A 72,089-nucleotide genomic window follows, 5' to 3' on the forward strand; every position below is an offset into this window, starting at 1 on the left:
CAGAATACATAGTGCTGCAACAATTACCCCCTCCTCCAATAAATTCATACCAGTTTGTCGATGACCAAGAAGAAGAAGGACAACTAATAATGCAAATTGACAACCAACACACAATCCAACAAAGCTTTGTTTCACCTTCTGCAATGATAAACAACAGTGAAGATGAAGTAAACATGTAGCTTATACCGATAACATCACATAGAATTGAAGAAATTGCTGAAAGTTCTTGTGCTTCTCAGAAATCAAGAAAAAGAGTGAGGAGAAAGGTGAAAGAATCTCACCATGTAAAATACTTAGGCACGATGCGTTGCCTGAGGAAGTAAGAGTTGGATCAATCTTTGAGAACAAACAAAACATGACTAAATTTTTTCGCAGCTTGGAGATAAATCAAAAAGTTGAATTCACTGTTGTTAGATCATGTTCCAAGAGATACGAGTTGAAATGCATCGTGGACAAATGTGGTTGGAATGTACGTGCTACCAGAATAAAAAATTCCACATTATTCAGGGTGAAAAAATATCATAGCATCCATGAATGCTCGGTTGATGCAAGAAAATCAGATCACAAGCATGCTACATCAAATTTTATAAGTGAACAAATTATAGAACATGTTCGAGACAAAAAGATAGAGGTTACACCAGCCTTTGTAGAAAATGAAATGAAAAAGAAATTTGGAATTGACATTGGTTATCACAAGGCATGGCGTGCTATTCAAAAAGTTGTTGCTTGCATAAGGGGAACACTTGAAGAGAACTACCAGATTCTTTCTTCATACCTACACATGATGGTGGCCAAAAACCCAGGAACATACACACGCATAAAAAGAGATGCACAGAATAGGTAAGCAAAATAATACTAACCATCAGCCTGAAGTTTCAAATGTTACTATTTGAAAAACTTCACACCTTATGATTTGTTTTTTTGTGTTTCAATGTACAAATTTACTTACTTGTTCTTCACTCCTGCGATATCAGTAGCTAGTTGGTCCTACTGTAGACCCCTTATTGCAATAGATGCAACGTTTTTGAAGTCAAAATATCATGGTGTTCTATTTGTTGCTATATCAAAGAATGCAAACAATAAAATCTTTCCTCTATGTTTTGGTGTAGCAGATTCAGAAAACAATGAGGCATACATTTGGTTCTTCGGAGAAATGAGAAAAGCTATTCAAGTCCGTCGTAAACTGGTTTTCTTGTCAGATAGAAACCAATCGATCGCAAAATGGTATTAGAAAAGTTTTTTCTGAAGTTCACCATGGTATCTGCCTCTATCACTTTGAGAAAAATTTAAAGCAAAGACATGCAAAGGCCACGGTAATAAATCTTTTTCAAAATGCTGCAAGGTCAGTTAATGTCCCAACTCAAAAGTATTGACAAGAAAATATACAATTACATAGTGGAAGAGCCTCCCGAGAGATGGGCTCGATCGTGGTTCCCACGGCGACGTTATGATATGCTAACAACAAATATGGTAGAATCAATGAATTCCGTTTTACTAAAAGGGAGAGAAATGCCTATTTTAAGAATGTTAGATTCCATCCAAGAAAAGCTAGGAGAGTAGTTTTATGAACGGAGAAAAAAGGCAAATGAAACTTTTCACAGAGTATCAATATGGGCAGAAGAAAAGATGACTAAGAAGATGGACTTGGCTTGCAAAATGTTTGTGAGTATATTTATTAACTTCAACTTTTGAACTTGGGAGCCCGCCCAGATAACAGAGGCATACATTTCAAGTCTTTAATTTTCAAGTATTAAAATTGGGAGCCCGCCCAGATAACAGAGGCATACATTTCAAAATCAAGTCAGAGGACAATAAAACAGAGGGTTACAATAGGAATCCCCAGCAGGAAACAATAAAATTCCCCGGCACCGGGAAACAGAAGGTTGCAACAAGAGGTCACAGTACAAACTCAAGTACATGTGTCAAAAGAAGTAAAGCACCGAAAGAAATGCAAGCAGACAAGGAAGCAAGGCAACAAAAACAAATTGTACTCTAGCCTAGCTTCTTGTTTTTTTTAAGCACGGTGTAACAAGGAGATCGGTAAGCAGTAGTAATAACATGCAACAACAGTAACATTGCAGTCCAACGGTAGTCCCAGCTACCAAAATTTCTCGAACTACATTGACCTGATTCCTGTTTAGCCCAGGATATGTAGGAAACCTTTGAAGCAAAGGTTCGGTCAAATCTTTTTCAAAAAATGCTTCAACGGAGTACTCGGATGGGCAAAAATCGCTCGCTTTATCTTTGCACGAAAACCCTTCGTGTCTCCGGGCAAAGAGGGGCAGCTGTAAGCACGTGATTTTTGCCCTATATGAGAATTACTCCCAAAAAATTCAAAAATAAAATGATTTTTCTTTGGTGTGCAATTTTGTGATATTTTGTGATATTTTGAATAATTATTTGTATTTGTCTGTGCGTGTTTATTTGCTAAATTAATAAAAAATACAAAAATATGTCGCATTTTGCATGTAGGATTTAATTCTACAATTGTTAGTAATTAAATTTGTTTTACAAAAATTAAAAATTACAAAAATAGGCATCGTTTGCATTTTTAGCATTTAATGTCCAAATATACAATTTTATGCTTAATTATTACTTAATTGTGCGTTAATTGTTATTGGGAGTTAATTTGCGCTTTTATAACTTAATTTAGTTCTTAATAATAATTTAAGTACTTTTATAATTTAGTTTTAGAAAATAAAAGAAGAAAAAATAACAAAAATACAAAGAAAAATCGGATTGGGTCACTTCTTCAAATTTCAACCTCAGGCCCAAATAATTGCCCAATCTTCTCCATGACCCAGTCCACTACAGACTGGGTCGACCCGGTACGCCCCATTAACCCATTAACTCAACACCCCTTCTTCATTTTTTGTCCAACACAAAACAAAACACAAACCAAAAAACCCTAAAAAACCTAAAAAACTACCCGCCCCCCTCCATCTTCTTCCTCTCCAAAACCTTCAACCCGAGCTAACCATGGCTGCCTCCCATGGCTTCTTCTGCGTCCACCACCCATCACCTTCCCACCGCGAAACCACCAGTCCGGACTCCCTCACGTCCAAACACCACCACCCAAACACCTGTCCGACTCCCTCACGGCCACTCCCTCCATGGCTAACCCCTTCACCTCCATAACCAGTCCGTCGTTGCTACTCCATTCCAGCTGCTCCTGTGTCCTCGCTCCAGTTGCGTCGTCCATGAAGCTAGTTCCTGCTTCTGCTTGCAACGTCCATGGCTGCTCGAGTCGGAGCTCGATGAACAGCTGCCTCTGTCATCGATGAGTTGCTGCCTCACTTCGTCTTCTTCAAAGCTCGAGCATCGCCATGGCCAAGCCGTCTCCGAGCTGCTGCCTCACCTTCATCTTGTTCGCCACAACCAAACGCAGCTGCTTCTGTTTCGCGGCACGCTGCTACCGTCCAGCTCCTTCGTCGTCACTGTAGCAGTTGCTACGTCCAACGCCTTCTTCATCTTCTTCTCGTCGCCAGTCCCAAAACAAGATTCAACCATTTTGTTTGGTCGAGTTTTAGTCGAGGTCGTCGAGCGTAGTTTTGAGTTCGTCGTTGAGTTTGTCGTTGAGTCCAGACAGATTTATTCCCATTCGAGGTTTGTCGAAACAGTCCATACAATCGAATTCGTCGTTATTCATCTCCGGTTAGTAGTTTTTGAGTTTTATTTTGTCTGTATTTTGTTTGGATATTTTTCGAATCTAAAATCGGCGAATGTTTGTTTTGTTCATGTCTATGGTTAGATATTTGATTTTTGTTTTGTTCATGTTCATGTGTTTTTGTTGAATTAATTTGCAGATCTCAAATGGAAGTTAATTAGTTGTTTTTCATGTTTACTTCATGTTTGTATTGTTGTTTAAGTGAATATTTGTTAGTTTAATGTTTGTTAGATTCAAATTGAAATTTAATTAATTATTTCTTCAATTTGTTTCATGTTGTTATGTATTTTCCAGAAATTATTAATGTTGTTTGAATCATTTAATCCGTCATGTTTGTTGTTTAAAAATAGATTTAGTTCATGTTCATCTTTGTTTGAAGTTCATGTTTAATCCAGTGATTTAATGTGAGTTTATGTTTGTGTTGATTTGTTGATTTAATTTGAATCATGCATATTGTTATATCCTTGCTCATACATTCATGGTCTAAATTAACCAGGATTGGTTCCCGATATGGTTAATTCATTCTGTTAATTTTGAGTTGTGTTGTTCATCGTATTCATGTGAGTTGTTGTTGAAGATTGTTGAGAAATTGGTCATCTTGACTATATTTTGGTTAAGTTATGATTAATTAATTGTTTAGAGCTGAGGGGGTAGTTTGGTAAATTGCAGTACATTCGGGGGTAAAATGGTAATTGCAATAAGTTCAGAGGGGTAGTTTGGTAATTGAATATTATTTTGATTCTTTATGTTAAGCATGTGGGACAAAATATAATGAGGTGAGATTTTTGATGTACTTGTTTAATATAATGGGGGACAAGACAAAACATAATGGGAAGGAATATTGTACTTATTTAATGTAAGCATGAGGGACAAATTGTAATGGGTTGTGTTGGATGTATTTATTTAATGTAGGCATGGGGGACAAAGTTTAAAATAAAGAAAACATTTAATAGTGGGGACAAAGCATGCCATTGGGGGAATAATTTGGGGTTGGAAATTGAAGACTTGTCTTGCTATATATATAGGGTCATTTGACACATTTTAGGGAAGATTTTGGAGAGAGAGTTTTTAGACGTGAACATTAAGAGGGAAGGAGACCCGATTTGAACATTAAAAGAAAACAGATTTTTACACTTGAGAGCGGACAGACTTGAAACATTTTGAGAGTAAAAGAGAAATGCAATTTGAACTTTCACTCGAATAATCCTCCCCGGCCTCAAAATTCATGTGGAATTTGGAAGGGGCCGCATTTGCAAAAAATAACCGTTCGGTTGTATTTGTCAGACGGAGAAAGGAAGCCGACCATTTGTTTTTGGAGTTGTAAATCTTTTAATTAGAATATGTGGGTTGTTTGATTTTCAAGTTTGTAATTCATCTTCAAACCTTTGAAACCCAGTTTGTTTTAATATGAAAATTGAAAAAAATATCTATTATTGTTTATCGTTTATTGGTCCGAACTACGCAAGGTCTGATTCATGCGGGGTCATGATACGTAGGCAATCTCCATAAGATTCGACCGCCATTAATAAAGAAAGAAAAAAAAATAAAAAAAATACAGGGTTTCCCAAAGTACTTTAAAAGGACAAATGAGCAAGCCGGGATGACGCATGTTGTCTGAAGTAAAGCATGTTAGAAACGGTTAACTGCCTAGGAGCATTCCATCCTCAATGTGTTGTTATCAAATCTGTTAAGCTCTAACGCTAACAAAGTTTGTTGTTGTCTATACCAGACAGTTAGTTGTTAAAGAATTCTGGCAACACACCCTTACCAAACCAGATCCAAAGGACCGGTAACAACGAGCATGACTACCTCAGAGAATAGTACCGAGGGAGAAAGGCCGATGAGCCAGTTGTTAAAAGAAGCGATGGAAAAGATTGAAAGGATGGGACTAGAGATGAATGCAATGCAGCTAGCTCTAGCCAAAGCACAAAAGAGCCCTGAGCCATTGGGGCACATGCCGGAATACCCTCACTCTGGCCCCTCAACTAGCCTCCCGAATCACTGTTATCTTCAGGAGAGAAGCCCCCATGATTCCCAAGCTACACCGCCCCATCAACCTCTCCCAATACCAAATGTTCCCACTTTTATGGGACCCACATCAGCCACCCTGCAAAGATCAAACAGCGAGCCATTGCTTCAGGCTCACGATACGCAATACTATCCCCCTGAGCCCACATTCCATGCACCAGAACCCCATACTTACAATCCACACTTGGAGGTCCCGGCGGAGATTGAAAAGCCGGCTAAGAGCCCAGAGCAGGATGAAGTGATGCGGAAATTTAAAAGCCTGGAGCAGTCCTTCAGGAACATACACGGGTTAGGCAACCAGGTCAGCGTGGCCTATAAGGATCTATGCCCTTTCCCTAACATCCAATTACCAGCAAGGTTCAAGATGCCCAAGTTCGATTTGTACGAAGGGCATGACGATCCTATGGCACATCTACGGGGCTTTTGTAGTAAGATGAGAGGAGCAGGTGGAAAAGATGAGCTGCTGATAGCTTATTTCGGTCAGAGTTTGAGCGGATCTGCACTGGAGTGGTATACAAGGTAGGATCCCAGCAGGTGGTACACCTGGGACGATCTAGCACAAGCATTTGCGGGTCACTTCCAGTACAACCTTGAGATTGTCCCGGACCGTCTCACACTGTTAAAACTTGAGAAAAAGCCTGGAGAGAGCTTCAGAGAATTCGGATTCCGCTGAAGGGAGCAAGCAGCAAGAGTCGATCCACCAATGAGTGAAGGTGAAATGGTGGACTGCTTCTTACAAACCTTGGAGCCAACTTACTTTTGTCATCTGGTGACGACAGTTGGTAAATCTTTCAACGAAGTAGTAAAAATGGGCGGTATGATCGAAGAGGGACTCAGGTCCAACAAAATCCTGAGCTATTCGGCAATTAAAGCAACCACTCAGGCCATCCAGAGCGGTACTGAGGGCGTACTTGGGAAGAAGAAGAAAGAAAATGTCACGACTGTTGAGTCTGCAGCCTGGTTTGGATCTAGAAGCCCGTCACCCTACTGTAGCCAACCGCGACCCTACCACCAAAACTACCCCCGCACTCCATATAGCCCTCCACGACATTATTAACCACTGCCAGATCCCCATTTTTTCGTTCATCATGCACAAACCTATACCCACTCTCCAGCACACGCACAATGGCGTGCGCCGGCTCCCCAAAATACATACCCGCCTCCACCAAACATATATCCACTTCCGAGGGCCTATAGAAACACTCTAGGGTCAGGTTTCCGTGGGAATCAAGCTTTTAAGAATGAGAGGAAGCAAAAATATACTCCGCTGGGAGAATCCTATACTACCCTGTTCCACAAATTGAGACAGTTAGGCCTATTGAATCCTATTGAGCCCAAATTACCAAATCCCCTTCCTGAAAATCTCGACCCTTCAGCAAGTTGTGAATATTGTTCGGGGACTCCCGGACATGATACTGAGAGATGTTGGAAGTTGAAGAATACCGTGCAAGAGCTCATCAACACAAATAGGATCGAGGTTCAGGTTCTAGAGCCGCCAAACATTAATGACGATCCGTGCCGGTGAAAATAGTTCAAAAAAAAAATCGACCAGGACAAGCAGGGGTTCAGTGTATAGATAAAAAGTCGGTCATGGTGATGGGGGAAAGGGTCTAGCAAGGCAGATGTACAATTTGTGGATCTGAAAACAAAAATCAACAATTGGACGGTTACTCCTCTTCCTATTCGAAGGGAGTCTTGGTAGTGGGCTCTGATTTTTCTTTCTTGTTTTGGATTATTGCAGAGTTGTAATCCAGTTTTGTTTTAGTGTGAAACTCTGTTATCCCGTATTTTTATAAAGTGAAAGCTTTTCTCTTCTTATTTTTTGAGTCTATTTTCTTCCTTTTCTCTTTCTAAACAATGCTCTTTATACTGATTCCAATGACATGGCATGCACAACGGATCTTCAACTTAGTCTAAAAATCAATCTGATTCCGAACTGATTGTACAAAAGGTCAATCACGATGACGAATCGGAATACGGTGATAATAAAGCCTTCAAAGAGACAAACAGAGAGTTAATCTAGTTGGAAGAGAAATCCAAGCCCAACTTAAATGATGCATAAGACATCAATTTAGGGGATGCAGACGATATCAGGAAATTTGAAGAGGGACAGCAAGTGCTGAAACGGATCCTCCCACATCAGGCCAAAGCAAAAATGGCAAATTTGTCCCGAATTGGCAGTGGCCATCTATTGTGACCAAGATGTTATCCAGTTGCGCTTTATGTCAGACAGATGTCGAGGGAAGATGCATCGACATGGCTATTAATTGTTGTTTGTTTGTTTATACTTGGCATTCATCGGAGAATGAAATGACGGAGGCAATTTTTTCTTCTATCCAAACATTTTAATCTTTGCTTCCCCTTTTGAGCCTTATTTATTCTTTCATACCCCTCTTTTGGAATCAGTAATGAAAATGAGAAACAAAAAGAGAAGAAAAATATAATGAAAATAAAAACAAAAGAAAGGTCACAAAAAAAAGAAAAAAAAGAAAAAAAAAAAGAAAAAAGGGAGTTGTGAACTACGTTTGACTTGATTCCTCAAAGAAGTATATGTAGGCGCCTCACGGCTCGGTCATAGTGTAACCAAAAAAATAAGAATCCCCAAGCGAGAAACTGAGGCAGAAGTTATGTTTGTAATGTTGGGAAAGAAGTTCGATTCCAAGAGTTGTACCCATCAGAATTATTTTGAACCCTTTTTGATGCCCCCTTTTTCTTTTAGCCATAAACAAAAACCCATGTTGATGTCCAAAAAAGACCTCCCGATCAGAATCCGAAGAATGCCAAGTCAGGTAAATAAAAGCAGAAAAAGTCGGCAACGAATTGATAACCTAAAGAATCCCCAGCAAAGAGTCATATTGGCACCATAAGGCGACGAGAATTGAGAGAAATGAGAGAGTCTCATCAGTGAAAACCCCTCGAAGGGCACTATGAGGCGACAAGGATATAAAGGGGGCTAGCAAGATAAGATTGGCAAAAAAATGATCCGCATCCGGCGAAAGTTAGGCTTCTGCGCATCCCCAGCAAAGTAAGGCCGTCAGAAAAATTGATTGATATAAATAGACTGAGTTGGTTAATCCGGAAATGCATGACATGATCATTGGGATTGATTGTACCATTCAGATAAGTTCTTTTCTTTTTCTTTCCCCAACATTTGTTCAGAAAGACTTTTTCTTTTATCTTTTTAAAGTCATCACTTTTCATTTTTGGGTTTAAAGTGTTTTTCTCCAGTAATTTGTTTTTAGAAGGATTTTGTTTTTCAGAGCTTACTACTAATTGCCAAAATGGTGCGAAGCAAAAGGCGAACAGGACATGCCAAAGATAAGGCAATGAAACGAAAAAGACGTTTGTTGCAAGATCGAATGATGAGTTGGCCTAAATGTCAAGGGGGTGTAATGAAAAAAGGGGTCGAGATGCAAGAGCATCCTTGGCCGATCATCGACCAAATTCCAAAAAGGTCGAACAAGGCGGAGCAAGGAAAGAAGAGGAAAACCACCCCCAGCGGGAATGTGATCACCAGCAGGGACGTGATCCCCAGCAGTAATATCATCCCCAATAAATAGTATCATCCCAGCAAGTTCTGATAGTGTAATGGAACACCGAGCAAAAAAAAAACCAGCAGGAGTGGCACGACCACTCACCATGTTTTTTAAACTAACAAAATATTTCTTTGATTTGAAGCAGGGAAAAGAAATGTTACAGATGACGGAAGGACATGCCATAAAGAAGATCATCAAACCGGGGCAGAAAATTTTCTCATCGCGAAAATTTTCTCAAAGATCAGGTACCCACTTGGGAAAGAGAGGAAGGCAACGCATGTCTGGATATAGTGATATCCCCAGCAATTTTCGGAGGAATGAAACACTAATTTTGAGGAAAGAAGTCTGAAGGGAGACGATTCAAGTAGGAGGAAAAATGACTGAGGAGGCAGGAAAGAATAATGCCAACAGAATGTTATACTTTAAGGAGTGTTGAAGTTGGGAGCCCGCCCATATAATAGAGGAATACATTTCAGTCTTTTCATTTCAAGCGTTAAAGTTAGGAGCCCGCCCATAATAACAGAGGGATACATTCAGTCTTTACTTTCAAGTGTTGAAGTTGGGAGCCCGCCCATAATAACAGAGGAATACATTCAGTCTTTACTTTCAAGTGTTGAAGTTGGGAGCCCGTCCATAATAACAGAGGCATACATTCAATCTTTTCATTTCAAGCGTTGAAGTTGGGAGCCCGCCCATAATAACAGAGGAATACATTCAGTCTTTTCATTTCAAGCGTTGAAGTTGGGAGCCCGCCCATAATAACAGAGGAATACATTCAGTCTTTACTTTCAAGTGTTGAAGTTGGGAGCCCGCCCATAATAACAGAGGCATACATTCAATCTTTTCATTTCAAGCGTTGAAGTTGGGAGCCCGCCCATAATAACAGAGGAATACATTCAGCCTTTTCATTTCAAGTGTTGAAGTTGGGAGCCCGCCCATAATAACAGAGGAATACATTCAGTCTTTACTTTCAAGCGTTGAAGTTGGGAGCCCGCCCATAATAACAGAGGAATACATTCAGTCTTTTCATTTCAAGCGTTGAAGTTGGGAGCCCGCCCATAATAACAGAGGAATACATTCAGTCTCTACTTTCAAGTGTTGAAGTTGGGAGCCCGCCCATAATAACAGAGGAATACATTCAGTCTTTTCATTTCAAGCGTTGAAGTTGGGAGCCCGCCCATAATAACAGAGGAATACATTCAGTCTTTACTTTCAAGCGTTGAAGTTGGGAGCCCGCCCATAATAACAGAGGAATACATTCAGTCTTTTCATTTCAAGCGTTGAAGTTGGGAGCCCGCCCATAATAACAGAGGAATACATTCAGTCTTTTCATTTCAAGCGTTGAAGTTGGAAGCCCGCCCATAATAATAGAGGAATACATTCAGTCTTTACTTTCAAGTGTTGAAGTTGGGAGCCCGCCCATAATAACAGAGGAATACATTCAGTATTTACTTTCAAGTGTTGAAGTTGGGATCCCGCCCATAATAACAGAGGCATACATTCAGTCTTTACATTTCAAGCATTGAAGTTGGGAGCCCGCCCAGATAACAGAGGCATACATTTCAGTCTTTATATTTCAAGTGTTGAAGTTGGGAGCCCGCCCATAGAACAGAGGCATACATTTTCAAGATCAAGTCAGAAGACAATAAAACAGAGGGTTACAACAAGAATCCCCAGCAGGAAACAATAAAATCCCCAGCACCGGGAAACAGAAGGTTGCAACAAGAGGTCCCAACACAAATTCAGGCGCATGAGTCAAAAGGAAGAAAAGACGCGTCTGGAAAGAAGCAGCTGGTGAACATTAAATCATGCCCAGCATAAAAAATCTGATGAAGAAAGTCGTATCCCCAGGGGAACCGCCAAAAGATTAATGAAGAAAGCCATGTCCCCAGCGAACCGAGCAAAATAATGAAAACCGGTATTCAGCAAAACAAAAGGCCAGTGTCATTCCCAAGTCCACGGAAGAAAAGCGCCGGAGGAAATACAAGCCGACGAGAAAGCAAGGCCACAAGAACAAATTTCAGTCTAGCCTAGTTTCTTGTTTTCTTTTAAGCACGGTGTAACAAGGAGATCGGTAAGCAGTGATAACAGCAGGCAACAGCAGTAACATTGCAGTCCCACGGTAGTCCCAGCTACCAAAACTTCCCGAACTACATTAACCTGATTCCCCTTGAGCCAGGGATATGTAGGAAACCTTTGAAGCAAAGGTTCGGTTAAATCTTTTTCAAAAAATGCTTCACACGGAGTACTCGGATGGGCAAAAATCGCTCGCTTTATCTTTGCGCGAAAACCCTTCGTGTCTTCGGGCAAAGAGGGGCAGCTGTAAGCACGTGATTTTTGCCCTATATGAGAAATACTCCCAAAAAATGCAAAATAAAATGATTTTCCTTGGTGTGCAATTTTGAGTATTTTTGTGATATTTTTGGATAATTATTTGTATTTGTCTGTGTTTGCTTATTTGTTAAATTAATAAAAAATACAAAAATATGTCGCATTTTGCATGTAGGATTTAATTCTACAATTGTTAGTAATTAAATTAGTTTTACAAAAATTAAAAATTACAAAAATAGGCATCTTTTGCATTTTTAGCATTTAATGTCCAAATGAATAATTTTATGCTTAATTATTACTTAATTGTGCGTTAATTGTTATTGGGAGTTAATTTGCGCTTTTATAACTTAATTTAGTTCTTAATAATAATTTAAGTACTTTTATAATTTAGTTTTAGAAAATAAAAGAAGAAAAAATAACAAAAATACAAAGAAAAATCAGATTGGGCCACTTCTTCAAATTTCAACCTCAGGCCCAAATAATTGCCCAATCTTCTCCATGACCCAGTCCACTACAGACTGGGTCGACCCGGTCCGCCCCATTAACCCATTAACTCAACACCCCTTCTTCATTTTTTGTCCAACACAAACCAAAAAACCCTAAAAAACCTAAAAAACTACCCGCCCCCCTCCATCTTCTTCCTCTCCAAAACCTTCAACCCGAGCTAACCATGGCTGCCTCCCATGGCTTCTTCTGCGTCCACCACCCATCACCTTCCCACCGCGAAACCACCAGTCCGGACTCCCTCACGTCCAAACACCACCACCCAAACACCTGTCCGACTCCCTCACGGCCACTCCCTCCATGGCTAACCCCTTCACCTCCATAACCAGTCCGTCGTTGCTACTCCATTCCAGCTGCTCATGTGTCCTCGCTCCAGCTGCGTCGTCCATGAAGCTCGTTCCTGCTTCTGCTTGCAACGTCCATGGCTGCTCGAGTCGGAGCTCGACGAACAGCTGCCTCTGTCATCGACGAGTTGCTGCCTCACTTTGTCTTCTTCAAAGCTCGAGCATCGCCATGGCCAAGCCGTCTCCGAGCTGCTGCCTCACCTTCATCTTGTTCGCCACAACCAAACGCAGTTGCTTCTGTTTCGCGGCACGCTGCTACCGTCCAACTCCTCCGTCGTCACTGTAGCAGTTGCTACGTCCAACGCCTTCTTCATCTTCTTCTCGTCGCCTTCAGTCCCAAAACAAGATTCAACCATTTCGTTTGGTCGAGTTTTAGTCGAGGTCGTCGAGCGTAGTTTTGAGTTCGTCAAGTTGAGTTCGTCGTTGAGTTTGTCGTTGAGTCCGGACAGATTTATTCCCATTCGAGGTTTGTCGAAACAGTCCATACAATCGAATTCGTCGTTATTCATCTCCGGTTAGTAGTTTTTGAGTTTTATTTTGTCCGTATTTCGTTTCGAATCTAAAATCGGCGAATGTTTGTTTTGTTCATGTCTATGGTTAGATATTTGATTTTTGTTTTGTTCATGTTCATGTGTTTTTGTTAAATTAATTTGCAGATCTCAAATGGAAGTTAATTAGTTGTTTTTCTTGTTTACTTCATGTTTGTATTGTGTTTAAGTGAATATTTGTTAGTTTAATGTTTGTTAGATTCAAATTGAAATTTAATTAATTATTTCTTCAATTTGTTTCATGTTGTTATGTATTTTCCAGAAATTATTAATGTTGTTTGAATCATTTAATCCGTCATGTTTGTTGTTTAAAAATAGATTTAGTTCATGTTCATCTTTGTTTGAAGTTCATGTTTAATCCAGTGATTTAATGTGAGTTTATGTTTGTGTTGATTTGTTGATTTAATTTGAATCATGCATATTGTTGTATCCTTGCTCATACATTCATGGTCTAAATTAACCAGGATTGGTTCCCGATATGGTTAATTCATTCTGTTAATTTTGAGTTGTGTTGTTCATCGTATTCATGTGAGTTGTTGTTGAAGATTGTTGAGAAATTGGTCATCTTGACTATATTTTGGTTAAGTTATGATTAATTAATTGTTTAGAGCTGAGGGGGTAGTTTGGTAAATTGCAGTACATTCGGGGGTAAAATGGTAATTGCAATAAGTTCGGAGGGGTAGTTTGGTAATTGAATATTATTTTGATTCTTTATGTTAAGCATGAGGGACAAAATATAATGGGGTGAGATTTTTGATGTACTTGTTTAATATAATGGGGGACAAGACAAAACATAATGGGAAGGAATATTGTACTTATTTAATGTAAGCATGAGGGACAAATTGTAATGGGTTGTGTTGGATGTATTTATTTAATGTAGGCTTGGGAAAAAATTTAAAATAAAGAAAACATTTAATAGTGGGGACAAAGCATGCCATTGGGGGAATAATTTGGGGTTGGGAATTGAAGACTTGTCTTGCTATATATATATAGGGTCATTTGACACATTTTACGGAGGATTTTGGAGAGAAAGTTTTTAGACTTGAACATTAAGAGGGAAGGAGACCCGATTTGAACATTAAAAGAAAACAGATTTTTACACTTGAGAGCTGACAGACTTGAAACATTTTGAGAGTAAAAGAGAAATGCAATTTGAACTTTCACTCGAATAATTTCCGTTTGCTTTTCTCGAGTGTTATTCAAAAATCATTAAACTACTGCATCTTGTGTCGTTTGCTCTTCTGCTTTGACTGTGATTGCACTTTGGTATTGTTGGGTTTTCAATCTGTTACTGGGTTATTCTGCTGGTTGTTGCTGGTTTTGCGGTGTTGCTGAATCTGCTGTTGCTGTGGTATTATTGCTACTGACTCCTACTTCATTTCTTCTTGTATTGCCATTTCCAGGTACACATTTGTACACTCTCGGTTTGAAGCGAAATGAAATATTAATCAGGCTCATGTTCCTGTTGAATTCCTTTTGTTTGGATTTGTGTTTGAATAAAATTTTCCTTCCTTTGTATAAAAATGTAGTTGACTGATTAATGAGTAATGAGGTTGCATATGTATAACTTCTTCATCTAATAATATTAGTTTAAATTAATCAAGGTTGTTTTGATATTATTATCTATCTCATGTTCTAGTATTATTGAATAATAGAATATAGAATGAAAACAGTTTTTCTTTGTACAAACTCGATCGCAATTTTCCATTCACATTAGCCGTAACTTAATAACTAATAAGTTACGTTTTTCAGCATGTAATTAATTGAGAAATTTTCTTTTATTTTTAGAGACAAACTTAATAGAAGAAATGTAGTCACTGTAGGTTTATCCTTTTAAATAATAAATGAGACGAGCCTCGCCAAACAAAAAATGCACAAGCTGCGGGGCCCTCTAAATGTATATATATTAAAATATTTAGAATTCGGGACATGCCGTTTAGCGAATTCCACGGCCCTTCCCAAAATAACAATACGTTAGTTGCTTCAGGCGCGCCTTTAACAATTTATTTTCCTTAACTTGGGTGTGCATTTCATGCGACCCAAATCCAAATCCCAAAACGTCAAATAAAATGTATTCCGGATTGTGGGTGCATTTCATGTGACACAGTCCAAAGACGTGTTTTAGATGTTCACATTCTTTTAAAAATAATAATAATAAAGTGGTAAAAAGTTAAAATTGGCACATCGGTTCATAATTGTATTAAAATCAGATAAATAAGCCGAATATGACAGTTGAGCGACCGTGCTAGAACCACGGAACTCGGGAATGCCTAACACCTTCTCCCGGGTTAACAGAATTCCTTATCCGGATTTCTGGTACGCAGACTGTAATATGGAGTCATTCTTTTCCTCGATTCGGGATTAAAATTGGTGACTTGGGACACCCTAAATCTCCCAAGTGGCGACTCTGAAATAAATAAACAAATCCCGTCTCGATTGTCCTTTAATTGGAAAAACTCCCTTGTACCCTCTCGGGTACGGAAAAAGGAGGTGTGACACTGCTAAAGTACAAATCACTCATTTTTGTTGCGCAGGCTTATAGGTTTTGTTGCATTTTAAAAAAGTACGCAATGACTTCTGCGAGAAAAAACTTCAGGTTACAGTATGTGAAATACATATCCTTAAACAAACACACACACACACACATACAAACACTCTCTCTCACACACACACATATGCGTACAATACACAAAAAGAAACGCATGTACAAACAAAAGTTGTAGCATCTCTAAGCAACTAAGAAGTATAAAGCAAATACCAACAAATAACAAGGATAATGCAACAGAAAGTTAAGAACAAAGAGGGTAATAATTACATTGATATAAAAAGAGGTCAGAACAACACACATTTACAAACAAAACTTCAGCTCTCCGGGCTGAAGTTATACAAAATTAACCTAAAAAACTTCAGCTCTATGGGCTGAAGTAAACAAAAAGCATAGCATTGAAAACATAAAAAATGATTACAAACAATAACAATCATCACCATCATCATCGTCATCATCACAATACTCCTTAATTTCTATAAATGTCCCATCATCATCACTATTGGAGATAACTACAGGGTACTTGGGCAAAAGACCACTGAATCCAAGAAGATCAATCTTTAACTTGTTGAATTGATCACGCAGCTGACTTTGTTCGACGATTACTCTGTCCATATGAGAAAGAAGAGTCTTCAAGTTGTTTTGCAGCTTGGAATAGTCGTTCCAGCTGGGAAACTAAAAACTATCAAACTGCTGCACAACCTTGTCGAACGAGGTTGAATAACTTCCACAACTACGTTCCATGTTAAGCCTGTTCTGGAATGATTGATTGGCAAAAAACTGTGGTCTGACTCTCTCCCAATCAGCCTTTATTTGATCCCACAAAAGCATAAGCTTAGACATCGGTTTGTTATTGTACCACTCACACTTCAAACTCTCCCACTTCTGCGTAATTTCATCCATATTAGGCTTCCCACTTCCGCTTGCACCAGACATTTTTTCTTCAACAAAAGCTGAAAGACTAAGGATGAATACAAATTTAAAGAAATATGATAGAACTCTACGAATGACTATGAAATTTTCAAGTGAAAAGATTGTTAATATAGACAAAGAGTTCACCTAATCAATTTAATATCTATAAATGTAAAAGTAACTTTTCAGTTGTTTTTACTGTTTTACGTTCAGAGAAATTGAATGAAACAAGATAATTAGGTGGTAAAAACAAGTATGTTGCAAATGCGAAAAGAAATGTAACTTCAGCCCTAGTAAAACTTACAGTTTTTCTATAGTAAAAAAATAACTTCAGCCTGAAAAATAACTTTTCGGATCATTTACTAGATGGTCAAACAAATTTAAATGAAATATGAAGTAGTTGACAAAAGACAAAAAATAGATAGTAAATGCAAAAAAGATAAGTATCAACTTAAAAAAAATACCAAAACATGCTAAAGTTTTTGTCCTAAAGCTTTTTCGAAAAACTTCGGCCCAATGTGCTGAAGTTGTTTAGTATATTTCCAAAAACTTCAACACCTATTAAGCTGAAGTTTTTCTATTGGATTCAATAGTTTTTGTCTTAAGTTTTTTTCGAAAAACTTCGACCTAATGTGCTGAAATTTTTTAGTATATTTCCAAAAACTTCAGCACTTGATCAACCTAAGTTTTTCTATTGGATTAAATAGTTTTTGTCCTAAAGTTTTTTCAAAAAACTACGGCCCAATGTGCTGAAGTTTTTTAGTATATTTCCAAAAATTTCAGCACCTGATAAGCAGAAGTTTTTGTGTTGGATTTAATAGTTTTTGTCTTAAAGCTTTTTGAAGAAACTTCGGCCGAATGTCCTGAAGTTTTTTACCATATTTCCAAAAACTTCACCACCTGATAAGGTGAAGTTTTTGTGTCGGATTCAATAGTTTTCTTATGACTTTTAAACAAAACTTCAGCTCAAAAAGCAGAAGTCGTGCTTAAGTTTTTTCAAACAAAAAATGTACTTAAAATTCATGATAAAAGACACAATATTTGTATGACAAAAAAGTGAACTAAATAAATAATTAATGTATATTCGCAAAATCCAAATTATGTACAACCAATCCTCTAATCAAAAAATTCACATAGAGTCTCTTCAAAATCTCCATAATCATGTCCTTCTCGTTCTACTGGAGTTTCATAGCCGCTATCTTTTTTCCACTTTCCATGAGCCCAAAGATTGGCAGCCAATTCTCTCATGAATGCCAATGTTTGACTTTGATCGAAATTGAAGACATCTTCTCTCTTCAACCGGATATCAATAAACTTAAGAGCAAATATACCACAATCAACACTGCAAAAAACACATGAAAAAGAAATTAAAAAATAGTTAACACAAGGGCAAGAAATAATAAACATAAAATGCATGGTAAAACATATGTGAAACAAGTACTTGGTAGTCTGTTTCGGTGTGTTCATCCACTTAATTTGAAATTTTTCCACAGGACTGTCCCCATAAAATTTATTATGTTCCCCAAAATTCAAGCATTTGAGATAGTGTGGAATCAACCGGGCATAAATTTTGACATGTTCAAGTGCACGCTCGTATGTTGCATCGCCCATGGAATCATACACATATATAAATTTGTCTTCAAAGTCCAGAATTCCAAAAAGTAGTGCGTAGATATCTGGCCCTCCCTTAGCTTAAGTCGAAATGGAAAGAATACTTTTTGGAAGACGCCCACAGGAAAGGTCGAGGCTTTTTACGTAGTTGGACACCTTTTCATTCGTTGATTCTTCCTTATACCAACAAAAGTCCGTAAGTGGCTTAATAACCGCTTCTTCTTCTTCTTCTTCTTCTTTTTCAATCTGTTCTTCGGATATCTTCTTTCTCTTTGATTTGCTCTTAAGAACCGCCATTCTCTTTTGCTTCCTTTTCTCAATTATCTTCAACTTTTCTTCTGAAGGATGAATACTATCCAGGATAGTCATATACTGATCGAAAAGTAAATCTGTTACTGCACATCTTGATTTTGTATAACGTGGAAGGTGATAGCAATATTTTTTGCGCAAATAATATACGCCCACATCAATATGCTGCAAAATGGACAACGACAAATGATAACATGTGAAATTACCACTACGAAGTTTAGAAAAAACACATTACACAACTACAAACAGCATGACAAAAACTTAAGCATATTCAGTTTTAGCAAATAAGCTAAAAAACTTGAGCAGTTTACTATGAATAAAGCTATACTACAAAAAATAAGCTGTACTTTTGGGAAATACAGTTGAAAACCAATTCAAAAAACAAACTTAATAACTTACTTCATCCGCAAGATCAGAGTCAGGATCCATAAGCTCGGTAAAGAATGATTTTTGAACATCAAGTCCAGCTAATCTGAATGGATTAGAATCATATATTCACTGGCATCCATCTCCAACCACTCTTTAAATCTTTGCATCAATCCACTATCTTGATTAACAAAATTGAAGGGACACCTTCTTCTATTCTTTCCTACTATCCAATCTTGCCCCCTTTGCTTTTTCTTATAAACTACATAAGGAGATCTCAACCAAATACTCTTCATACGCATCATTTTCCCTTTTTTATATTGTTTTCCTTTTGCTTGCTCTTCCTATTGTTCCGTCACAACTAAATACTGTTGTTTAGCAGTAGGGGGAAACTACAGCCATCGTGGCAGATGCTTGACCAATTCCCTGTTGTTCACGACGTTCTTCTGTCTCTTCACGAACAACAACAGCAGCAGAATTACCTTCTGAATCAGCCCCTTGTGTACTACCAAGTGAAAATGAACATAAATTGAAGTTGGGGATATCACTGGTGTCACACATAGGAGAACTAGAAATCTTCCTTCTTTTAGGTTTTGGAAGCAGTTCCGATACATCAGATGAGATCTGCAAAAGCAAGGAAAATATAAACATAAATAAAACTGATAGAGAACACACATTAGGCAATAAAATAGCCAGTAATCGAATTGCAGAAAATAATTACCTGGTCTAAGTGTTGCGACACAGATGATGTTTGCATCCCAACAGATCCTGTATCTTCATGCAAAAAAAATAAAAAAAATACTGACTAAATTTTATAAAATAATACCAACACACTTCACACCTGCCTGTGAGTCAACAAGTGTGAATATATATATTTCTCCTTTTTCATATTGCTGCAGAATCTCACCCAATTCTTTTCGAGCTGCCTCCAGTCTTTTCTGAAAAATCATTCAAAAACATAAAAAAGAAAATAAAATATGTAAAATTTCACAATGTACAAAATATACTTCGATCAAATATAATAAATTCATGATCTATAGAATACCTTTACGTTTGTCTTCCGCTGTGGTTTCACCAGGCTGCCTGCCTTTCTCAATATCAGCATTTCCAGCATCATTCAATTGTGAACCAACGTCGACGACCATTGCAGTATTCTCTGGAAGGTTTTTCTCAACTCTACCTTCATTCAATTGAGCATCATTAGAGAGTTTTTGAGTTGTGGCAATTGAACCACGACTAGTTTCAACTTCCACTGCATATTCATAAAAGAGGGGGAATAGATCAACTAATTTTTCTAAATTTAAAACATAGAAAAAATTTATACCTGTAGTGAAAATTTCACTACAAGATATTATAAAAAAACAGTTAAAACTTCAACTCTAAGAATACTGAAGTTAGCCAGTCACAAACAAAACTTCGACAGTTACAAAAAAAAACTTCACAGTTAAAAAAAAACTTCACAGTTACAAAAAAAAAACTTCATCTCTAGAGCTGAAGTTTGATAGTTATAAAAAAAACGTCAGCTCTAGAGCTGAAGTTCGACAGTTATAAAAAAGAACTTCAGCTCTATAGCTGAAAGTTCACCAGTTACAAACCAAAAAATTCACTAAAAACATGCTGTAGTTTTTACAAAAAACACAAACACATGAAAACAAAACTTCAGCTCCTATCTAAGATATAATTGAAATATTATAAACTTCACACTTTGTACATGTAGTAACAACTTCCTGTGTATCACCACCTAGAAGTTCATTGCAAATCGCTATTACTCCTGCATAACGATCGTCTTTTAGATTTAAAGTACCAACAGGTGCTTGATTTCCAATATCACTTTCCAAAGCACAACTCAGTGCATGTTTTTCAGTGCCAACAACTTGATCATCTGCACCTTTCTCTCCACTTTTACTCTATCTACAGACATTGAATTGTTCCTCTCCACCTTGTTGTTGAACATGTTCAACGCCTTCAACAGCCGCTTCATTATGTGTAGCATTATCATCTGTGACTTTACGCAATGCATCATGAGCAGTATGTTCTTCAGTCTCAACAACTTGATTATGTGCACCTTGCTTGCTTCCAATATTCTCAGTTGATAAATGTGCTTCATCATTTACATCTCTGCTCAATCTATCTACACTGGAACTGTGCTCTTCAACTTGTTCTTGAACATGTTGATCGCCTTCAAAAGCCGATGGATCTTTGTAACAGTCGTTCCTCCTGTCATATTTTCGATGCTTACTCAAATCAAAATTGCCATCATCCATTCCATTTGATTTGTTGACAATCATAAACAACTGTTCAAACTTCTCATCGAAATATTCCTAGAAAAAAAATTACTAACAATGATTAATCTGAAATAAAATCAGCACAAATAAAAAGACTTCTCTATAAATTAGCTTACCTTCACTTTTACAAAAACCGCATCCACAATAGCAGTTCGCTCCTCCTTTTTAAACTTATCAAAAACTTCATTCATGATCGTGCTTCTTTCTTTTTTTGTATGCCTTTGAACCTCTATCGTTAACCTCTACAATAAATACACAACAAAAATTCAGATATAGAAAAAAACTTCAGCTCAAAAAACATGTTGCACTTTTACAAAAACAAACCCAAAAAACTTTAGATCAAAACTTACAGAGCATATTGTATCAAGTAATTCATCGTCATCAAAGTCAGATGTAGAAGAGGTAAAACGACTCTTGGTACGAGATGTTTCGCCAATAAAAGGAGTTCGATTCAGTTATTTTGGTTGATTCCGACTACGTGGTGATTCACCAATGTCATGAGTTTGATTCGCTTCTTTTGATCGACTCTTTGTAGGTGGTGATTTACCAATGACAGGAGTTCGATTCAATTCTTTTGATCGACTCAGAGTACGTGGTGATTTACCAGTTGAAGGAACTGCATTAACTACATTTGAACGAATCCGACTGCACAGTAATTTCCCAATTAAAGGCATTGAATTCAATTCCCCTTCTGTATGAATTATATCCAATACCCTAAAGTCGCGATATCTCTGTTTAATACAAAAAAGTATATTATGAGGAGAAAAAAACTAATACATCAGCATATTAACACAAATACAAAAAAAAGTAACTTACTTCATGAGTTTTGAACATCTAATAAAGTTCGGGATATTTAGGCTCTCCCACGCATACATAATGTAACATCCTGGGGACCTAAGGCATATCAAGGTACTCATCCTCTACTACATACTTCTCCCGACCATCTGGGAAGCGCTCATAGAACCAAACACATAACGGATATGGAAATTCAGTAAGTTTATACTCAGTTGCATGGTGTTTGTTCTGCTTGTCTAATGCATGTTTCAGTGAATAAATGATCTTCTCACAAGCCACATTACCCCAAGGATATTCAGCACAAAGCTTCTCGTCTTCAACGATAGATGCATACTCCTCAATCACACATGACTCAGTATTTTTCCCAAACAGAATAGACTCTACAATAAGAATTTTCATAAGCTTAATTGCATCATCATCACTCTCGCATACGTGTGCATGAAACACAGCATTCTTTGGAATTACATTGCAAGTCATAAAACTTCGAATATCCTTCAAACTCACACCCTTGGACTTACCAAAATAGCGCTTCAGAATAGTGCTCTCTCGATTAAATGGTTTTTCAATATTATGTGATGTGATCCGCAAACCACACATAATGTGAAAGTCTTCAAGGGTGAAGGAAACATCATGCCAAAAAATCTTGAAACTAATGGAGTCTCGATCATTCGTGAATATTCGAGAAAGACACAGATAATGAACCAACTTCATGCTGCATTTGAAATTCTCCATAGCAATAATGTATCTAAATGCACCATTATTAAGCTTATCCCTTTGTGCAGGAGTCAAGAAATTTGCAATTAAACTCTTCAAATCATGGTTCCCCTTCCAGTAACCCTTAGAGTTAAACCATTCTGTAAACTCAAAATATTTTTGTCCTGGTACTGTAGGTGGAGGCTCAGGGCATAAGGACCTGGTGCTACTACAAGTAGTCTAGGTTTTTAGGTGCTTTGCCTTCTTTAGCTATTTTAGGATCTTTAGGTGCTTTAGGAGTCATCTGTCCAAAAAAGTAAAAGATACAAATAATAACATCAGGACATTATCAAAAAGATCATTTAAAACTTCAACACCTAAGAAGGCTTAAGTTCGACAAGTATAAAACAAAAACTTCAGCTCTAGAGCTGAAGTTCGACAGGTATAAAACAAAAACTTCAGCTCAAGAGCTGAGGTTCGACAGTTCCAAAAAAAAAACTTCAGCTCTAGAGCTGAAGTTCGACAGGTATAAAACAAAAACTTCAGCTCAAGAGCTGAAGTTCGACAGTTACAAAAAAAAACTTCAGCTCGACAGGTATAAAACAAAAACTTCAGCTCTAGAGCTGAAGTTCACCAGTAACAAACACAAAAACTTCATCTCCTAAAGCTGGACTTCACCAGTTACAAACACAAAAAACTTCAGCTCCTAAAGATGGAATTCACCAGTTACAAACACAAAAACTTCAGCTCTAGAGCTGAAGTTCGACAGTTACAAAAAAAAACTTCAGCTCTAGAGATGAAGTTCGACAGGTATAAAACAAAAACTTTAGCTCTAGAGCTAAAGTTCACCAGTAACAAACACAAAAACTTCATCTCCTAAAGTTGGACTTCACCAGTTACAAACACAAAAAACTTCAGCTCCTAAAGATGGAATTCACCAATTACAAACACAAAAACTTAATTCTGTTTTTCCATACAAGCACAAAACATTCAGCAAAAAAAACAAAACACAAATTCAAAATAAAAAATAATGCCAAAACATGAAAAAAACTTCAGCTCCTATCTAAGGTATCATTATCATCTGTTTAACTCTGAAATTTTTTAAAATTTTGAACGTCTAATCACAGAAGAATTTATAGAATTTTCATTAATAACATAAACACTCGTTCAAAAAACCTAAAAATACAAACGTAAAAGTAAAACTAATGAACTTATCAAACTAAACCCTATCATAAATATATGACTATCAAACCCAAAACCAGAAATTAAATCATAAAATAAAACCCAGAAATTTAATGCAATGTACCCGTGATTAAATCGTAATGTGGGAACAACGACGACTAGCAGTTGAAAATTCGAAACAACGACGAAAACCCTTTGATTTCAGAGAAGAGCAAATCAAAAAAACGCGAATAATGGGGGAGAGAGACAGAGACAGTAGAAGACTAATGTATACTTGGAGAGAAAGTAGTTTTTTAATAAAGAAGGGCAAAATAATCTTTTCAAATAACTTTTAACAAAAAAATGAGTACGGGTACAAGCAGAAAGACAAAGCGGCTACAGGTTTTGGGCGCCCGTGCAATTTGCAATTGCATTTCAGCCGAACAAAGCCTAGAAAGATGGCCCAAAATCCTTTTCTCTAAAGCCCAATGTTCCCCTCCTCACATTAGCCCTTATGCCCCACCAAATATCAGAACTAGGTTTTCTCAAAACATTTCTCCATACGCCTGCCCTCTTCTCAAGAGTAGATTTTGACTTCTTCCTATTTGTGTCAAAGATTAACTTTTATAAGCTCTGCCACAAAGATGTACACTCTATTTTTGTACAAATCTTGCAATTTCGACCGTTTTTGAACGGCTATTTTGACTTTCAAAATGGCTAATTTGAAATCCCGACCCTAGAGTTACCTCTATAAATACTCGCGTCTGGAAGCAATTTTGGGACCATCTTTGGCCGCTGCTGCTAACCTTGATACTCACTTGCTCTTCGCTCATTTTGTTTACCTCTTTAAAACTGCTCTAAAAAACTTAGCTTCTCAGCCTTTGTTGGTTTCTTAACCGAAACAGAGGCATTTTGCTGTTCATTCCGGCATTTAACGGCAGTTCGAGTTAGCGCTTTCGTGGTCGGAGTTCGGTAGATGTGAGATACAAAGCCAAACGCCTCAGTTTACTGCCCCGAAATAGGTTAGTTTCTTTCTGAACTTTAATCTCCTCTATTCTGTTATTAGATGTGAGATATGTTTTGTTTTGTCCAGAAGAAATTATTTCCCTTAGAGAGCCATGCTCTAATGGACACATGTTTGTTATAATACCTTTGTGAAATGTGTCAATCCTGTTTAGTTTGGAATTAGACTCGGATACTTTTCCTGTCATAGGTGTTCTGTCACAAGTTCATGTAAAAATCATGTTGTAATATTTCTTAAGTATAGAAATCATGTTTCATGAGTTATATGGAAAACATATCTTTAAGGATATTATAAGCTGACCATGTATTTTGACAAACTGAGTGATAAAATTTATCTAAAGGCTCATAAATATTCTCTTTTGCTTTTCTGGTGTTTCATATACTAGTAATATACCCAAATCTTTTTTTATTTTATTTTTAAATTGTATGTTTACAACTTAGACACCATGTTTTAGAGGTGTTATTAGACATGACTCTCCGCCTAGAATGGTTACTTTTCTTTCCTAATACTCTCACTAGAAAGAATGGCTTAGTATCTTAATTGAAGTATTCTAAGATGTTCATGAGGATGCTGGTTTCAATATTTTAATTAAAATAAAACTTTGGATGTTAAAGGGCTATTGAGAATTGTGTTATGACTATAGGTTTTACTTGTAATTTTACTTGCTCAAATTTGCACGAGAGATGAAAATGCATGTTCTTGTTGGATGTCGACATAGTTCACTTCAACTTTTGGGAGAACAGAAACCATACTTAAAATTGCTTAATGTCGAGACCTTTTGGTGAAACTCTCTATTATAGATTGTGGTCTTGAGCATACTTAAATTACTTAATGGAATATCATAGCAGAAGTTTAATTAAACCTCCACCCATTAGTGTAAGTTCAAGCTTAATATACAAGTAATGTTCAGAATACTTCTTACTGTAGTAAATATGCACATGCTTACTATTTTACTGGTTTGAATATTCTGTGATTCATCTAGAATATGTGTGTGGGAATGCAGTAATTTTGTCATTAAAATAAATAGGTGAATTCCTTGTGAATGTCGTTATTGCAAGTGTACCTTATATTTGGAAAGCTTCAGGACTTTCTTTTTGTTCTTGCATCTAGTCTTTTGTGAGTTGTTGCTAGTGATATAATTTATTTCTTAGCTTTTTGATAGTTAACTTATGGACGTGACCATTGGATGCCTATTCTTGAAAGTTAGAAGTTTTTGTGGCTTTCAATGCATTTTATGATCTACTCACATGATAGCATAGCAAAATACGAGATGATAAGTCCTAAATACTACGTTCTATTTAATAGATTGAACACCAATAAATGGATTGATTTGCCCTTGCTTATTTTTATCTTCTGACTTTGATTATGCCATTGGAAGATCAGGCATCTAAATTTGTCTTTGACAGAGTGTAATTAAATTTAAATATTTATTATCTGCAATACAACTAATATTAAAAAAAAATAACTTTAATGTAAAGTGTTTTCAGATTGTAGGTAAAATATAAGTTAACTGTATTTAAATTGTAGTCTTAGTAATAATTTGTAGATGATTTGTAGATAAATTGTGGGTAATATATTTCTATGATTGGAGTAATTATTTATTTTGTTTGTTGTGTAACTTAACTTCATCTGACAGTTATATACAGATATTACCTAGAACTTGAAGGTATTTCATAAAAATTATGAACATATACAACTACAAAATTATATACAAACACTCAAAATGTAGGTAGTGGATATTATTTGTAGGCAAATTGTATTCTAAGATGAAAGATAAAATTACAAAACAAAAAGGTATGCTGCAATAAAAAAAATTTGTTCATAAAGTAGTATATTCTCCTTCAACTACAAATTGACATCAACTAAACTAGGAAGACATGACACTATTTCTTCTTTTTCTGGACTCTAGTCTTCTCATTCAATGCAGGAGCACCCTTCCTCCTTGCTAGCCTGCCTGTAACCTCACTTTCACTGATTGACCCATCTTCTTGCTTCTTTGTAGCATAGTCCCATATGAGAGTTCCATAGCGTCTACGGTGTTGGTCGATATCCGAAAGGTCTTCTGAAGGGATTGACAGATTGACAAATCTCCAATGCAAACATACTCCGCAAAAGCAACCACAAATACACCACAATCGCTGCATAAGACAATTTTTTTTAATTATTTAACAAATGATTATAAAAAAATAATTAAACATCCAGAAAGAGAATGGTTTTTTTACAGTGATCCTTCCTTTTGCTGTGGAATCTCTGCAACCATCCACTGTATGTTGAGAGGGTCTGTAACTGGTTTCTCAATGTATGCCTTTATGGTCTTGAAGTCAATGGTTTTACGCTTCCCGTAGAAACCAGTGCAAAACAAATACAGAGGGATAATGATTGAAAACTTATCAACACATGATTCAAAAACCAATGGAAATTCTCTACAATGTTCACGGGCATGATGACATAGTCAACTTCATCCCAGGCAACATTAGCAAGGAGTCTATACCCAAGAATATATTCTGCAACATCATCATCGGGTTTAATAATCGAATACTTTTTTTCTGGCATTGAAGGTATCAATGCACAGTCCCCAATTCACGGAGTGACTGTAGGAGCTCAGACAGAACAAGTCATTGAGAAACAGCTAAATGAAGGTGAAGATGTACATCATGTGGATGAAGTTGTTTATGAAGTTGTTTCTGGATGACTTTGAGTTGCCAGACAATTTAACACATTGGTTAAGTATGGCGAGCCCGTACCAGATGAAGCAACCCCTATTCATCCGGGGAGAACCAGGCAACCGGGGAAACATGCACGATCACCTTTCATACCGCTATATAGTTCTGGAGGCAGCAACTCTATTGGACCTAAATTTTTCTACCTCAAGCACCCATTCACAACTCTTATAAGTGAAAATGTAGATTCTGATATGTTAGATAAGTTCAACAAGTGGTTATACCACCGTACTGACAAAGTATCTAAGAGACGAATGCTTAATTTGACACTTTCATTTCAGCATTTAAAAGTTAAAAAATGTAATTCATTTTGTGAATTTTATTTGTTGTTACAGGAAGAAGGCTCCCTTTTCCATAAAGGATAACCAAATCAATACCTTGGAGTTGAAAAGGTGGATAAGAAGGATTGGTTTTATTCCCTTGCTCACCTCGGGGGAGTCCTCAATGACTCGGTAAGTATCAAAGAATAAATTCACAAGATATATTTTCACTTCTGTTTTGTAGTTATATTGTAGATATGAAATATATGTGTCCAATTGTAGACATTTCTTATAAATGTATTTAGGTATCATATTTATTATAGTGTATGTAAAAAATTGTATATTTATTAATTTGGACAGAATTGGTATATCTATATTTCATGGTTGTAGTAAAATTGTAGAGCCAGTTGAAGACTTATAATATTAACTTTAGTTTGCATGTAGATAGGCCTTTTGTGGTAGTTGTTGTTCCATGTGTTGTTGTGTATAGCAGTTAAAGTGTAGTTTGTTAGATTATTTGAATTCTGACTTTGTATTTTAAGGTGTAGCTGCTTTGTTGATAATTGTAGTTACATTGACTAACAATAGATTTCATTTTATTTTGCAGCACATTGATGTTATTATGACAAGTTTATAAGTTCAAGTCAAATATTGTACAAATCTATGACAAGTTTATAAGTTCTCCGCCAGAAAAAAAGTATTCGGTTATTAAACCCGATGATGATGTTGCAGAATATAGTCTTGGGTATACTCCTTGCTAATGTTGCCTGGGATGAAGTTGACTATGTCATCATGCCCGTGAACATTGTAGAGAATTTTCATTGGTTATTGATCGTTTTCGACATAGTGGACAGACAACTTTATGTGTATGATTCCATGGTGTCTTCACACCATCATAATGTCTCATGTGTTGATAAGTTTTCAATCATTATCCCTCTGTATGTCTTGCACTGGTTTCTACGGGAAGCGTAAAGCCATTGACTTCAAGACCACAAAGGCATACATTGAGAAACCAGTTACAGACCCTCTCAACATACAGTGGATGGTTGCAGAGATTCTGCAGCAAAAGGAAAGATCACTGTAAAAAAACCATTCTCTCTTTCTGAATGTTTAATTATTTTTTTTTATAATCAATAATTAAATTTTTTTGTCTTATGCAGCGATTGTGGTAATGGCTGCTTTTGCGGAGTATGTTTGCATTGGAGATTTGTCAATCCCTTCAGTAGAAGTTACAGGCAGTATGTTTGCGGAGTATGTTTGCATTGTGTTGGTCGATACCAACACCGTAGACGCTATAAAGCTCTCATATGGGACTATGCTACAAAGAAGCAAGAAAGATGGGTCAATCAGTGAAAGTGAGGTTACAGGCAGGCTAGCAAGGAGGAAGGGTGCTCCTGCAATAGTGTCCTGTTTTCCTAGTTTAGTTGATGCCAATTTGTAGTTGAAGAAAGTAGTGAGGTTACACTACTTTATGAACAATTTTTTTTATTGCAGCATACCTTTTTTTTTGTAATTTTACAAATAATCTCCACAATATCTACATTTTGAGTGTTTGTATATAATTTTGTAGTTGTATATGTTCATAATTTTTATGATTTGCCTTCAAGTTCTAGGTAATATCTGTATATAACTGTCAGATGAAGTTAAATTACACAACAAACAGAATAAATAATTACTCCAATCATAAAAATATATTATCTACAAATTATTACTAAGACTACAATTTAAATACACTTAACGTTTTACCTACAATCTGGAAACACTTTTACATTAAGGTTATTTTTTTTAATTAAAGTAGATAATAAATATTTAAATTTAATTACACTCTATCAAAGACAAATTTAGATGTCTGATCTTTAAAAACAAATGTAACAAATTTTAGTCTACTTCGTAATGATATTTAAAAACTTAAAACTATTATACAAAAAATCTGCTAACTTTAACTCACTAACAGTTATTTTGAATAACTATTCTAACTACATGATATTCATTTCTTCTTGGGCGCATTCTTGCAAGATCTTTTGTATACCCTTCACCTCCACAATTTCCACATGACACTTCTTTGATTTTATTTCATCATAGGTTTTATATCTTTCCTTTTGAGGTCTCCCTGACTGTCTTTTATCTCCCGTCAGTGGTTTTTACTACCTCATCCAATATCAGGAAGAGGATTTACTGGCATTTCATATGTACGCAGAATGCTCTCCCTTGTGTAATACAGAGAGCAATAGTTTTCATATGTTTAATTCATGTGCCTTAATGCTGCCAAAGTATGCGCACATGGAAGTTTTTCAAGTTGGAATTGGCCACAGCTACATTTCTTGTTTTCTAGACACACAATGTACCGCTTCATTTAACACAATATGTATATGATCTGTTGAAGCTCTCACCTACAATTGCAGAACAAACAGAAAAAATATTATCTCAATCATAAAAATTTATTATCTACAACTTATATACAAATCATCTACAAATATTCTACACCTTATATACAATCTACAATTATCTACAATTTGACTACAATTTATATACAATCTGGAAACACTACATATTAAGTAATTCATTTTTTCTGCACCAAATAAAAAGATCTTACCCTAAGCTTCTGAGATAATGTTCTGTTGTCTTTGTTGAATTTGGCCCCAAGAAATGTGAAAGTACCCTTCGCCTTCAATAACTTCTCATTGGTCCAACGTTCTAGCATCTTTTGTTAGGTCAAATATCGGCAGCTCTCTTGCATTTTTTGTTACTGCGTTCAACGACTCTGCAATATTTGATGTCATTGTCCACGTTCTATTCACTGTTGCATGTACTCTTGACCATTTATGATAACCAATATCATATAGGTAAGATTTCACACGCGGGTCTACCTCTTCAATCTTCGACATCCTTTCATTAAATTCATCCAGAGTGTATGACCGTGCTGTAGCAAAGTACATAATTCATGCAATTGTAGATGACCCTTCTTGAATTTTGACCTTATATTTGTCCAAATATGCCACATGCAAGAGTAGTGTGGGATTCCCGGATAGACAATGCCTTCAGTATACTCTCATTCCTATCTGAAACAACACACATTTGAAGGTCTTTCACCATATCCCTGCTTGAATTGCTCAAAGAACCACTTCCAAGATGCGTCGTTTTCAGAATCAACCACAGCATATGCCAAGGGCAATATTGTTCCTACATTATTAATTCATAAAATATTAATTGACAGCTTTGAAAATTTATATAAAAATATAAATACATAACAACTACAATATATATTCATAATATATTCATTTTATCTACATTACATGTAATAGCTACAAAATAACTACAAATTACTACAAAATTTTTACATTTTTTACCTGCTGCATCCATGGTGCTTGCTGTCAGCATAATCCCCCTGTAGGCTGACTTTAAGAATGTCCCATCAACCACTACTACTGGCCTACAATGTTGCCAACCACTTATTGATGTACAAAGAGCAACAAATGCGTATAAAAAACATTCATCTGCTGTCTTTTTCAATTTAACAACCGAACCAGGATAAGTCTCCTCAAGAATATAAAAATATTTGGGTAATTTGCTGTAGGAGTCAGCCGGATTCCCTCTCAAAAACTGTAAAGCCTTTTCCTTTACTCTCCATGCTTGCATGTAGCTTAGGTTCACTCCGTGTTCGGATAACATGTCAGTCTGTATGTCCTTTGGTGTATAAACAGTCGTAGGATCACAATACTTTGGAATTACCATGCTACCAACTACATCTGCAGTACGTTTGCGCTGTATGAATGTTTCATCCATTAGGGAGCATTTGTGTTGTCGGTTGAAACTCCTTATCTTGAACATTGCGGAATCATTAATTGAAGTGTCATTTACAGTTTTCACCAACGCATACAAGCCAGTAGCTACAAAAAGAAATACAATATTTAATACAGATTATAAATGTAGATGCAACAAACGGACTGTTTTAACATAAAGTACCATAAACTACAATGTAACTACAATTTATCCATAATGTTTACATTACACATATCTTGAGTATAACACTGCTTTTATTGGTCTTTTCTCCACAAATAGATTACCTTCTACGACTAGATCTTTTAACTCTGAACTGGAACTTGTGCATCACAGAAAAGTGCTTCATTGCAGCAACTACAGTTTGTTTGTCCTGATACACTTGTCCTTCTTCAATAGCAGTTTGCGTAGATTATGTTATTATTTCACTTTGATATTCCTCTATAGCTGGAGATGATGACATATCAAGTAACTTTATAGATCCAGATGAACCTGCATCAAAATAAAGATAAACAGTGTACTTATAATTTTGTAGAATATTTGTAGAGAATTTGTAGATATAGTGAAAATTTTGTAGTCATCCATTTTTAGGATGTCAACCATTATAGTGAATTTCTACTATAACTGTTGCAATTGTAGTTTTATTTGAAGACAACATTTTGAAATCAACAATTTCTAATCATAATTGTAGTTTATGTTGTTTTATAAATGTACTAACTTTGTAGGTAATTTTGAAAACAACATTGCTTTATTATATCATTAAACATATTTGTAGTTTAATTGTAGGTAGCTGTAGTAATTTTGAAGATAATACCGTAAAAACATAAATCTATGCAATTTACAACTATACAAACCTGCACTTGTGTTATCGTTGGTGATTGCCAATTTCATATTGAAATCTCGTACACTTATACATAACGGATATGAACCTAAGTTTTTATTCTCCTTTTTGGTCTCCATATACACACGAACCCCCATATCATTCCTAATCTCCATTGGGGGACAATTGTCGTTCACCATGTAAATGATTTCTACAATTTTTTCTGAAGTATCAATCGATAGTTGTTCTGCAATTATAGAAATCAGAATACTGTAGCTTGCATTCTCATCTACCACAATGGCATCAACTTCAAAATCTCTAAATCTGCCATAGTTATCCCAATTCCCATTGAATTGTAGCATGATTGCGATTTTGGACATGATTGCTGATGTATTATTCTAAATTTTTTCGTTTTTCTGTATTTCTAGATTGAGAGAAAAAAAGATGAAGAACAGATTTATGATCACCAATTTGTTTTCTGAAAACGAATGAAGAACAGAATATACCAATGTTGAGTTGTTGAATCTCGAAGATTTGAATTCTACAATTTGAATTCAGTTTGATGAAGCTGGTCTTCGAATTGTATTCTAAGAGTAAATTACGCAGATGTGAAATCTTTTTTCCTTTTCAAAACTTGAAGTTAATGTAGAATCAATCTATCCCATGATTCTTTCCTGATTTTTAGCACGTTTTTATGGAATATTCTGCCCTAATTATTCATAATAGACGAATGGTACATGAATTGTAGGAAAAATGTGGATTAGGCGGGTAATTTAGATACTATGCACATATTTGGTAATAAAGTTTCATATATGGTATAGGAAGGAAAAAATCCTTTCTTTATTTCTACTTTCTAACCCATGCCAGGGTCTTGGTAACGTATCCAGATTTGAGTTTCTAACCAAAATAGTGTAGTTCTTTTCTAACGTCTAAGCTTTTTTTGCTTTGGTGTATTTTTAACCAAGAAACTTTTGAAGACTAAGTTTAATGGATTTCAAACAAAAGAATCATCCTTTAGCTGTTAAAGTCCTAATTAACTTGACGTCAATTTCTAACCTTTTTAAAGAATGCTAATTTTTCTTTTAGAGGTTCTTGAGTTTATTATTTGGGTATTTACACTTATTGTTTAGTGCAATCAATTAACCTAAGTTTGGCCGGTTAACCATATTTAATGGATCATATATAGTGCTTAATATTTTCTCTAAGCTTTAGTGCCTTAAAGGTTAAGTAGACCATAGAACAGAGTTAACTTTAAGCATTATTAGCCAAAAATTGGTATCCTAATTCACCTTTAAAATAATTAGGTGGCAACCTCAGAATTGCCAATATGTTATACTCTAATTTGACTCGTGTTAAAATAGGGTATAACAATGCAAATTCTTTGGCAGAAAATCTAACTGAAGTTACTTATAATTTCAAAAAGTATTTTAAACAAAATACAGTTTTAGACCTTTTTTAAAATATTGGAACGTGAAGATGAAATCTATATGTTTATTTTCGTTTTATAAATTTTAAGCTTATATGGAAAATTGGAAAAGTATGTCATTTACTATTTTTGAAGTTTAAGGAAATCCTTGCACAAGAATAATATATCTGGAAAATGAAAAATTTATGTGAGTCCACGTTCAAAGGGGTGAAATTTAAAATGGTTGCACAATGGTTGCACAAGTTGACGATGAGCTGTGTGTCTTACCGGTAAATTTAGCGCGTGCATGCAAAATGTGAGTGGAGACCCACTTTCTCAGCAAGTTTCCACGCCTAAATATAGCGGCTGCTAAAAGACTTAAATACCTCTGTGATACAGGCATGTTGACGATGAGCTGTGTATTCCCTCTTTTAAGAAGTAGGGATTCTTTGGGACTATGGTCTACATCTTCAGCGATACTATTATACACTTTCTTTGGGATACTGTACAATCTATATCTTTTGATACTACCATTTAGGAACTATATTCATCGTGGTTTACTTCTTATGGTTACTACTACAAAAAAATTCAAGCAAAAAAAGATGTAAGTTTAAATGACAACGATCTAATTTAACTATTATACTCGGTGACAAATATACATAATTGCTAGGTCACAAAATTTAACTAAAAGACAAATTCTAACACTACAAAATTAATATTTAAAAAGTATTTTTTTTCCTAAATAAGCAAACCCAATAAAAGAGTGGACTCTTACAACAATGCACATGGATTAATGAGGATAGATAAAGAGAAAGATTGGTAAGTGGGGCCTACCTACCGTGATGCATTCTTTGAAAACAGTTCGACATTATGATGAAACAAGCGTAGGGATAAAATTGGCATTTCAAATAAGCATAAGCATAGGGTCAACACAATCAAAAGTTTATACGGTAGCTACAGTAAAGTGTTTTATGAGCCAATAGAATTGCTCCATTTTGATACAATTACAAAATCACCCCGCTGGGCCCAGATAACAAAAGGTTGGATAGAATTGGCATTTCAGTTAAACATGATTGGTTTTATCGTCAATCAAAACACAAGGCCAATTTTTAAAGATAAAGTTCAAGCAAGCAATGTGCAGAGATATTAGCCAAAAAGACCAAAAAGCCGTTAGAATAAACTTAATCACTTTAAGCAAACATGTTAACCCTAAGCTCCTCAACTGTAGCTTATAAATAAGTATATATATATATATATATATATATATATATATAACTTTTTTGATGCTTTTTTGGACGAAAAACACGTTTCTATTGCTAAAAAAAAGTTACATAACTAGGTAAAATGCAGTACTATACTGCGTTTTACTTTAACAGAAAGTTAGCCGTTAAAGTAAAACGCATATAGTACTGCGTATTATTTAAAAATTATTTTTTTAACTAATTCACAATACTATACTGCGTTTTACTTAAACGCAGTACAGTAGCGTTTCACTTATTAATGCGTTCTAAAGGAATGCAGAGAACATTTGTTTTTTTTTTGTAAAACATAGTATAATACTGCGTTTTACACTGAAACGTACTATTATACTGCGTTTTACTCTGATTTTTGGTCCCACCAATAATTAACTGACATAACAATAATTTAAATACATAAAACATAGTATTGTACTGCATTTTACATAGAAAAATTCTACACCCCAAAGGCGTTTCAATTTTATGAAATTCCATTCAATACTTTACTTCAACTTACGTTCATACTTCTCTCTTCTTCTTATCAATCATTTTTTTTACGATGTCTGAAGTGCCAAAAATAAGGGTTTCGCTATATTGGGGGGGGGGGGAGGTTGTGCTGGAGAATAACTCTGTGAGGTATAGCTCACCTCCACAGTGTCATATCAAATTGCCGCTTACTATGGAGTACGATAAATTGGTATCGTTGTTACGTTAAAAAATGAGTGATAGGAGGCTTTCGGTTAACCTTAAAGTAACCGGTAGATTTCCGTATTCAATGACTCCGCATGGATTTGCTTATTATTCTGAGTTTAACATCGAGGATGATGAAACTCTTAGAGATTTTTTGCAAATTCCGGATGAATACAGGGAATTTATTGTAATAAAATTATTGAAAATGTACGTCAAGGTGGAAGACGTTCCCAATAATGACCCAGTCATCAGGTGGTTATTCTGGAGCAGTTTTTGCCAGACAGATTGCTGATGAAAGAGCTTGCCTTGATTTAAACTTGTCACCACCGGCGAATGAGCAGGCGCAAAATAAATTTTCGACTTTATATAATCAACAAGATGTGGTAAACTTCAATTTTACTACGTTTTAGCGATGTTTATTTTATGATTTAATTGGATTTGTATTAACACTCATATTTTTCATAGGGGGTACCGTTCAGATATGAATTTTACAAGTTATGACCCCGCCCCTAATTGGAATATGCGTAGTTCTGGAGTATTGGACCACGGTGGTCCATCCAAGAGTCATCACCAACAAGAAAATATCCATCATGAAGCGTCAAGACAGTACGACTTGTAAGTAAAGTGATATAGCTATATCTAAAGTATTTATCTAGTTGGGTAACTTATCATTTTGTTCTTTTTATGCAATGAAAACGAGCTTATTGAAGCTCCTGACCTCACACAGTTGCCCATAGACGACGTATTTACTCGTGATTTGGCAGATGCGCAGAGTCAGGAAGATGATAGTGATTATGACAACAATGCGGATGAGTTTGGGGATGACACACCCTTCCATGATGAGGAGGAAGTGAATGTTGAACCTGAGCTGACGAGGGAGCATGTTCCTCCACCTCCCGCTAGACCAAGTGTGTACGAGTCCCACGTGCCATTTCATGAGCGGAATATTCCCTACCTTGATAATTTGCCATGCATGCCGAACGTGGATGCCCTCACAAGGGATGATGATGAATTTCGGTCAGCGATGTGGGATGAGTCTAGACTAGCTATTCTGACAAAGGGCATATATTTCCCCGATAAAGCTCGCCTAATTAGGGCTGTAAAAATCTACAGTATAAGAGAGTGCCGTGAGATGACGGTAAGTGAGTCAACTACGGAGAAATACAAGGCTATATGCCGTAGAGACTTTATGGGTTGTCACTGGATGTTGCGTGCCACCAAGAAGAAATCAGGTTTGTGGAAAGTGGGTAAATTTATTAGCGAGCACAGATGTGAAATGGACACATACAATGAGAATCACTTCAACTTGGATGTGGACTTGATTTCTCTTGTCTTGATTCCATATTTGGAAGTGTCCATTAGGTTCAAGATTAAAGAGTGTATTACAGTCGTCCACCAGGAGTATGGTTGTATATCGTTATCGGTTCGGTTATCGGTTTACCCGATAAGATAAAACAACTAAAAAATTTTGCAATATATAAAACAAAGAAATCAAACTGCCAGAACGTGTAAACTGCCAACTTTTGTTGTTTCTTAACAAAAGCACGCTCCCACTTCTGTGCAGTATCTACTGATGTCTGGCGGAAACTGGTGGTGAGTCTTGCGTCTTGACTCTTGGGGGCTGCGACGGAAACAAGAATGAGAACTGAGAGACAAACGACTGAAGACTGAAGAGTGAAGAGGGAATTAGGAAAATAAATAACCCTAGTATATACTTAAAGGTAAATTAGTAAATTACATCATTCTTATTGGGTTATCGGTTTTTACCCAATAAAAAAAAATTAACGCGTTACTGAACCGTTAACCCAATAACCCAATAAAGAATTAACGGTTCGGGTTATCGGTTTTACTCGATATATGCCTGTCACACCTCATTTTTCCACCTCCGCGAGGGTACAAGGGAGTTTTTTCCAATTAAAGGACAATCGACACGGGATTTATTTATTTATTTTAGAGTCGCCACTTGGGAGATTTAGGGTGTCCCAAGTCACCAATTTAATCCCGAATCGAGGAAAATATTCGACTTTCCAAATGAAGTCTGCGAACCAGAAATTCTAAGTAAGGAATTATGTTGACCCGTGGGAAGGTGTTAGGCACCCCCGAATCCCGTGGTTCTAGCACGGTCGCTTAAACTGTTGTAATGGCTAAAATATCTGATTTTAATACATGTTAAAAAACTATAGTGCAATTTTAACTTTTAACCGCTTTTATTGTTATTATTATTTTTATAGAGAATTGCAACATCGTGAAAATATATCTCGAACCACGTCACATCAATGTACCCGTGGTTATCGGCATATTTCGACTCTGTTGAGATTTGGATTTGGGTTACATAAATGCACACCCATATTTAAGAAAATAATTTGTTAAAGACGCGCCTAGAGCGACTAGCGTATTGTTGTTTTGGGAAAGGCCGTAAATTCACTAAACAGTCTATCCCGAATTCTAAATACTCAATTAAACATTTATCGAGGGCCCCGCAATTGGTGCATTTTATTGGGCGAGGCTCATCTCATTTTATTTTTAAAAAAGGTCAGTCCTAAAATGCCTACATTTTTTATTCGAAATTTGTCTCTACAAAATAAAAGAGAAAATATCTTAATTTATTTACATGTTATTACCTAGTTACATTATACTAGGCATGTTCTCAGTTTGTCAAATTAAAAAAAAAACATAGCAATTCTAATTTTAATCCTAGACCATTTACATACTGAAATTAACCAATATTACTTAACTAAACAATATTTCTACCAACTTCCTACTAGATGGCCTATTCGTTTGATTTTTGACTCGACGAAATTACTACACCATTTATTTATTTTTAGGCAATATATAGGTAGTTCGTCCGTTATGCTATCATCCGATGTTTCACTATATGTATTAAATATTTACATGATTCCGATTTTTTGCAAGCTAAATGATTTATACATACAAATAAAATTCAGAATATAATTAAATATAATTCAGAATTTCAACTCTTCATTTTTCGTATTCATGCTTCATGTTTCGGATTACAATAACCAGCCTGTTAGTTGTGTACCTGATTTGGAAGCAAAAGAAAATGAAAGATGAGAATCAGCAACAGTAATAACAATACAGCACAACAACAACAATCCAGCAACAGTAACAACCCAGGAACAGAGTTTGCAAACCGGTGGAGTATTAATCCCAAAACAAAACAAAAGCTTCAAGCTTTGATGAAACAACAATTAATTCTGATTTCAAACAATGAAAGAAAGCAGAAGATTTTTTTTTTTATTTGAAAGTTTAAATATTTTTTCGGAATTTTCTCTCTTATTCTCTTTCTGTCAGATTTTTTCCTCTCTATGTGTGTGTTCTCTTCTCTCTTCTGTGTTCTGATTTCAAGACTTCTTATAACCCATCCCATAAATCTTTCAATTAATTCAAATCAACCCATTTTCTCTACCAAACCCATTATCTTCTCACTCATCCCCATTACATTAAATAAACATATCACACCACCCCATTATATTTTGTCCCCCATGCCTAACATAAAATAATGCAAGATTCCCCCCACTAAATTTTGTCTTGTCCCTCCTTTATATTAAACAACTATATCACAACCCACCCCATTTTATTTTGTCTCCCATGCTTCATATAAACAATTACAAAATGTACAATTCCTAAACTACCCCTCCGACCTTACTGAAAATTACCAAACTACCCCTGAACGTACTACAAATTACCAAACTACCCATCAGCTATAACACATCAATTAATCAAACTTAACCAAAATATAGGCAATATGATTAATTTCTAACAATGTTCAAACAACAAATTTCATGAACATGATTTCTTCAACATTTCAATAACAAATCACATGAACATGATTTCAACCACAAATCATATGAACACAAATTGAACAACCAAGAACAACTAAAATTTGATTGAACAATATTTTTAGCAACAACAAACCTATTTTCGGATTTAAACAACAACAACAATCAAACAAGTATATTTAGATTTCTAAATTCAATAATATTGAACTTAAAATCAACCATAACAACATTACAACCAACAATTCCTATATCAAACTTAAACAAGATTATGAGACAAATTCAAGAGATAATCATAAATGATAAACAAGAAATCAAACTATACAAATTTCGGATTCAAGATCAACAAACATAATATGAACATGAATTAAATCTAAAAATAAAAACGACGGATTCAAATGATTAAAACCAACATACTTCCTTTATTACAACTAAATTCTTTTAGGCAAATGACAAAACAAAACCTAAGAAGAAACAATTATGAATTTAAACTTGAACTTAACAATATTAACAATTTCCGGAAAATACATAAAATACATTAAACAAATTGAAGAAACAATTAATTAAACTTCAATTTGTATCTAACTAATATTAAACTAACAAATATTCACTTAAACAATAATACAAACATGAAATAAACATGAAAACAACTAATTAAACTTCTATTTTGAAATCTAAAAATTAATTTTAACAAAGCACATGAACATGAACAAACTAGAAAAACGATTTCAACGATGAACAACGAACAAAACAAGAATCAAATATTTAACGATTTTAACTTTGAGAAATATAAAAACAAAAATGGACAAAATAAAATTCAAAACTACTAACCGGATTGAAACGACGAACTCGAACTTAAGGATTCGGCTGAAACAACGTCGAAGCAGTAGCAATGGAGGTTAAGGAGAAACAGCGGCGACATCCGTTCGGAGCAGCCATGGCTACTCGTCGCAGCTGGACACGGGCAGCAGTTGACGCGGCAGAACAGGAGCAGCTGGTCGACCATGGCAGCAACTCGACGTGCTCGGAAGGAGGAAGAAGCAGCGTCGCGGCAGAACAGGAGCAGCTGGTCGACCATGGCAGCAGCTCGACGTGCTCGGAAGGAGGAAGAAGCAGCGTCGCGGCAGAACAGGAGCAGCTGGTCGACCATGGCAGCAGCTCGACATGCTCGGAAGGAGGAAGAAGCAGCATCGCGGCAGCTGGGAGGAGGAAGGGAAGCCGCAACGATGGGGTTCCTCCTTTGTTGGTCGAGGGTTTTTCCGGCGTGACTGGGGTTGCCTCGGGTGGAAGACGAGGATGGTTGTTCAACGAAGAGGATGAAAGGGACTGCGAGGAAGCAGCCATGAACGAGCTTGAGCTTGGGGTCGTTCATGGTGCGACGAAGAAAACTTGGGGTCGTTCATGGTGCGATGGTGGAGTTGTTGGTGTTTAAAAGAAGAAGAAGCAGCCATGGGACTGCTCGTTCATGGTGCGATAGAGAAGATGAGGACGAGGCAGCCATGGGAGCTTGAGGGGAAGCCATGGATGAGCTTTGGAGAAACTTGGAGAAGAAGAAGATAGGGAAAGGGGGGTGGCGGATTGTTTTGAATTTTTTTAGGGTTTTTGTCTTCTTTTTGTTTTGTTTTGTTTTGTAAAATGTAAGACAAAGGGGTTTGGGTCTTTTGGGTTATGGACTGGGTCGACCCAGTTCGAAATGGACTGGGTCGTAGGGAAGATTGGACCATTTTTTGGGCTTGTGGCTTGAAATCGAAGAAGAGGCCCAATTCCGACTTCCTTTATATTTTCGCTCTCTTTTCTTCCGTTATTTCTCTAAAACTAAATTATAAAAATACTTAAACTATTATTAAGAACTAAATTAAGTTATAAAAGCGCAAATTAACTCCCAATAACAATTAACGCACAATTAAATAATAATTAAGCATAAAATTGTATATTTGGACATTAAATGCTAAAAATGCAAACGATGCCTATTTTTGTAATTTTTAATTTTTGTAAAACAAATTTAATTACTAACAATTGTAGAATTAAATCCTACATGCAAAATGCGACATATTTTTGTATTTTTTTATTAATTTAGCAAATAAACAGGCACAGACAAATACAAATAATTATTCAAAATATCACAAAATTGCACACCAAAGAAAAATTATTTTATTTTTGGATTTTTTGGGAGTAATTCTCATATTGGGCAAAAATCACGTGCTTACAATGCCCACCCCTAGTCCATTAGGTTCAAGATTAAAGAGTGTATTACAGCCGTCCACCAGGAGTATGGTTGTACTATAACCAAAAGAAAGGCATATCTCGGTCACAAACATGTCTTTGAACTTATTTATGGCGACTGGGATAAGTCTTTTTCAAATCTGCCCAGGTACATGGCCGCACTGCAACACTTTAACCCTGGGACTGTTGTTGAATGGAGGCGTGAGCGGAGTCCGGATAGACCCGAATATATTTTTAACTATGTGTTCTAGTCATTTAAACCAGTAATTGATGGTTTTGTGCATTGTCGTCCTGTTATTTCCATAGACGGTACTCATGTCTATGGAAAGTATGATATTAAGCTTTTGATTGCAGTTGCAGTAGATGCCAACGGGCAAATATTTCCACTAGCTTTTGCCATATGTGCCAACGAAAGCGAAGAGACGTGGGCGCTTTTTTTGAACCACTTGAAGTAACACGTTGTCAAACAACGTTCAAGTATTTGGCTAAAAGGTTCTACATTTTACTACGCTAAAAGGCTCTATATTTTACGACGCTAAAAGGCTCTATATTTTACTACACTAAAAGGCTCTATATTTTACTACACTAAAATACTCTATATTTTACTACGCTAAAAGACTATTTATTTTACTACGCTGAAAGGTCACTATTACATATAAAAACAACTAACATAAAATACAAATATGAACAACAAACAAAATAAATAATATTAATTTTTTATTTAACCAAATAAAGACATAACATTAACAATACAAATAATTTATCAAATTTTAACAATTTTTTGTACCAAAGCTAATAAATCAATCCGGGTATAAATAAGATACAAATTTAAACTCAAACATAACACAAATTAACATGGAAACACATTAAACAATACAAATATGCAAGTACTATACGGGTTTCGACATAAACAAAATCGAAATACCTCGATTTAAGTTTTCTGAATTTGATTGAAATCGAATTTTTGCACCCGAAAGAAGGAATCCAAAGCTTGTCTTGTGTGTGGGACCTACACTCCTTGCTCTTTAGGTGACGGGTGGGGCCCAATATTTTTTTAAACTTTTGACACGAGGGGGGGGGGACCAGCAGTGCTCGAAATTTTTTTAATGGGGGAGTCTTGGTTCTGTCATTGTCCAAGGAAGAAGAAGGGGCTTTATTTTATTAAAGCAATTCGCAGTACTATACTGCATTTTAGTTAAACGTAGTATAGTACTGCGAATTGCTTTAATAAAATATAGCTGGACCCAAATTAATAAGTGAAACACAGTACTGTACTGCGTTTAAGTAAAACGCAGTATAGTACTGCGAATTAGTTTAAAAAAATAATTTTTAAATAATACGCACTGCGTTTTTTTACTTTAACGGCTAACTTTCCGTTAAAGTAAAACGCAGTATAGTACTGCGTTTTACCTAGTTATGTAACTTTTTTTTAGCATTAGAAACGTGTTTTTTGTCCAAAAAAAAGCATCAAAAAAGTTTCAATCTCTATATATAATATATAAATAAGTAGAATATACTTTTTTCTAAATAATCAAAATACTGAAAGCCACTTAATACTTATTCGCAGAGACGGAAAAAAAAGACTTAGAGCTCGTTTGACTTAGCTGATTTAGAGTAACTGATAAGCATTATGTGCTGAAAAACACTTTTAAGTGCTGAAGCTGATTTAAAAAATAAGGAGTTACGTATTTGGATAAAAGTGCTGAAATTAATAATAAACTGCTGAAGAATTGGGTATACGAAGAGTTTTGTTTTAAAAAAATATTTTAGGGATAAAATAGTAAATATTTCGGTCAAACTTTATAAGCTGAAATTTGATAAAGTAGTGGACACCAACTTACGGCTTTTAACTTATAAACACTTAACTTATAAGCATTTTTAATTCTATCAAATGCATAAATAAGTCAAAAATGCTTATGGCTTATAAGCTTAGCCAAACATGATAAAAGAGGGTGTTGGCGGCACGGAAAGCGTGGAGGCGGGAGAGATGGGAGACGAAAAGGTGAAGAATGAAGCAATGGAGATAATGGGAATGTTCCAAGTGCTGCCTCGTCTCGTCGTCTTCGATCTCGATTATACTCTCTGGCCTTTTTATTGGTACTCACCCAATTTCTATCTTCCTTTATTCCTATTATTGTTGATTTATTATCTATTTTCTCTTTTTTATCAGTTTTTTTCCAATTTATTGATCTTGCTGGATTTATCGGATGCTCAGTTTTGACTATTCTTTTCATTTTTAGAGTAATTGATTCGCGCTGCCTTTCGCACTCTTGGAACTGCTTTAGCTTCTTTTCTTTATTCATTTGTTTATTTTTTTATCCTGTGTTCTCTATATGCTGTTGGGCCGAATTAGAGCTTAATTGGATACACTTGATTCATATATAGCCGACCTCAACTAGTTTGGGATTGGAAATATAGTTGATTTCTTGTTCTTTGCGTGGTTGCAGTATTGGAAAATAGGCAATTAGCTTCAAATTTGAAGAGGGGGTGGGGGGTGGGGATGGGGGTCGGGGTCGGTGGATATGTGGCTTTTATTTGTAAGAACAGAATTTTGAGGTCATAATTTTCTAAAGCCAAGGATGTATGAATTCTATTTCTTGTCCCGAGGCCTTTAATTTAGTTCAAGTCTACTCCAAGTTAACATTGCTTGCAACAACTTTGTGCCACTGTTTCTATATCTCATCATCCCTTGTTATCTATCCGAAAGAAAGAGAGAGCTTGTTATTTTGCTTAAACTTGGTCTTGGAGTACTCGTAATACCATTTTTATGTCTGCTTTGTATTTCAGTGAATGCCGCTCCATAAATGAAAAACCATCTATGTATCCTCAGGCCAAAGGTATCTTACATGCCCTCAAGGACAAGGGAGTTAATGTTGCTATTGCCTCACGATCACCCACTCCAGACATAGCAAACGCTTTCCTTAAAAAATTGGGGATAAAATCAATGTTTGTAGCTCAGGTGAGATGGTGGAAATCTCAGCATCTCTTTTCATCGTTTTTCTATAATGCTACGATAACCTGCAATTTTTATTGACAATAGCTATTACTGCTGTCAATTTAGCTCATCTGCCTCCTTGTTTTGTAGTTGACTTCCTGGCAACCCCTCTTTACATGGTCGAGGAGTGGGAATAGTAGGTTGGAAGAGAGAAAGACAAAGAAAATAGTAGGTCCATAATTATGTTATCCATATGCTATGAGCTATGAAGAAGTTAAATTCTAATAAAAATGAATGATGCTTTAAAAAGCCCCTTATAACCTTAGCAAACTGTTGCAGTTACATTCAGAGGTTTTTGTTCGCTAGTGTATAGCTTGATGGTTTCATTTATGTATATTTCAAAATATAGTTTATTGTTCCAATTTGAGAAAGTTTTCAACGTAGCAACATTTTGTCCCCAATTTCACTTTTTAGATTTTGCCCTGCATATGTATAAAATACTTATTTTGCTGTTTACTACAGTTCAACACTTTCTAAGCCAAACTAGGCTCAGAAGGCATCTTCAGATTTGACTGATCTTGGTGGTTTGGTCGGTCTTCTAAGCACCTCCTATGTAGGGTTAGGAATGTATTTATATCTTACATGAATTGAGTTATCCTCGCTTTTGGGGCTAGGAGAGCTTAAATATTTTACTTTACCCAAGGTGCTCCAAAAATAAGGTAGTTAAACTTGTTTTGGTTGTTTTACTTTTATCTGATGACTGATGCTGCTTACCGTGAGGTCATTATGCTGATTACTTAATGCTACAGGAGATATTCTCCAGTTGGACACATAAGACAGAACACTTTCAGAAAATCAACCGGAAGACGGCGGTGCCCTATAATGACATGCTGTTTTTTGATGATGAAAATCGGAACATACAGGCGGTATAATCACTCTTTGCTAATTGTATCATGCATTTCAGTTGATTCAAATAATAACATCACTTGTTGGTCTAAATCAAAGTAGTACGCTAAAGCAGTGTTTTTCAGGTTTTAAAAATGGGTGTCACAAGCATATTAGTGGGCAAAGGGGTAAATTTAGGTGCTTTCAGGCAAGGACTCTCCGAGTTTGTTCAGAATTCTGCTTCAGTGGAAAAGAACAAAGAACGATGGCGCAAATTCTCAAAAGAACCAGGTTCATCTAAAAGCGACACATAATGATGTCCCCAGCATAAAAAGAAAGGTAACTATTGGAACATCTGCTGCATTAGCAGTCAAGCATATGGTCCCAAGTCCTGTATCAATTCATACTTACCTATTCTCATTGGAGAAACGACTTCCGAATCCATTTTGTTGATATGAATGTTATTGTTGTATGAATACAATGCATTTGCACTCTTTCAACAGAGACAGGTCTCGTATGATATACAGCACTCTGGATAGTGGAAAAACATCTTCATTTGCAATGAGTCAAATATTAGAAAAGGCTTTTAGTTGGTGAGCTGGAGGAATAGATTCAAAGAGCAATGCTATGATGCGATTTTTAGTCTCAGAATTCTGGCCGCCATGGCCATCACCATGCTGGTACATGCATTGTGCCATTCTTGCTAGGTTCATAGCACTCGTAACAAACATCTTAGGGAAGGGGTGTGCTGCTACATTATGAGCTTCGTTCAGTTTCTTCCACGTCTCACTAATCAAAAGCTTAATATGTTGTCGAGCATCTTCTTCACAAACTTTCTTTTCGTTCATGTAACATTGTATTGATTTGGGTACATCACCCCTTTTCAACTCTTCCTACATTAAGCAATAGAAAAAGCATTGTTGGTAAATCGTCGCCATCTATATAAAACAGCAGGCAACTGCACTTAATAATTGAATTACTAATCTGGAAAATAAGGCAGATATCCTTCAACTATAACAGATCAAAATACATTGATAGTGTCCAAATATTAAAGGAGAGTTCTACATACCGATGATGTTCCTAAATCATTCGCGAGCCGCAAAATCAAGGCTGACCAACGAATTATGTCATGGTAATTCTTTAAGTAATGCAAAGCCTCCTTGTTTACAGGGTTAGCAATGAGGAAATAGGCATGTACTAATATAACTGGAGCTGATATCGAAATCCAGGCATTGTCCATGTATTCTTCCATGGTTGGAATATACTTGCTAAAGTACCACTTTGCTTCTCTTAAGTAAGATTTGCACAAATCTGTCCACTGAAAATTAATACCGTGGCATAGTATTATTAACTTTGACTCATCAGGTAATAATACATATCAAGAAAGGGAGACATTTCAGAAAGATAAAAGAAAAAATTACAGCATTTAAAAATTACCGCATTTCTTAGATAGGGTACAATGAGAGCATCACAAGCCACTTCATTAATAAAGTTGTCAAGTGCAAAATAACACATCTTCATATTGTCTGGGAGGTCGTCGGCATTCCATCTAAATTTTTTATTACAAGATATAAAAATTAGCTGCAAATTAATTATGTTTTAACAAATTTTAACATTCGAAAATACGAGGTAGTGTTAGTTACCTTTGAATGGCATGAGTGAAGCATTGTAGTTCATCCAGAGTACCAAAAACATCATATACATCGTCTATTGTGGTTATTAAAGCATTTACCTTTGTGGAAATTCTTCTGAAGTATCCATATTGAGGAAGGAAATTTACTCCAATTGTCCAAAAGAAATTCTCCACTAATCTATCCCTAGCAAATGGCAGATTCTCTGCTAAACCTGTTTCTTTCCACCACCTATTTTTCCATATCTAATGAATTAGAATTTAAACATGACAATGAAAAGGCAAAGTCCTGTTTAATTTCCAGTGGAGTAATCTATTACCTTGCCACATATTTTAGGTCTTGAATATGAGCTGCTTGAACAATGTTGAAGTCAAGGATAGCCAGCTCAAGCAATAAAGGAATCGTGTCTTGTCTTTTCTTGTAAAAATTGATGAACCACCTTGCCTCTAATCTCAACATCCTCCAATGCAATGGAAGTTCCAAAGCATGGTGCACTAATTCAGCCACATTTTGGTTATTATTTTTATTTTCCAAATATTCTCTCAAGTGTTTTTCAGTCCAATTTCTTGCTTGCTCCAATTCACTCTCACCTTCTGTTGCAAGAAAAGAAGCTTCGTACAAATATAGCATTCCCTTTGTATCCTCAGTGTGAGTTTCACTAAGACCATCAAATATTTCTGCAACCAAAAACCATATATTGTATAGTATTGTATGATTCGATCCTTAGGAGTGGAGAAATTCATGGTAGGAAGTCTTTCCCTTTTAGCATCCATACGTGGCGTGAATGAGAATTAGCAACCCATTGGGCTTGGAATACAACATCTGACACTAACAAATCTAGTAGAATCTCACAAGTGGGGTCTGAGGATGGTAATATATATGTTCGCAAACCTTACCTCTACCTTATGAAAGTAGAGAGACTATTTCTGGTAGATCCTCGGCTCAATAAGAGTGAAAGGAAACAATAAACATATATTAGCAACAACATGTAATAGGCAACGGAAACAAATGACAAAACATATAATAACAAAGATCTAGGAATACTAAAATACAAGAATAATGCCAATCCTACATGTGAGACTGATGCACTGTATAATAACAAGGAACTATTGGAATTAGAAAATGCAAGACTGGCGCTAAAGTAAGTCAAAGAGAAACTCTCGACTACCTGTCAACCCACGACCTTAATCCTCGACCTTCACACCTTCTTGTAGATGCATAAAGCCCCCCCCCCCCCACACACACAAGAAAAAGGAGAGAGAAAAAGTAGATACTATACCAAGACCACTGCTTTTTTAGTGGGCGACGTGAATTCGGATTAGACGGATCAGTGAGTTTCGACTACCAAATACATAAAGAAAAAAACGAAGAGAAATATAATGTATATAGCACCTTGTGAAATGTTAAACCCGTGTTGTCTCAAGAGCCTAAATGAAAGAGCTTTAGCATACAAATCTCCGTTACTTTTGCTAATTTTGTCACATACGTAATTCAGAATGCTGTATATTTCATCCTCAAAGTTATAGGATAATCCAAGTCTTTGCAAATTATCGATAATCTCTAACTGATCCAATGGCTTCATGTTACGATCACTAAGCATAATCTTGACTTCCATCTTCAGCTCATCGCGTCGTCTGATAAATTTCTCGCCCTACAAATTCCATACATATGCTTATTAATTAAGCAGCATTTAGCATGAGAGGAAAAGAAGAAGAAGAAAAAGATTATATAGATTTAATTAATATAGCTAATACAATAAGACCTCTCTATAACAATATCCTTATATAACACTTCACTATAAAATCTATTTTTTTCCGAACCAAATGCCATGTTCTGTTATAATATATGTTTTCTATAACAGCTATTCGCTATAACATCTAAAAATATCTAGAACAAACGAGGCTGTTATAGAGAGGTTTGACTGTAATAACTTACCGAATATCGGTTCTTCAATGATCGAATTTGAGTATACTCCCAAATAGAAGGCTGATAATTTCCAGATCGTCTAAGAGGGGCAGCTTGAGCATTAGAAATATTGCAGGATTTTGGAACCTGTAATGTCCAAATTAAAATTGGTTTGCTAATAATTGATGCAGAGATGATTGTCGCCATTACCATTTCCAGTTATGGAAAACGGCCGTTTAATTATAAGTGTATGAGCTTAGCACTTAATTAGCTTTAACTTCCTTTTTAGTTACATGCATGTGTCTTTGCAAGATATATATATTGTTGGGAAAAATAACATCTCGCTCGGGAATAATATTCACGGTAAATAATACAAAAGAGTAATTATACCATATCTTCTAATGGGATAAAATACAATACTCGAGCGGAACAATATAATACCCCAATAATATTAAAATTTGGTAGTGTCAAGAGACTACTACAACTTCAAAAGAAATAACACTAACTCATTATAATATTACTCTCACTCTATTTATCTCACAAACTCTCTCTCCTATCTCCTTCTCTCGTTTTGGTGTACTTAAAACGAAGAACATAGGCTTCTATTTATAGCAAGCCTCAACATCCAGACAATCAATCGAATTTGATTTTACAAAATCAGATTTGCCCTTATCAGAATAAGATTTGGCTTTTGCTATTTGCAAATGCAAATTGCACGCCTACCATTGCCACTCTTTCTTCCCATCAATTTTTTTCTTTTTGTTTCTTTTATTTTATTATGTAGGTCCCCCCAACACACACATATATAGAGAAGTGGTATCAGGGGCGGATTTAGGAGAGCAAGGGGTTCACCCGAACCTTCTTCGTCGAAAAATTACACTGTATTTATAAGGCAAAATCTATTTTTTACCTTTATATATTAAGTTTTGACCCCCCTTAACACAATCCAAAAGTGTAGTTTAATGGTCAAGGGGTTCAAAATCTACATAAAGTCATGGATTCAATTCCCACTAAATACAAAAAAGTTTTTTAAACCCCTTTGTGGAGATCCTGACTCCGCCACTTAGTGGTATTGCCTAACTTCTACCTTTCAAGTAACTTGTAGAAGTTTTAGATTTTATCTAAATCATGATGATTTGGTTGGCGTATGATAGTAAAGTCTGATTAGATCATTTGATGTCTTATCTTCTACTGGAAAGAAAAGAGCAAGAAAATTTCAACGAAAAAGACCTATTAATATGATAGCATTAAATCAACTATTCATAATACTCATGTTTCACATGAATATAAACGAATAGTTGGATAACAACGGGCGGATAAGTTACCGGGTAAATCTATTAAAATTACAATAAATAATAGATATAAATTTATAATTTTAAAAATATACATAATGGATTAATACTAATAATTTAAAGTTGAATCCATAGATCTTAAGTCTTTAATACTCTTATGTAAATAGCCGATCGAATTCACAAGTCTGTCTTGAATTCCATTTATAACTATATCTCCACAACCACCATCTTGTCCCAACTACTTTTTTTATATATTTTTCTTGTTAAAAAAAGAACTAGTATTAGTACCTATGCGATGCGCGAACATAAATTATGTCAAATTGTAATTTATGTTGTTTGAATTATTTGCAAATAACCTTAAAATATAAACCTTTCATATAAAAATTATATAACATTAGATATTAATTTTGAAGCAAGATATGAAATAATTATTCAAATCTTGTAGTAGACAACTTTTATTTTATTTGTAGCAACCTAATCCCTTGATTTTAGTACTTGTATTTCGTTTCAGTGTCAATATTAAAAAATACTAAATATGTCATGTTGTGATCTGTGTTGTTTGAGCATATTATATCATATTATTTTAAGAAAATTCTTATTATCACTTTGTTTTTGACTGAAAGTTAAATATGTCTTATTCATCACATCATTTTATGCAAATTCTTTTTTATTTTTGTTCTTTTCTTATAGTTATTGTATTATTTACTATTTAATATTATTTTACCGTCATATAATTTTTTATTAGCTTAATAATTTAATTAATATCTTGCTTATTATCTTTTTAACAGTCTTTAATAAATATAAATATTTTATTCTTGAAATTTGGTATATTTTTATGTTTGTACCCTCTTATTCAGAATTTTTTAATCATTTAAATTTATCATTAATATTTTTAAATATAATTTAATTATTTAATTTTCCAATTAATTTAAAGTATAAATCACATTACCTTATTTTTTTATACATCTCTTCCCTACTATATTTTAAATAGTTTTTATATTAATATTTTACCTATAACCAAAATAATATCATATTTTCTTTTAAATTGTAACTTTGAATTAGTCTAAAATATTAATACATAAGTTATTTGATTATTACGTTCCAAATATATTGAGTTCTCTTATAATTATTTTTGTATTAGATGCAGTTAAATTTTCTTTTCTTTTTAGCTTTAAGATACAGATTTAATTTTTAATTATCATTAGTAAAATTACCTATATTAGAAATTAATTTATATTTTTAAAAATTTTAATTTAATCATAGAAAAATATTTCTTAATTGTTTGAACACATTATATCTTAATTTTGTAGTAATATTTTTACTGTTTTATTTCTTTACATGATATTTTCAAAAATAAAAAAAATCTCATCTTAAATTTAAATAATTCTTATCATTCTATGTTGTAAATTGGACCGCATTTTCAAAATATTATGCTACGCTTTCAAACTTAAACTAACTGCACTCAATTTAGATATTAATCATAGGAAAATATTTTCTTAATTGTTTGAACACATTATATCTAAATTGTAGTAATATTTTCACTGTCATTTTATTTCTTTTCGTAAATTTTTTTCTCTTTTAGTTTTATGATTCAAATTTAATTTCTAATTTTCATTAGTACCTATATTATGTATTTTTAAATATGTATTTGTTTTTTTATTTTTCATAAATAAGACTTCAATTTCGTGGTATTCTCCATAGTTTGAGCATTCTCAACATAGTTTTAAGAACATTCTAATCTCAAATTCAAATAGTCTTTCCCTTTCTTTCTAATAGTAAATTTTTAATAATTTAATATAATATTTCTATTGTTTAATCTAATATATAGTTTTATTACGTTTTATGTGGCTTTTCATTAATTTGTAACTTTATTTAATATTATTATCACTACTATTCTTTATATAATATAGATAAATATATATATAAATTTTTGTAATCATAAAATAAATATTTATTTTGTTTTAAAAATATTTCTCGAAAATTTTAAAAAATTTAAGTTTTGATAATATTTTTAAGTATTGTATATTTACATTTATTTTATTTTCTAAACTTATGATTTACAAATTTCCTCACATTATCTCTAATTTATTTTTATTATTCAATATTTTAGTTTCTGATTTTATCTATTAGACTTGAGTTATGTGGACTTATCCATATTATGATTTTTCTTATCATAATATAAAAAACTTTCTCATCTCAAATTTAAATAAGTTTTGCCCTTTTCTCTATAATAAAAAATCAGAATTTTCATTTTTCTCTCTATTTATTAATATATATATATATATATATATATATAATTGTAATCATAAAACAAAAATTTATTTTGTTTTAAAAATATTTCTCGAAAATTTTAAATTTTTTAAGTTTTAATAATAGTTTTTAGGTATTGTATATTTACATTTATTTTATTTTCTAAACTTATGATTTACAAATTTCCTCACATTATCTCTAATTTATTTTTATTATTCAATATTTTAGTTTTTGAATTTATCTATTAGACTTGAGTTATGTGGACTTATCCATATTATGACTTTTCTTATCTTAATATAAAAAACTTTCTCATCTCAAATTTAAATAAATTTTACCCTTTTTCCATGATAAAAAATCTGAATTTTTATTTTTTCTCTATTTATTAATATATAAAAATTTTTGTAATCATAAAATAAATATTTATTTTGTTTTTAAAATGTTTCTCGAAAATTTTATATTTTTTAACTATTGTATATTTATATTTATTTTATTTTCTAAACTTATGATTTACAAATTTCCTCACATTATCTCTAATTTATTTTTATTATTTAATATTTTAGTTTTTGAATTTATCTATTAGACTTAAGTTATGTGGACTTATCCATATTATGACTTTTCTTATCCTAATATAAAAAATTTTCTCATCTCAAATTTAAATAAGTTTTACAATTTTCTCTATGATAAAAATCTGAATTTTAATTTTTTCTCTATTTATTCTTTATTTTTAATATTATATTATTCAATAACTAATATTATTACATTGTCATGTGAATTTTTATTATCTTGTTTGAATTTAATATCTACTTCTACCACATTCATTCTAATATAATATTGATAAAAATTTAAAAACTTTCTCATCTCTAATTCAAATAATTTTTATCATTCTATTTTCTAATTTGGACCGCATTTTAAAAAGTATGTTATGCTTTTAAATTTAAACTAACTGCATTCAATTCAAATATTAATCATAGAAAAATATTTTCTTACTTATCTGAATACATTATATCTAAATATTGCAGTAATATTTACGTATAAAATATTCGTTTACGTGATTTATCAATATTAATATGACTTCGTTATTCTTGTTATTAAAATATTTTTTCTTGATTATTTAATTTTTTTACCTTATAAATAATTTGTATACTTTATGTAAGATCTTAATTTGCTGCTTGAATTTATTTAATTTTTAAACTCAATAAATTTTTAATATCGTAAGTAAATTTTAGTTTTATTTTATAGCTCCAAAGTACAAATAGTCATAGCTTATCTCAATTTATGTCTTTCTATATTTTTTATTTTTTTATTCTAGTTTTTTAATTAATTTTTTACCTCCATATTTCTAGCTAATATAGAAGAAAATCTATGAGTGAATATATATACACACACACACACACACACACACACAATTATACAAATAAATATAAATATAGATATAAAGATTGGATTTGTCTAAGATCTATTTGGATTATGTATAAGATTTATTAAACTATTTTCATTAATTATGTTTCCATTTATAATTTTTAATTATTAATGTTGTCCTAAAATTGCCAAGTGGCTTCATTTTAGCTTGCCACTTGGCTTAATCACAATATGCTGCAGATTAAATTTGATGCAGCCAGCAGTCTATAAAAATGAGTAAAGTTTAACTCTAAGGATTTAACTTACATATATTGAAACTGTAATTTTTTTTTTACAAAATAAGTAAAATTTAACATGTTATAGAAAATTATATTATTTGACTTATTTTCAGGTAGTAATTCTAATTATTATGGTAAATATACCTACCATAAAGTGTGTTTGTGTGTGTATGCCAAGTAAATTGTTATGAGCTTAGCACTTAATATAATTAGCTTTAACTTCCTTTTTAGTTACATGTGTCTTTGCAAGATATATATATTGTTGGGAAAAATAGCCCAGGAATAATATCCACGGTAAATAACAATAACACAAGAGAGTAACGACCAAATCTTCTAACGGGGTAAAATACAATACCCGAGCAGAACAATATAATACTCCTATAATATTACAACTTGATAGTGTCAAGAGACTACTACTAACTTCAAAAGAAATAACACTCTTTATTTTAATACAACTCACTGTAGTATTACACTCGCCCTATAGTCTTGCAATAATTGTAGGACACTATAGAATTGTGATAGGCTCAAAAAGTAGTTTGGAAATCCGATTTATGATGTGAGAATTTTGAATTCCATGCCCATCTCCATGCTGATACATGCAGTGTGATGCTCTTGAAAAATTTAATGCAATCCCAATAAATGTTTCAGAAAATAGTAGCTCTTCCATTTGGTCTTTGTTCATCAGTTCCCATGTCTCCTTTATCAAAATTCTAATTCCTTCTTTTGCCTCTTCTTCGGAAACACCCTTCTCATTCATAAAACATTGAATTGACTTGGAAACATCACCCCTTTTTAACTCTTCCTGAATTAACAAGAGCAATAGAAAAAAAAATGAACGATATTGTGAATTTGCTTTACGTATAATCTTCTTGAATCTTAGTGTCTCTTCATCCGAATGGACTCTAAATTAAGTTATTTTGAATCATAGTACAAATTTTATCTCAAAGGAAAGTATAAAAACGTACCGATGATGTCCCCAAGTCATCAAGAAAACGATTAATTATAGCACACCGACGAATTATGTCAGGATATTTGTTTAAGGACTCCAATGCCTCTTTTGTAATTGGATTGGTGACAAAGAAGAATGCATGGACTAATATCAAAGGAGTTGCAATTGAAATCCATGCATTATCTATGTATTCTTCCAGAGTTGGCTTATACCCTTTGTAGTACCATCTTGCTTCTTGTAAGTAAGCTTTGCATAAATCTGCCCACTAATTAATAAATTGTCTCAAATAATAATAATGCAAATAAATGGATTTGGTGTTTAATTTGTGGTTTAGGGGGTGGGGAGGAGAGGGGGCAGATTCAACTGAACCCAAATATTTTTAGATAGAGCATAAATATATGTGTGCGCGTGCCAAAAATAACTAACTTTTTAATAAAAGTAGTAAACAAAGAATGAGTTAAAGATTCTAAGTATAATGAATTTACTTGTCTTGTAAAGTAGGGTAGGACATTGATCCCTTTCTCTTTGAGAATATCATACGCCATTTCATTGGTACTGTTGAAGAGTGCAAGGTAACATATTTTCATATAGTCTGGAAGCTGCTCCATTGCTTTTATATCCCATCTGAATTTATATTACCAGAAAGCAAAATTTCACATGTCAGACACAAAACAATATAATTGAGACGATTAAAAAAACGAGCAAAGGGGTAATATATACTTTCTTCTATTTATAGATGTAATTGCTTCCTTGAAGATACTGACCTTTCAACAGCATCAGTAAAGATTTCCAACTCGTCAAGAGTGCCAAAAACATCATAAATATCATCTAGGACTACAATAAAAACTATAACCTTTGTTAACATTCTTCTGCAGTAGCTGTATTGAGGCTCAAATAGTAACCCCACTGTCCAAAAGAAAGCCTCCACTACTCTATCCCTTGAAAATGACAACTTCTCTGCTAAATATGTGCTCTTCCACCACCTTTATATTTCATGAAAATAATTGATGTATGAGAAAATTACCGGGCATGTTTATCGATAAACATTAGGAGTTTCAAAGATAATTAATCATAATACTTAAGTGGAATTAATTAGAAACCTGGAAAATAAGGTACTATGTATTAGACTATTAGCCCTATTATAATAGGCCAAAATACACTGCTAGTATAACTTAAATCCACAATAAACATTTACGGCTCACTCTAAATAGATTAATCAAAAAGTATCAACATGAAATTAAGAGGCTTACCTCGATAGAATTCTCAAATCTTTTTGGTGTGCTGCTTGAACAATGTTAAAGTCCAACTTAGCAAGCTCAAGCAACAGAGGATTAGAACTTGACATTCTCTCATAAATGCTTAAATACCACTCTGTCTCTAATCTTGGCATCATCCAATGCCTAGGAAGTTCCAAGGCATGTTGTACTAATGCGACCATTAGATTTTCTTCATCACCACAATGATTGTCAACATAATTCTTTAGATGTGTCGTCGTGAATCTTGTGGCATAGTTTAAAGTGGTTTCAGTCTCTGTAGCGAGAAATGATGCTTCATATAATTGTAACAAACCTTTTGTATCGTTACAAATACTTTGCTTGAGATTGTCATTTTCGTCCTTGAAGTTGTTGAATATATCTACAACACAAGAAACCATATATCTTAAAGGTTGGCATATATAGATACTCCTTGCATTGTGGCTAGCTCCTCATGAATTATGTAAAAGAAAATATCTCTTGACGCTTTAATTTATGTGAACTGTTCCTTCTATAGGTTCAATGTAAATTCACATCAAAGACAAGTCTGGTGTATTCTCAATTTTTTTGGGTGTATTTATTCTCATTAACCTACTCTATTTTAATTTTATCTTAATTCTAGATCTTGTTTTCCGGAAATTTAAGAAAATATTGCAGTAATGACTACCGAAAGTTCTGAATAAGAAAATTCAGAACATGAAAGAAGAAGGAAATTAGTTTGGCAAAATCAGTACCTTGAGAGATATGAAATACATGTTCTCTCAAGAGCCTAAATTTCAGAGCTGTGGCATATAATGAATCTGCTGAAGTACTGTGCTGGTTTATGCTGCTCAAAATTTGCATAATTTCGTCCCTGAAGTGGTAACTTACTCCAAGCCTTTGCAAATTATCAATCAGCTCCAACTTCTCTAATTCTTCTAATCCCTCAGCCATTATTATCTTCTTCATTTCCTCCTTCAGTTCGTTAAAATGCTTCATATACTTATCTCCCTACGCAACACATTTACAATTGATGATCAGCTCGAATATCAACGTACGTAATCTTTTGAATGATATTACGGCAAATTAATTATGCAGATTATTGAATAACATGAGTATGTGCTAAACAAATTATATTACCGCATAATCATTGTGTATGGACTGAATATACTCAAAATCCCACGTGGTAGGTTGGTAATTCCCTGAACGTCTAGAGAGATTTTGATCTGAAGATGAAATAGCAGAGTACTGATTAGGTGATGGTTCAGTTTTCATGCTGCGGCCTGCAGCTGCGGTAGAGAGGCAGCTGGCTTTTGATACAAGTGACGGCTTTTCTCGGCTGAAAGAGGAAATTAAACAAGTAGCTGCTGGTGGCGGAGGTATTTTGGAGGTGGCCATGTGCAGCATCCATACGTTGGTAGATATTGCCACGTCCATTATATTGATTCACTTCAATGTGTGGGGAGAATTTTTAGCTTAATGTTATCTAAATAGATTCATCTTTATGACAGGAAAAAAACTTACACATGCTTTTTGTGTGTCTCTTTATTTTGACACGGCAAATAGAACTAATAATAATTAAGTGGACGCAGGAAGTCTATGTCTTCATAATTAGTTTAGCATGGTACTCTAAAAATAAACCTGCCTTCTGAGTTTTCTTTCCACATGGAAATCATTTCCCAATCCAAAATATATGTCAAATCCCTCAAATATATCTGACTTGTCTTTTATCTTTTGGAAATTTGAGGAACATTTAATTGGAGTGATATTTGGGTTATATGTGATGCTTTTTCTTGGATTGTCAAGGCTGGCCAGGAAAATAAGAACTTCCTAGTTCCCTTAGTACTCCCTCTATTTCAATTTATTGTATTATTTGACTCGAAAGATATTTAAAAGAATGAAAAACAAATGACACTTATAATTTTAAATATGTCATTGTATTTGTGTTGGTATAAAATTTTCTCCTTAAAATAATATATAGATGTTTCATTCTTTTCAAAACAAATTAATGATGAAATAATGGCATGCCAAGTAGGGAAACGGAGGGAGTACGAATAATTCGTGCAGGATATCTATTCGAAAATCTTAGTCCAACAACTTGTTGATGATAGTTATGCTTCTATTTTCAGTCACGTTTTTCATAAGAAGATAGAAGCAATTATCATCCTATAGTAGCTGCCCAAAATAATGCTGTTGCCGGCCCATCCATAGATTGCACAAGATTTCTCAAAGGTTTAGATTGAGAAAATCCAAGTTTATTTACCAATTCACCCACTAAATTGCAAATCTTGATGTCAAGTTTTATTCCCCCTAGGGCTAATCAATCACTAACCACTCTTTATAAAAAACTAGCGAAACGTTTCTGTTGAGGGAAAAAGAGAAACTCGAGCTCGCATAAAATATAGTTTAACAACACAATATAGAACAAGTTCGAAGTGGTAAATTAAAGGACATACTTCATATATTAGAATTGAAGGGTTATTTCTCAATTATTGAATCTTGTATCAAACTTCATTTGGTAAAATACCCTGCAAAAAAAAAAAAAAAGGTAGGGTGGAGAAAAAACCTAACTCGTAATTACCTATCGACACTAGTTTGGGGCGAAAGTTGAGTTGGCTGCATGTAGCTTAATTTATTTGCTCTGCCAAAGTAATTATTATAGATGATCACTTAATTTTGGGTAATTGGACATCAAAGTTATTTACGTTTTTTTTAATCATTTAAAAGTTACTTTATTTTATTTAATTATCTTCAATGGTCATCTATCACTTCTTTTTTGTCTTATGAAAATTACTTTACTTTACCTAATTAGCTTCAACTGTCATATATGCCGAATTTTATATTTTTCAGTAATTTAATGATTTGACAAGTTTATTTTAAGAAAAAAATATAGTTAAAACACTAATTAAGAACCTGGACCGAATTAGAATTCAATCTAACAAACTGACCCAATACCTAACCCCACTTATTCCTTTTCATTCTGAAAAATGTTCAAGCACTCACAAGGTTGTTTGTTGTTGTCCGCACATTTCGTTCATTGACTTCCAGCCTTTCATATCTTAGTACGATTTTTTTCCAAGTTTAACACTATTCATATTGATTGATAGCTCACAAACAAAACTAAAATTTTAATGCCTAGGTATCTTGAGAACTTTTTTTTAGAACCTCAGAAAAACCCGCATATGCTCTACGGGTGAGCACTGTGTGCATGTTGGCTAAACCTTCCATTGTGTAATAGCCTGAAAACCATACAAGGAATGTAAACTGTACTAGGCATACAAGCTCGATCCAGAAGATATTAAAGGGAATATTTGTATGGATGACCACTTTCCAAACCAACTGGGTCATCCCTAAAGGGACATCTTGAGAAGTTTATCACTAGACATAGAATAGTAAATGAAAATATAAGTGTTTGGGCATATGTCGGGTCATGTATTAAATCGATTTAGGGTTGAGTAGGGTTCTAAATTGGTCCAAGTTTTTAATTACGTATTTTATTCCCTCCGTTCTAATTTATGTGATGGTGTTTGACTGAGCACCAAGTTTAAAAAAGAAATTAAGATTTTCGAAATTTATGGACTAAAATGAGCCATAAATATTATTCTTTTTGGAACTGAATAAAAAATAAAAAGAATATCATATGAATCAGAAAGATCACCATTGAAGCTAATTCGGTAAAGTAAAGTGACTTTTGTAAGACCCTGATGATAGGCTATAATTGCGTATTTTAGTCGCTTATTACACTCTAATTTACTGTACTTTAATTGAGTTTGGGCTTTAATCGCTAGTGTTTTGCACTCAATATGTGTTTTATGCCTTGTAGGAGTGATTCCGATCTATGTAGGTGTTATGGAATGAATTCAAGTAATTTGGAGCTTTGAAGTCTGAGTAAAAGCCCAATGCATTAAGCCGGAATTGTGTTCGGGGATCAACAGATGATAGTTAAGAACGAAACGAAGAATCGAGCGGGCATACGACACATTGTCTAGTAAAATGTACATAACGTTTTGCTCAGAACTCCGTTTGGACTCCATAATATATTGTTGGAAAGCTATTTGAAAGGGCTACAACATTCATGTTTTGCATTTTTGCAAATTCTCACTAACGCGCCGCACAGTGCGACACAGCGCCTTTGGAATTCTCCTGCATTCTGTCAGAATCAGCTCTATGAACTTCCCCACAATCACACCGCACAGTGCGGCGTAGCGTGCGTCCTGTCTGTGCAAATTTTACAGAGCCAGAGTTCTATTTCACATAGGAAAAAGGTGTTTCGTCTGGGCCCGATCCTACTTGGTATAAATACATATAAAAATGCTATATTGAAGACTTTTGACACATATTAGACCTAGGGAGACCTGAAATTAGATCAAAGGAGAGATGTAACAACCCGACTGGTCGTTTTGAGCAATTGCGCTCGATTTGGTAGTTTGAGGTCTCGAGCAGCTTCACATTATGTATATCGACTTGTGTGCATGGTTGGATTCAGTTTTCGGATGAATCAGAGTTGAACTGGAAGAAGGAACCTAGTTTTGGAAGTTTAAACAATGAAAATTTGACCGGAATTGGACTTTTGGGTAAACGGCCCCGGAATGGTCGTGGATGATCTCAACAACTTTGTATTGTGATTTTGGACTTAAGCGCGCATCCGAATCCGGATTTGGAGGTCGGTAGGGTAATTTGAGGTATTTCGGCGAAAGTTGGAAAAGTTGAAATTCGGAAAATGGAGAAGTTTGACCCATAGTTGACTTTTGTGATATCGGGGTCGGAATGAAATTTTGAGAGTTGGAACAACTCCGTTATGTCATTTTGGATTTGTCTGCAAAATTTGGAGTCATTCCGGGTTAAATTGATAGGTTTTGGCATGAGTTTTGGAGGTTTGAAGGTTTGAAAGTTCCTAAGTTCGATTCTTGGTGTGATTCAATGTTTTGGCGTTGTTTGATGTGATTTGAGACCTCGAGCGAGTCTTTGTTAGGTTATATGACTTGTTTGTGTGTTTGAACGGGGTTCCGGGGGCCTCGGGTGTGTTCCGGGTGGGCTGCAGGTCATTTCCCTTGTTTTTGAACTGCTGTTTTCTGCTTCTGGTATCCTCTTCCACGATCGCGAACAGCCTTTCGCGTTCGCGAAGCTTTGTTGCTGACTACCTGGAAATTCTTCTTCGCGTTCGCGTAACACTCCTCGCGCTCGGGAAGCTCCACTTTATCCCTCATCGCGTTCGCGTCCCCCCCACGCGTTCGTGTAGCTATGCAATTCCACTCTTCGTGTTCGCATACTAGTTCACGCGTTCGCGAAGAGCAATCTCTGGGCCATAATATTTTCCTTCTTCGCATTCGTGTGCGTGTTGTCGTGTTCGCAAAGCACATCTGGGCAACCTTTATTTTTCTTCTTCGCGAACGCGATACTTCCTCCGCATTCACGATGCTTTAATATTTGGGTAGAATATAAGTTTTCCAAATCGAGGGTTAAGCCATTTTTAAACTATTTTTGGAGTTCTAGAGCTCGGTTTTGGGCGATTCTTTGTGGGGTCTTCAAGAAAAATGATTGAGTAAGTGTTCTTCACCTAGAATTGATTATATTCCATGAATTTGTCTTTATTTTTATCATTTAAATTGTGTTTTGGGTTGGGGAAAGAGAAAAATTTCAAAATAAAAAATTATGATTTGAGGGACCGAATGGTATCGAAATTGGATAAATTTTGCATGGTTGAAATTATTTTGGAATGGGTGATCGGATTTTATAAAATTTGACGGGTTCCGAGGTACGAGCCCGGGGGTCGACTTTTGGGTCGATTTTTATATTTTTGTAAAGATTGAAACTTTATTATTCAGATGAGTTCCTTATTCGATTTATATGTGATTTGGAGTTGTTATAGTTGGATTTGAGCTATCCGGAGGTCTTTTCACCTGAGAAGTCCATTTTAGAGTACCGAGTTGTCGTCTTTGAGGTAAGTATCTTGCCTAACCTTGTGGGGGGGGGGGGTTCCCCTTAGGAATTGAGTCTTCTATGCTAATTGTAGTTCAGGCATGCGAGGTGATGAGTGTGTGCTCGGACCTATTTGTGGGAAACTTGCCTCTAGGGTTCGTAGGTCCTTATGTGGAAGGTATCCTGTTATGATTGGGTTTCCTAGTTGCTTAAGTTGCCTCTATATGTTCCATATGACGTGTTAGCTTTCCTCTAATTCATACGTGTTACATGGACCCTTAATTGCCTTAATTGAAGTGATTACCTTCCTTATTATTTTGATACTTCTTGATTGTGAGTTCATCTATGACTTCGTGCAAATAGATATGTCCAATTGTTGTGGTTGCCGATATAGTTATCACGTGCTTATTATGTCTTGTTGTGTAGTTGAGGTTTCATTGTAAAATTAATTGTTGGTATAAGTTTGGTTATAGCTGATTCCCTTGCCGGGACATATTTAATTCTTACTGTTGGTTCCCTTGCCGGGACGTGTTTATTTTCGTTGTTGACTCCCTTGCCGGGATATTGTTGTTTCCTTATTATTCCCTTGCCGAGATTCTTTTTTTGATTGGTGTTGATTTGTATTTTGGGATCGGATTGCACGCCGCAACAATAGTATATGGATCGGGTTGCACGCCGCAACAATAGTATATGGATCGGGTTACACGCCGCAATAATATTATATGGATCGGGTTGCACTCCGCAACAATATTATGTGATTTGGATCGGGTTGCACGCCGCAACATCACTATATGATTTGGATCGGGTTGCACGCCGCAATAGTAATATATGATTGGGATCGGGTTGCACGCCGCAACAAGAAATAATAAAAGTGAATGTTGATTCTTATAGTGAGAACGAGAGTAAAAACACAGAGGGTGATGCCGTGCACTTTCTGCTGTTGTGTTTATTTGTTGTTATCAATTCAAATGTTTAAACTGTTTAATTTCTTTATTGCTGTGATCCTTTATGTTAGAACCCACAAAGTTTTCAATACCTCACCGTATTTATATATATTTATTTATACGTTCCAATACTTCAAACTGCAATAATTGTTACATCCTTAATTCAATTAGTTTCTCAATTATATCCCCTTAAACCTCTGAGGTGGTATTTTTCTTAAAAAGGAATTTCTACTATGTTTTAAGTTATCAACTCCCCTGTTAAAGGTAATAACTCTTCCGATGTTGTATTTTAAATTTTAAAGGGGTACTTTCTTACTCGAATGATTTCTAAAAACAACTTCATCTTTTCTCGCTGATTTTGCTAATTTATTTAGAAATTGTAATTTAATTTATATTATGTAAATAGGACTTCTTGAACATCTTAAGAGTATTTGTAAGGACATTTTGTATTGTATATCATGTGAATTTTTTTGTTAAGATCGAGATGGAAAATATGTGTGCACGAGGTGCCATATGTGCTGAAAGTTCGAAAGTTGAGATTATGATATGAGAAATCGAGGATTGAAATGGTCGGGATGGTGTATTAAACATGATGTGATTGATTGAGTTGACATTGTTTTCTTTAATTGGACATATTCTTACTTTTCTCCGTTTCTGTTACGTCAGTGTTAAATTGCTTGGGTTATCTGATTTACTTGGTTTCTGTTGTTACTATTCGTGTTCTCCCTTTATTGATTATCCTGTTTGTACTTGGATTTTCTCTCCGTGATTGATATTACTTCGTTATCTTTATCTTGATGTTTTGTTATCATATCTTGTTCGTTTTATTTGACCAGTAGGTGTCCTGACTGTTCCTCGTCACTACCCCACCGAGGTTAGTCTTGATACTTACTGGGCACCGCCATGGTATGCTCATACTACACTTTTGTACATTTTTTTGTACAGATCCAAGTGGATTGATAGTAGCTGTGCGGGTTGTCGCGGTGGAGACTCAAGGTAAACCTGCTACAGTGTTTGCAGGTCTCGGAGTCACCTTCAGTTGTATTTATTCCATTTGCACCTTTTTTTCGGGGCAATGATGTATTATTTTGTGTAATTACTCTTAGATAGGCTTGTGACTTGTACCACCGATTTTGGGAATTGTGATATATTGAGAGTTATTAAATTTGAAGTCAGTAAATGTTAATGTTATTTCTGTAAATGTTAGGCTTACCTAGTTTAGAGACTAGGTGTCATCATGACTCCTTCGGAGGGATTTTGGGTCGTGACAAGAGCACAGAGCCGTTGTGGAGGTCGAGTTTCATCTTTTCTTCCACCAAACTTAGTAATTTTTATGTTTTTTTGTATTATTTGTTATTTGGCTACCATGTCTATGTGGAGCTAAAACTTCACGTTCTAGGGTTGTGGTTCTTTCATGACTATTATTATTCGGATATTGATTTTGCCTTCTCGATTTATCATATTGGTTTATTTATTCAATCTTGCGCTTAATTATTTAATTGCTTGATCACCAATTGAATACTATCTACGAATCTAGAATTGAACTCGAAAGTGGGAATTCTAGATTGCATATAGGATTGAGTAGAGCAAGTTCTTGAACCTGGGCATCGAGAAACGGATTCGCGGTTAGGATAGACATATACCTAATTGCCTTGCCTGGTTGATTTACAGGAATTACAAATGCATTCTTGCTAGTTATAATTCCATAGACATATAGGCGTTAGGTTAGCTTGAATAGGCGAGTAAGGACTCGACAGATTCTTATGAGAAATATTAACCCTGTTAACCAATAAACTAGATAAGTTAGTTAGTCAATTCAATTGAAGAATACAATAGGATTGTTAGATAGTCCATGACCCTAGATCATTTTCATTACATTGATAACATAAAAATCTGTTCTTCCTCTGTTCAAAGTTCATTATTTGTTTTTCTTTATTTTAATTAGTTTAGAATCAAATAGTTCTAGTTTTAATTCCCGTTTAGATAGTTAGGATAGTCTAATTTAGTTAATAGTTAATCACAAGTCCTCATGGGTTCGACATCCGACTTTTGAGTCACTTTATTACTTGAAGATCACGTATACTTGCGTGTATGTTTGGTCCCAACAAGTTTTTGGCGCAGTTGCCGGAGACTTAGAAATTAGCTATTTTTCTAGATTAGACATTTTTTTCTATTCATTTTTTTGTTTATTTTAGTTTAATTAGTATTTTTATTTATTTTAACATGACATCTTGGAATAAATATTGTCCATATTGTGGAGGACCCCACTGATGGAAAAATTATCAGAATGTTCCCGGGAGCGAGTTGTAGGCACAATCTCAATCCTTTGAGTGGAATATTTGTAATATGTGTGGTGGTCAAGATGACCATTGGGATGATTGTCCTAATTCTTTTCATCCTTCTCTAAACCCTTATTATGTTCTTTCTAATAGTGTTTGTGAGTTTGATAGGGGCAATGAAGTACATGATATGGAACATGATGCATATATTAGGGATATTCTGAGGCAAGTAGAAGAGCAACATGAAGAACTCAGAAAAGACGTGAAAAGAATGAAGGCAACAATCACAAGAATGAAGGCCAATATGGAAGAATTGAATGGTGAGCGAGTACCAGCAAGACAAAAATTTTGAAAAAGAGGAGATTTTGAGTCAAACTTGGCTGGTGGAACAAGCTGAAAGATTGGAAATATATGAGGCTCAATGTGAGAAAATTACAGATGGGATACAAGACCTAATAGAAAAAAGAGCTAAACTGGGACAAGAGATTGAAAAATTTGGCACTGCTATTCACGACTTGGGAGCTCAATTGATTGCAAAGGTTGATGTGTCTAATGCCCAACAAAATAGTTCTGAGTTGTGTAAAACTGAAAAGGAGCTTATACGCCAAATCGAGGAGCTAAAATTGGAGAGTCGATCATTCGGCCGTACTTTTATTAATGATGTCCATGTTGAGGAAAGTTCAATACCTAACCCCACTTATTCAATCTAACAAACTGACCCAATACCTAACCCCACTTATTCCTTTTCATTCTGAAAATGTTCAAGCACTCATAAGGTTGTTTATTATTGTCCGCACATTTTGTTCATTGACTTACAACCTTTCATATCCTAGTAAGATTTATTTCCAAGTTTAACACTATTCATATTGATTGATAGCTCACAAACAAAACTAAAATTTTAATGCCTAGGTAATTTCACAAACACGCGCTACCGAACAGGGTGGACGACCCCCAGTGCCACCAGCTGTTGCCACCAGAGGCCGAGGACGCTGCCATGGTCGTAGTATGGGCAGAGCAGCTAGAGTAGCACCTGCAGATCCACCAGCTTAGGATCAGGTCCCAGTTATGGACGCTCCTATAGCACAAGCTCAGGCAACAACTGTGCCCATTGTGATTCCGGGTCTTTAGGAGGCCTTGGCTTAGATCTTATCAGTTTGCACTGGCCTAGCTCAGGCAGTTTCAGCCACTATAGCTGCAGCTACTTCTCAGGACGGGGAGGCAATCAGACTCCCGCCGCTCACACACCTGAGCAGGTCGTGCAAGGACTTTTGACGCCGAGTCCATATCTAGCCCAGCCGGTTGCAGCTGCTCAGGACTATGTAGTTCCTGCCATTCCAGAGGATAAGCAGTGTAGATTGGATAGGTTTGGTAAGCTTCAGCCTCCGGCCTTCAGTCGTGCAGAGGGCGAGGATGCCCAGGGTTTCTTAGATAAGTGTACGAGGATGCTTCGTACAACGGGTATTCTGGAGACCAGCAGGGTTTCTTTCACTACTTATCAGTTTTCTGGAGCTGCCTTTACTTGGTGGGAGGATTTTGAGAGGTGTAGGCCTGTTGGTGCAGCACCCCTTACCTGGCAGTAATTCTCCGTTCTCTTTCTGGAGAAGTATGTGCCACAATCCCGCAGAGAGGAGCTGCGTAGAGAGTTTGAGTGGTTGCGTCAGGGAGAGATGACCGTGACGCAGTACGTGATGAGGTTCTCTGAGTTAGCTCGTTATGCTATTTGGATGGTTCCGACAGATAGAGTGAGGATTAAGAGGTTTGTTGATGGCCTCGCTTATTAGCTTCGTATTCTCATGACCAGGGAGAGTGTGATGGGTTCTACTTTCGAGGAGGTTGTGGATATTGCTCATGAGATTGAGTCTGTTCGTCGCCAGGAATTTGAGGAGAGGGAGGCCAAGAGGCCTCGAGGATTTGGTAGTTACAGTGGTACTCCTTCGAGGGGTCAGTTTCAGCATGGCAGAGGCCCTCCATTCAGGCATGCTCAGCCAGCTTGCCCAGGTTATCGTGGGGCATCTTCGGGTCATGGTTATCACGGTACTCAGCAGGGCCAGTCATTACTTAGTGCCCTTCCAGCTCAGAGTTCATCCCGTGCTCCATCAGCTCAAGGCTCTTCTATGCCGAGTGTATCTACTAGTCACTCCGGTGCGAGGGGTTCCCTTCAGTCCCCTTCTCCAGCACCTGTGAGTTGTTATGAGTGTGGCGAGATGTGTCACATGTGGAGGCAGTGTCCTCGCCGTTTTGCTAGTTCATCCCAGCAAAGAGGTCAGTCATCGGCTTCAGCGCAAGTTTCTTCACCACCACCCACTCAGTTAGCTAGGGGTAGGGGTCAGTCAGCTAGGGGTCTCCCTAGAGGGGAAGGTCGATTAGGGGGCGATCAGGCCCGTTTCTATGCACTTCCAGCTAGACCCAATGCTATTGCTTCAGATGCTGTCATTACAGGTATTGTTTCAGTCTTCCACAGAGATGCCTTTGTATTATTTGACCCCGGTTCCACTTTTTTTTATGTGTCCTCATATTTTGCTCGTTATTTGGGTACGCCCCATGAGTTTCTTGCTTTACCTATTCATGTATCTACCCAGGAGGCGATACTATTATTGTAGACCGTGTGTACCGGTCGTGAGTGCTGACTATTGGGGGTCTGGAGACCCGAGTGGATCTATTATTATTGAGCATGGTGGATTTTGATATCATTTTGGGCATGGATTGGTTATCTCTGTGTCGTGCTATTCTGGACTGTCATGTTAAGATAGTCACATTGGCTATGCCGGGTGTGCCACAAAATGAGTGGCGAGGTGTGACTGATTATGTTCCTAGTAGAGTGATCTCATTCGTGAAAGCCCAGCGCATGGTTGGGAAGGGTTGTCTTTCATATCTAGAATTTGTGAGGGATGTCGGAGCTGAAGCTCCCAGTATTGATTCTGTCCTAGTTGTGAGGGATTTTGCAGATGTGTTTTCTGCAGACCTGTCGGGCATGCCACCGGACATGGATATTGATTTTGGTATTGACCTGGTGCCAGGCACTCAGCCCATTTCTATTTTGTTGTATCGTATGGTACCAGCGGAGTTGAAGGAATTAAAAGAATAGCTTCAGGTACTCCTTGATAAAGGGTTCATTCGGCCTAGTGTGTCACTTTGGGGTGCGTCAGTTCTGTTTATGAAGAAGAAGGATGGCACAATAAGAATGTGCATTGATTACAGGCAGTTGAACAAAGTAACAATTAAGAACAAGTATCATTTGCCTCATATTGATGATTTATTCGACCAGCTTCAGGGAGTGAGAGTGTTCTCCAAGATTGATCTCCGTTTAGGTTATCGCCAGTTGAAGATCAGGGACTCGAATATTCTTAAGACAGCTTTCAGGACCAAATATGGTCAATATGAGTTCTTGGTGATGTCTTTTGAGTTGCCCAATGCCCCAACAGCATTCATGCATTTGATGAACAACGTGTTTCGGCCTTATCTTGACTCGTTTGTCATAGTCTTTGTCACACCTCCTTTTTACGCACCCGCGAGGGCGCAGGGGAGTTTTTCCAATTAAAGGACAATCGAAATGGGATTTATTTGTTTATTTCAGAGTCGCCACTTGGGAGATTTAGGGTGTCCCAAGTCACCAATTTTAATCCCGAATCGAGGAAAATAATGACTCTATATTACAGTCTGCGTACCAGAAATCTAGATAAGGAATTCTGTTAACCCGGGAGAAGGTGTTAGGCATTCCCGAGTTCCGTGGTTCTAGCACGGTCGCTCAACTGTTATATTCGGCTTATTTATCTGATTTTAAATACAATTGAACTTATGTGCAGATTTATCTTTCAACCGCTTTTATCATTTACTGTTACTTTTATCAAGAATTGCAACGTTATAAAATATATCTCGAACCACGTTACAATCAATGTACCCGTGGTCGTCGACACACTTTGACTCCGTTGAGATTTGGATTTGGGTCACATCAATGTGCACCCGAGTTTAAGGAAATTAAATTATTAAAGGCGCGCCTAAAGCAACTAACGTATGGTTGTTTTGGGGAAGGCCGTAAAATTTGCTAAACGGCATGTCCCGAATTCTAAGTATTTTTAATATATATATGCTGTGAGGGCCCCGCAATTTGTCCCTTTTATTTGGCGAGGCTCATCTCATTCTTACTTTTTTTTTTTTTTTAAAAAAATGAATTGGCAACGTCATGGACACGCATCTCGAACCACGTCACAATCAATGTACCCGTGATTAGAAACACATTTCGACTCCGTTGAGAATTGGATTTGGGTCACATAAATGCGCACCCGAGTTTAAGAAGGTAAGATTTATTAAGGCGCGTCCTAAAGAGTCTATCGTATTGTTATTTTAGGAGGGTTGTGAGGTTTGCTAAACAACCCGCCCTGGAACCTAAATGCTTCGATAATATACATTTAAACAAGGGCCCCGCATTTGCACGTTTTGTTTATTTTCGTCGAGGCTCATCTCGTCCTTATTTTAAAGGGCATCCTATAGTGACTACATTTTCCTATTACGTTTGTCTCTACTAATGAAAGCAATGATCCTACTTAGTTACATGTTTGCAGGTTATTTATAGCGGAGTCCGGAATGCTTTCGCAAAATCAGAAAACATGGCCATGCACGTGGGCAGCTAATCGGTCATTATGGGCCCAAACCCAGCCAACATAGTATCGGCTGGGCCTGGGCCGCTGCCTTTCTGATGAAAGCCTGCTGGGTTCGTTTGATTCGGGCTCGACCTTCGTGAGGTTGAGAAGTGCAGACTTGCGCTGTTTATTTTAAAGCAATGGTTCGCCAATTATAAGGAGGCAATTTATCAAAAGGAAATGAAGTTAACTAACATGGACGGTTTTATGCATTTAAAGACATGTTAAACGCAATTAGATAAAGCCTAGGTACAACCTATTGCACTGGGAATACTTTTATCTATCAACCCATATATACAAACTAACATTCTATCACCACACATTGATATCTACTAGGCATGCAGGCTAGCTTCAGTATCTAGACAAGAAAGTAAGCTATTATACATTACATGAAGTTTAATATAACAGTCTATGTATGAAATAAACATCTTCAGCTCTTCTCTTTTATATTCATGCTCAACTTTCAAGTTACATTGACACTATTAATCGTGTACCTGGTATAGCAAAGAAAAAGAAGAAGGAGAATGGTCAGCTGAGTAGTATGCAGCAAATACAGCAACAGCAGATAAACACCAACAACACAGCAACAACAACCAGCCACAATGATGGAGCTCACAAGTGGTCGAGCAACAAACAAACAGTCCCAGAGGCAGAATGATGAACCAACAATATTTCCCAGAACAAAGAGGAACAACCAATAGTCGAGTACCAAACCAATGAACCCAGAAAAGAAAGATGAAACAACAGCAAACAGAGTATTCAATGCAGCAACACTACCAATTCAATAACCAGAAACAGCTCAACCAATGCAAACCAAGAACTTGGCCAAGACAGCTTGACCAATATGCACTCTTATACAACTTTCAGGCAGTGTTTGGTTGCAGTGTTTATTGGAAACTAACTTATGTTTTTCAGTTTTCTTTGAACTCACCAGACCTCTCTTTAGACTACAAATTTTCCAGCCCTTTGTTTTTCCCTCTCTGAAAGCTAAAAGTCCAGCCTAAGACCCTTAAACTTCAGCCCCTGTTTTAGTTATCAAATGGCCTATTTATAGGCCAAATGCACCATTACAGCTGAGCTGCCCTGCCTGCCAATTGGCAGAATGCCCATACTCTTTAAGCCCATGCTCAGCATGCTTGGTGTCAGCTCCCTTTATTCCCCACGCCTGGTTTTGTTTAATCCAGAATTATGGGCTCATTTGTTTATTCATTTTGAGCCCCCATACCCTTGTGTCTTGTTCCCCCATTGGTATTAGTTTAATCCTAAGTTAGTACCCTTTTTGTCAGCTCACTTAAACTAATTACTTCTGTTCTTTTTAAACACCCCAGAATACCCCCGTTAACCTTGATTATTACTGCCCCTGCCTATTGCAGCATTAGGGCATTTTTGCACTGATGAAAACTCGAACTCAGGACTGCCTAGACTGAACCCTTTTAGTCATTTTTATAATGCCAACAGACCATTTCAAACATTACTAGGTCATCCAGCCAGTGTCCGAGTTTAATTAGTTATGTGAAACTCCTAGCTCCTTCGATCCATTAGTTATAGAAAACTAATCGACGACATTTATCGAGTCGACTACACTAATTATAGCAGGTAATAATCGATCGCTCACATAAACAATACGTTTAGGGACCTAAAGGGTATCAGACAATTCTGTGTTAAATAACTGGGAACCTATATAAGTTTATTCATTTGACGACCAATCTAATCGAACAGGTTCATCACAGAGTACATTCAGAATACAAACAGAAGACAATCGACCAAATAAAGGGTCTTTAACAGAGATGAAAGAAATCTGGAAGAAGTAACAAAATAACAAACAAACACAAAGAGATATGCTGACAACTTATTTGGAAATAAAACAAAAGAACGGAAAACTTACCAAAATGTTTAAACCAAACAGACCCAAATCAAACTCGACTTCGAACCTTTGAGGCCGAACAAACCTTAATCAGGGTGTTCTCACATGAGAACACCTTGGTTAAGGTCTATTAGACCTCAAACC

At 35.5% G+C, this 72,089-nt stretch overlaps 3 protein-coding genes and 1 long non-coding RNA gene across 8 annotated transcripts; 2 read left to right on the plus strand and 2 right to left on the minus strand.

Annotated features, from left to right (window-relative positions):
• The first annotated feature begins 24,158 nt into the window (after window positions 1-24,158).
• On the plus strand, window positions 24,159-29,237 carry LOC104215954 (uncharacterized). Its single transcript, XR_708354.2, has 4 exons — window positions 24,159-24,657; window positions 27,715-27,831; window positions 28,247-28,719; window positions 28,800-29,237. It is a non-coding gene; the product is annotated as an uncharacterized lncRNA (long non-coding RNA).
• A 14,282-nt stretch (window positions 29,238-43,519) lies between these two features.
• On the plus strand, window positions 43,520-46,334 carry LOC104223877 (uncharacterized). Of its 4 annotated transcripts, XM_009775404.2 has the most exons (6): window positions 43,520-43,683; window positions 44,374-44,545; window positions 44,672-44,749; window positions 45,331-45,447; window positions 45,553-45,745; window positions 45,910-46,334. In XM_009775404.2, the coding sequence occupies exons 1-5, from the start codon at window positions 43,526-43,528 to the stop codon at window positions 45,718-45,720; spliced, it is 693 nt and encodes a 230-aa protein (XP_009773706.1). In that variant the 5' UTR covers window positions 43,520-43,525; the 3' UTR covers window positions 45,721-45,745; window positions 45,910-46,334. The 4 variants fall into 4 exon arrangements, with proteins under 4 accessions (XP_009773706.1, XP_009773705.1, XP_070027115.1 ...); XM_009775403.2 differs by having other exon boundaries at window positions 43,521-43,683; window positions 45,553-45,910; XM_070171014.1 differs by lacking the exon at window positions 44,672-44,749 and having other exon boundaries at window positions 43,523-43,683.
• On the minus strand, window positions 45,377-49,519 carry LOC104223876 (terpineol synthase, chloroplastic-like). Of its 2 annotated transcripts, XM_009775401.2 has the most exons (8): window positions 49,333-49,519; window positions 48,973-49,089; window positions 48,430-48,688; window positions 47,357-47,714; window positions 47,050-47,268; window positions 46,844-46,955; window positions 46,476-46,724; window positions 45,377-46,299 (listed from the first exon to the last, which is right to left on the minus strand). In XM_009775401.2, the coding sequence occupies exons 1-8, from the start codon at window positions 49,333-49,335 to the stop codon at window positions 45,973-45,975; spliced, it is 1,644 nt and encodes a 547-aa protein (XP_009773703.1). In that variant the 5' UTR covers window positions 49,336-49,519; the 3' UTR covers window positions 45,377-45,972. The 2 variants fall into 2 exon arrangements, with proteins under 2 accessions (XP_009773703.1, XP_009773702.1); XM_009775400.2 differs by having other exon boundaries at window positions 48,973-49,519.
• A 4,844-nt stretch (window positions 49,520-54,363) lies between these two features.
• LOC104223878 (terpineol synthase, chloroplastic-like) lies at window positions 54,364-57,844 on the minus strand. The gene is made up of 7 exons (XM_009775406.2): window positions 57,443-57,844; window positions 57,058-57,313; window positions 56,321-56,705; window positions 55,835-56,053; window positions 55,556-55,694; window positions 55,087-55,335; window positions 54,364-54,923 (listed from the first exon to the last, which is right to left on the minus strand). The coding sequence occupies exons 1-7, from the start codon at window positions 57,737-57,739 to the stop codon at window positions 54,627-54,629; spliced, it is 1,842 nt and encodes a 613-aa protein (XP_009773708.1). The 5' UTR covers window positions 57,740-57,844; the 3' UTR covers window positions 54,364-54,626.
• Between the last annotated feature and the right edge of the window lie 14,245 nt (window positions 57,845-72,089).

This window comes from Nicotiana sylvestris, chromosome 1 (genome assembly GCF_000393655.2).
Source record: "Nicotiana sylvestris chromosome 1, ASM39365v2, whole genome shotgun sequence".
Lineage (NCBI taxonomy): Eukaryota > Viridiplantae > Streptophyta > Magnoliopsida > Solanales > Solanaceae > Nicotiana > Nicotiana sylvestris.

What these genes read in the sequence shown, in the direction of transcription:
- LOC104223877 (XM_009775404.2), top strand. Translation starts at nt 43,526, where the DNA reads ATGATAAAAGAGGGTGTTGGCGGCACGGAAAGCGTGGAGGCGGGAGAG. An exon ending in AGAGAAAGACAAAGAAAATA is followed by an intron (nt 44,750 to 45,330) that starts GTAGGTCCATAA and finishes TTAATGCTACAG; the next exon opens with GAGATATTCTCCAGTTGGAC. An exon ending in AAAATCGGAACATACAGGCG is followed by an intron (nt 45,448 to 45,552) that starts GTATAATCACTC and finishes AGTGTTTTTCAG; the next exon opens with GTTTTAAAAATGGGTGTCAC.
- LOC104223876 (XM_009775400.2), bottom strand. Translation starts at nt 49,155, where the DNA reads ATGGTAATGGCGACAATCATCTCTGCATCAATTATTAGCAAACCAATT. An exon ending in CATTGAAGAACCGATATTCG is followed by an intron (nt 48,689 to 48,972) that starts GTAAGTTATTAC and finishes TGGAATTTGTAG; the next exon opens with GGCGAGAAATTTATCAGACG. An exon ending in TTCACTCATGCCATTCAAAG is followed by an intron (nt 46,956 to 47,049) that starts GTAACTAACACT and finishes TAAAAAATTTAG; the next exon opens with ATGGAATGCCGACGACCTCC.
- LOC104223878 (XM_009775406.2), bottom strand. Translation starts at nt 57,739, where the DNA reads ATGGACGTGGCAATATCTACCAACGTATGGATGCTGCACATGGCCACC. An exon ending in CCATACACAATGATTATGCG is followed by an intron (nt 57,314 to 57,442) that starts GTAATATAATTT and finishes TGTGTTGCGTAG; the next exon opens with GGAGATAAGTATATGAAGCA. An exon ending in ATGACTTGGGGACATCATCG is followed by an intron (nt 54,924 to 55,086) that starts GTACGTTTTTAT and finishes TTGTTAATTCAG; the next exon opens with GAAGAGTTAAAAAGGGGTGA.